The following is a 72,089-nucleotide window of genomic DNA, read 5'->3' as shown; positions in this document are numbered from 1 at the left end:
AGTAGAAGGAGTTGTCATTCAGAAATTCTTTTAATTTCTTTTTAAATACTTGTAGGTTATCTGTCAGACTTTTGATACTATTTGGTAAGTGACCAAAGACTTTAGTGGCAGTATAATTCACCCCTTTCTGTGCCAAACTTAGATTTAATCTTGAATAGTGAAGATCATCCTTTCTCCTAATATTGTAGTTATGCACACTGCTATTACTTTTGAATTGGGTTTGGTTGTTAATAACAAATTTCATAAGAGAGTATATATACTGAGAAGCTACTGTGAATATCCCCTAGGTCCTTAAATAAATGTCTGCAGGATGGTCTTGGGTGGACTCCAGCTATTATTCTGATTACACGCTTTTGTGCAATAAATACTTTATTCCTCAGTGATGAATTACCCCAAAATATGATGCCATATGCAAGCAATGAGTGAAAATAGGCATAGTAAGCTAATTTACTAAGATGTTTGTCACCAAAATTTGCAATGACCCTTATTGCATAAGTAGCTGAACTCAAACGTTTCAGCAGATCATCAATGTGTTTCTTCCAATTTAATCTCTCATCAATAGACACACCTAAAAATTTTGAATATTCTACCTTAGCTATATGCTTCTGATTAAGGTCTATATTTATTAATGGCGCAATACCATTTGCTGTATGGAACTGTATGTACTGTGTCTTTTCAAAATTCAGTGAGAGTCTGTTTACAAGGAACCACTTAGTAATTTTCTGGAAGACATTATTGACAATTTCATCAGTTAATTCTTGCTTGTCAGGTGTGATTACTATACTTGCCTCTTCATGAATATAGAATGGCAAGTCATTAATATACACTCCTGGAAATTGAAATAAGAACACCGTGAATTCATTGTCCCAGGAAAGGGAAACTTTATTGACACATTCCTGGGGTCAGATACATCACATGATCACACTGACAGAACCACAGGCACATAGACACAGGCAACAGAGCATGCACAATGTCGGCACTAGTACAGTGTATATCCACCTTTCGCAGCAATGCAGGCTGCTATTCTCCCATGGATGTAGTCCTGTGGAACGGCTTGCCGTGCCATTTCCACCTGGCGCCTCAGTTGGACCAGCGTTCGTGCTGGACGTGCAGACCGCGTGAGACGACGCTTCATCCAGTCCCAAACATGCTCAATGGGGGACAGATCCGGAGATCTTGCTGGCCAGGGTAGTTGACTTACACCTTCTAGAGCACGTTGGGTGGCGCGGGATACATGCGGACGTGCATTGTCCTGTTGGAACAGCAAGTTCCCTTGCCGGTCTAGGAATGGTAGAACGATGGGTTCGATGACGGTTTGGATGTACCGTGCACTATTCAGTGTCCCCTCGACGATCACTAGTGGTGTACGGCCAGTGTAGGAGATCGCTCCCCACACCATGATGCCGGGTGTTGGCCCTGTGTGCCTCGGTCGTATGCAGTCCTGATTGTGGCGCTCACCTGCACGGCGCCAAGCACGCATACGACCATCATTGGCACCAAGGCAGAAGCGACTCTCATCGCTGAAGATGACACGTCTCCATTCGTCCCTCCATTCACGCCTGTCGCGACACCACTGGAGGCGGGCTGCACGATGTTGGGGCGTGAGCGGAAGACGGCGTAACGGTGTGCGGGACCGTAGCCCAGCTTCATGGAGACGGTTGCGAATGGTCCTCGCCGATACCCCAGGAGCAACAGTGTCCCTAATTTGCTGGGAAGTGGCGGTGCGGTCCCCTACGGCACTGCGTAGGATCCTACGGTCTTGGCGTGCATCCGTGCGTCGCTGCCGTCCGGTCCCAGGTCGACGGGCACGTGCACCTTCCGCCGACCACTGGCGACAACATCGATGTACTGTGGAGACCTCACGCCCCACGTGTTGAGCAATTCGGCGGTACGTCCACCCGGCCTCCCGCATGCCCACTATACGCCCTCGCTCAAAGCCCGTCAACTGCACATACGGTTCACGTCCACACTGTCGCGGCATGCTACCAGTGTTAAAGACTGCGATGGAGCTCCGTATGCCACGGCAAACTGGCTGACACTGACGGCGGCGGTGCACAAATGCTGTGCAGCTAGCGCCATTTGACGGCCAACACCGCAGTTCCTGGTGTGTCCACTGTGCCGTGCGTGTGATCATTGCTTGTACAGCCCTCTCACAGTGTCCGGAGCAAGTATGGTGGGTCTGACACACCGGTGTCAATGTGTTCTTTTTTCCATTTCCAGGAGTGTATATTAAGAACAACAAAGGACCCAAAACTGACCCTTGTGGAATCCCATTCTTGATAGTTCCCCAGTTTGAGGAATGTGCTGATCTTTGCATATTATGAGAACTGCTTATTTCAAATTTCTGCACTCTTCCAGTTAAGGAATTGTTCCTGATAGACTAAAGTATGCTATCGTGAAGCCTCTCTTTAAGAAAGGGGAGAAAACTGATGTTAAAAATTTCAGACCAATATCTCTCCTGACTGTGTTTTCAAAGGTACTAGAAAAGCTGATGTATTCTAGAATTTTAGAACACCTATATAAATTCAATATTCTCAGCAAACATCAGTTTGGTTTCCGGAAAGGTCTGTCAACTGAACAAGCAATATATGCTTTTATAGATAAGGTTTTGGAATCTCTAAATGAGAAAATGGTGACAACAGGGTTATTTTGTGATTTATGTAAAGCCTTTGACACTGTGAACCACCAAATACTGTTACTGAAGGCAGACCATCTAGGAATAAGTGGTGTAGCAAATAACTGGCTTCAGTCATACCTGACTGAGAGGAAACAGTAGTAGTCTTAGATAAGTCAGACAATTTGTGTGGTGGAATGATTTCATCGGAATGGAGAGACATAAATTGTGGAGTTCCACAGGGCTCTATTCTTGGTCCTTTACTGTTCCTGTTATTTATAAATGATTTACCTTATTCTTCAATGATTCAGTGCAATTTTTGCATCTTTGCAGATGATACTAACATAATGGTTAATGGTCTTAAATGTGAAAATGTTCATGAGTCTGTTAATACTATTCTTATAGATTTAATGAAGTGGTTTACTGCAAATGGTCTTTCACTTAACCTGAGTAAGACTAATTATACTCAGTTCACCCCAACTGCCAAAACTGAGGAAGAAATGACTGTTAAATATGCCACACAGGTCATAGAAAGAGTGGAAGTAACAAAGTTTCTAGGCGTGAAGATTGACTGTAGAGTAAACTGGTCCCATCACATTTTAGATCTTTACAAGAGACTCAGCTCTTCAGTTTTTGCAATGCGAATCATCTCTGTCAGTGCAAACTTAAGCATTAAAAAAGCTGAATACTATGGTTACTTCCATTCTTTGATGGCATATGGAATTATTTTCTGGGGAAATCAAGCTCTTGCAAAGAAAATATTCATTGCTCAGAAGCGTGTTGTAAGAGTGATGTCTGGTGTAGATCCTAGATGCAGCTGCAGAAGCCTATTCCGGAATCTGGGAATTCTTACAACTACTTCTCAATATATATACTCACTTATGTGTTTCATAAGTAAAAACACTGATTTATACAAATGTAACAGTGAATACCATCAGTATAACACAAGGAGGAAACATGATTTCCACACTGAAGGTAAAAATTTGAAGATTGTGCAGAAGGATGTACAGTCCTCTGGTATAAAGATATTTAATGCTCTTCCTCCAGAAATCAAATGTGAAATTGCCAACAAATCTACATTTAAAGAGCTTCTGAGGCAATTTCTTTTAGCCATGTCATTTTACAGTTTGGAAGAGTTTATGAAACACAGTGAGAAACGGCCTTAAAATAAGATGTATTATCATATAAATTGAACATTAAGCTGAACATTCTTGTCACATATGTAACTCTTTTAGTGTTAACTGCTTATATTTAACAGTCTGGGTTGTATGACCTTTTCAGGTTTAATTTACTTTGTTTTATACCTGTAATCTGTAGGTCTAAGGATTCTCATTCCATTATATTGTGTTATGGATCATTGTAGTGGTTAAGTAACTTTATATTCTTTACCTGTAAACATAGTGTACAAGTACTTGTCATTGACAATGTAAAAATTGACACACACTACATCCATGTGAAATTGTCACAGTTGGATCCATGGTGTAAGAAATAAATAAATAAATAAATAAATAAATAAATAAATAAAACTACGAATTAAACCATTTGTGCACTGACCCACTCATGCCACAATACTTGAGCTTGTCTAGCAGAATTTCATGATTTACACAATCAAAAGCCTTTGAGAGATCACAAAAAATCCTAATGGGTGGTGTTCGGTTATTCAGATCATTCAACATTTGATTGGTGAAAGCATATATGGCATTTTCTGTTGTAAAACATTTCTGGAAACCAAACTGACATTTTTTAGTACCTCATTTTTACAGATATGTGAAGCTACTCTTGAATACATTACTTTCTCAAAAATTTTGGATAAAGCTGTTAGAAGGGAGATTGGATGGTAATTGTTGACATCAGATCTATCCCCTTTTTTATGCAAAGGTATAACAATCTATCAGGGAAAATGCCCTGTAACAGAGAGCTATTACACAGGTGGCTGAGAATCTTACTTATCTGTTGAGAACAAGCTTTTAGTATTTTTATGGAAATGCCATCAATTCCATGTGAGTTTTTGCTTTTAAGCAAGTTTATTATTTTCCTAATTTCAGAGGGAGAAGTGGGTGAGATTTCAGTTGTATCAAATTGCATAGGTATGGCCTCTTCCATTAACAGCCTAGCATCTTCTAATGAACACCTGGATCCTACTATATCCACAACATTTAGAAAATGATTATTAAAAATATTTTCAACTTCTGACTTCTTGTTCATAAATTTTTCATTCAATTTCATGGTATTACTGTCTTACTGTGCTCTTGGTTGACCTGTTTCTCTAGCTCCCTGCTCCAATCCACCCCACAGCTTTATCTATTTTCTGTTTACACCTTCCTTTGATCGTGTGTGGTCACTCTCCATTTAATCATGCACAATCAACTCCACCTTTTTTCGTGCTCCCCTCCCCTCACTTGTGCATCTCACAAGCAATCATTGTAAAAATAAACTGATGTGCCCCTTTTTAACCAGGGTGAATGATTTGTGTTTCACTGATAGATATGAAAAACAGTACTGCAATTTTAATGCTATTCGTGGTGTATTCAAATACTTGTCATTTTCCTATATTTTATGTTTGAGTACATGATCACTTCTAAGGCCTGGTGAACACCATTGCTGCTCTTCATTGCATTTTTCCTGTTTGTAAATTTTAAGATATTTTATTGTACTGTGACTTTGTTACTGCGGTGGCATTATAAGTCAATAAAGGTAAATTTTCCAAGTGCCCTATGCACCTTCACAATCCTCCTACCCTTTCTGGTGCATATTCAACCATGCTTCTTCCTATCCCGACTTACTCATTGACTGTAAATAATAATATATGGAACACATTATCTGCTCATGTATATACAGCTGCAATAATTTAATAATGTGCTTATGCACTATGAAGAAATTTTACTTTCACCTTATTATGTGTTTTTGCAACACCTAGCAGGCTTACAGCAGGTTTCTCTTCCATGTTTTAAGTAAGTTTGCCAATGCTAGAGATTTTTGGCTGTCATTTATATAAGCTGAGATTATTTTGTACTCCTCCCACTGTGTCCCTCTTGTCCTCCTATCCTTCCTATCCCATCATCACTTGCTCATACCACATGTATTAATGATGAACTTTTGTTTGAATGTCATTTTTTGCACCTTTGTGATTCTTAGTTTTCATACAGGAAAAAAGCCTTTTACCATGGTTTACAGTTATTTTATGGTTTTATAGTTGATTTTGTTTACAACTGTCCATCAAAATTTGACACAAGATACCAGCAGCCCTACAATCATGCTACCTAGTGGTACATTGTGATAACGACTTTTGTAATGGCATAGCGCTGTCAGTTGAGCACCAGTGTTACAATAGATAACACTTGCAATGATATTCTGAAGTAAGGTCTTTCTGTGGTATGTAACCCTATTTTTTGATAAACTCATATGTTTGCTCTTAATATGTCATACAAATTTGTGCTTGTATGACAGCTATGATGTTTTTGACTAATATTCCAAAGATGTGATTGCCTAAAATGCATTAATAAGAAAGTTTCAATAACAATTGGACTTTTCTTATTAGGGGCTTGAAATGGTAATAAGAACATGCTCAGTTACTCACATAATCGTTGCAGGCCTCTTGTGTGACTTTAGTTTGAAAATTTAACAAAACAGGGCCTAGAAACGGCAGTAACTTATCAGTATAATTAAATATATTGCATCTCAAAAGAGCTGCTGTGTTTCAGTTACAATATTTAGCTGACATTTATCTGTTATTGCTTGTTTAATATTTATTCAAGTATCTACACCACTGCTGGTGATTCACTCATTAAAATTTTACATTCCACCCCATTTCTTTATGCATTTATTTAAAATAAAGAAATAATTAAAAATACTCCCAACTCAGAAATAATACTACCTCATTGTTGGAAAACCCATCTATATTTGTTCTGTTTCATGTTCCTGCCAATGTTTTTACCTTATTTTTTAACTGAATCATTTTACAACTTTTCTGCCATCTTTAGTTTATTTAAAAATACATAGCAGATGATTCATACAAGCAATTGAAATCTAAGAAGAATTTAGTCACTGCACTCCCAGAAATGTTGTGGAATGAGTTAATACTATGGTTAAGATAACTTTTACAGAGAACTGTCAAAACAGTCATTCAGATTCTCACTTTGCAGTTTATCACTGTATTTGGTGAGATGCAACGACCTTTATAAGATTCTGGCATACCGAACATTTTCATTGAAAATGTATCTACAACATTATGCCAGTGTTTATTTAGGCAAATATATTATTGACTTAACCTGAAAGTTCAGGGGTTTCTAGAATACATGAGATTTGAAAATATATTCCGATTATTTGACAAAATTTATTTCCTGTATTTGTTTTTCAAGTGCTTTTTATTTCAATTATACTTATTCTTTATTTTTACATGGTTCTTTTATTTCACTGCCCCAATTCACTTTCTAGTATTATATTGTTCTGACAAATGCCTGCCAAATCATCAGGCCTAACCTATTTAACATGTAACTAGTATGGTGGGGTCTTGTGGACTGCAGAGGTTTTTTATTTTGTATGTTGAATGTTTGTAACACTGTGGCCCTGCAGTTCCAGTACCTTTTAGTCTATCTGCTCTAAATTGTCAAACAGATTGTTCATGTTTCCAGCAGGGAAGTTTGCCACTACACCAATTTTTGTTTTAGTTAGGATGAGACTGACACCATCCTACTGCGTAAGAGATTTCTGTCCTAGACTGAAGTGGTGTTACATTCTTATAAAGAAATGAAAGTAATTGAAAAGTTAGTGAATGAGGATAGAAAAGTACACATTGACTTGTTATTTCTGTTGTATGTGTGTGTCCACGTAGCATGAAACTGGTCACAGATTGTGACATGCACATCACCAACATTATACATTTGAAACTAGCCAATAATGCAATAAAGGCATCTTGCATAACAAAACAGACAACCTACAGTCATTTTTCAATATGGTTTTGTCATTTAAAAATGTGACAGTGGATAACTTGTTCTCTTCAGTAATAATAATAATTAATAATGATAATGTCATTCAACATCATACAATACAAGGATCATTTTGCTGAATTCGTCAGTGCGTAACAAACTGTGAGACAGTAAGGCACAGGTCTACAAGCAGCACCCGCTAAATAAAGAAAGCCTGTTGTGACATCACAACATGGCGACAGCAATAGTTCGTGGAAGCTCGTAAACATTTGCACTGCACATTATTGTATCTTAATTTAGCTCGTTCGTGAGTGGAGTTACCGTGTGTTAAATTGAATTCCTTTGTGTACACTAGACTGGACAATTTGTGTGTGTTCTGTGAAATCTCACTACTGACATAATGCTGTTTCGTTGTTGTGTGCTGAACTGTAGAGGCAACTATGATGGAGGCCGTAAAGTTTCTGTTACATACCTGCCAAGTTTTTCGGTTTTCCCAGAAGATTTCCAGGTTTTGGGTTGTTGATGTTGTTGTTGTTGTTGTTGTTGTGGTCTTCAGTCCTGAGACTGGTTTGATGCAGCTCTCCATGCTACTCTATCCTGTGCAAGCTTCTTCATCTCCCAGTATCTACTGCAACCTACATCCTTCTGAATCTACTTAGTGTATTCATCTATTGGTCTCCCTCCATGATTTTTATCCTCCACACTGCCCTCCAATGCTAAATTGGTTATCCCTTGATGCCTCAGAACATGTCTTACCAACCGATCCCTTCTCCTAGTCAAGTTGTGCCACAAACTTCTCTTCTCCCCAATCCTATTCAATACCTCCTCACTAGTTATGTGATCTGCCCATCTAATCATCAGTATTTTTCTGTAGCACCACATTTCGAAAGCTTCTATTGTCTTGTTGTCCAAACTATTTATCGTCCATGTTTCACTTCCATGCTTGGCTACACTCCATACAAATACTTTCAGAAACGACTTCCTGACACTTAAATCTATACTCGATGTTAACAAATTTCTTTTCTTCAGAAACGATTTCCTTGCCAATGCGAGTCTACATTTTATATCCTCTCTACTTCGACCATCATCAGTTATTTTGCTCCCCAAATACCAAAACTCCTTTACTATTTTAAGTGTCTCATTTCCTAATCTGATTCCCTCAGAATCACCCGACTTAATTCGACTACATTCCATTATCTTTGTTTTGCTTTTTTTGATGTTCATCTTATATCCTCCTTTCAAGACACTTTCCATTCCGTTCAACAACTTTTCCAAGTCCTTTGCTGTCTCTGACAGAATTACAATGTCATTGACGAACCTCAAAGATTTTATTTCTTCTCCATGGATTTTTAATACCTACTCCGAATTTTTCTTTTGTTTCCTTTACTGCTTGCTCAATATACAGATTGAATAACATTGGGGAGAGGCTACAGCCCTGTCTCACTCCCTTCCCAACCACTGCTTCCCTTTCATGTCCCTCGACTCTTATAACTGCCTTCTGGTTTCTGTACAAATTGTAACTAGCCTTTCACTCCCTGTATTTTACCCCTGCGACCTTCAGAATTTGAAAGAGAGTATTCCAGTCAACATTGTCAAAAGCTTCCTCTAAGTCTACAAACGCTAAAAACGTAGGTTTACCTTTTCTTAATCTAGCTTCTAAGACAAGTCGTAGGGTCAGTACTGCCTCACGTGTTCCGATATTTCTACGGAATCCAAACTGATCTTCCCTGAGGTCGGCTTCTACTAGTTTTTCCATTCCTCTGTAAAGAATTCGTGTTAGTATTTTGCAGCCGTGACTTATTAAACTGATAGTTCGGTAATTTTCACATCTGTCGACACCTGCTTTCTTTGGGATTGGAATTATTATATTCTTCTCGATGTCTGAGGGTATTTCACCTGTCTCATACATATTGCTCACCAGATGGTAGAGTTTTGTCAGGACTGGCAGTCCCAAGGGTGTTAGTAGTTCTATTGGAATGTTTTCTACTCCCAGGGCCTTGTTTCGACTCAGGTCTTTCAGTGCTTTGTCAAACTCTTCACGAAGTATCATATCTCCCTTTTCATCTTCATCTACATCCTCTTCCATTTCCATAATATTGTCCTCAAGTACATCACCCTTGTATAGAACCTCTATATACTCCTTCCACCTTTCTGCTTTCCCTTCTTTGCTTAGCACTGGGTTCCATCTGAGCTCTTGATTTTCATACAAGTGGTTCTCTTTTCTCCAAAGGTCTCTTTAATTTACCTGTAGGCAGTGTCTATCTTACTCCTCGTGAGATAAGCCTCTATATCCTTACGTTTGTCCTCTAGCCGTACCTGCTTAGCCATTTTGCACTTCCTGTCGATCTCATTTTTGAGACGTTTGTATTCCTTTTTGCCTGCTTCATTTTTTATATTTTCTCCTTTCATCAATTAAATTCAATATTTCTTCTGTTACCCCAGGATTTCTACTAACCCTCGTCTTTTTACCTACGTGATCTTCTGCTGCCTTCACTACTTCATCCCTCAAAGTTACCCATTCTTCTTCTACTGTATTTCTGTCCCCCATTCCTGTCAATTGTTCCCTTATGCTCTCCCTGAAACTCTGTACAACCTCTGGTTCAGTCAGTTTATCCAATTCCCATCTCCTTAAATTCCCACCTTTTTGCAGTTTCTTCAGTTTTAATCTACAGTTCATAACCAATAGATTGTGGTCATAGTCCACATCTGCCCCTGGAAATGTCTTATAATTTAAAACCTGGTTCCTAAATCTCTGTCTTACCGTTATATAATCTATCTGAAACCTGTCAGTATCTCCAGCCTTCTTCCATGTATACAACCTTCTTTCATGATTCTTAAACCAAGTGTTAACTATGATTAAGTTGTGCTCTGTGCAAAAGTCTACCAGGCGGCTTCCTCTTTCATTTCTTATTCCCAGTCCATATTCACCTACTACGTTTCCTTGTCTCCCTTTTCTTACTGCCGAATTCCAGTCATCATGACTATTAAATTTTCGTCTCCCTTCACTATCTGAATAATTTCTTTTATTTCATCATACAATTCTTCAATTTCTTCGTCATCTGCAGAGCTAGTAGGCATATAAACTTGTACTACTGTAGTAGGCGTCGGCTTCGTGTCTATCTTGGTCACAATAATGCGTTCACTATGCTGTTTGTAGTAGCTTACCCGCATTCCTATTTTCCTATTCATTATTAAACCTACTCCCGCATTACCCCTATTTGATTTTGTGTTTATAACCCTGTAGTCAACTGACCAGAAGTCTTGTTCCCCCTGCCACCGAACTTCACTAATTCCCACTATATCTAACTTTAACCTATCCAGAAAAGGCATTTTGGTGATTGATTTCTTACCACGCGGCCAAACAATCAATGCACATGGTTACTGCAAGACCATTAAGAAATTGCGCTGCACAATACAGAACAGGCGCTGAGGATTACTGTCAAAAGTTGTTTTTTTCCATGATAATACCTGACCTCAAACGGGGAATGACCAAACGACCCTTACAGGAATTTCACTGGGACATGTTTGACCATCCTCAGTACAGCCTGGACCTCGCTCCTAGCGACTTTCATCTCTTCTTATACCTAAAATCTGTCCTCGGTGGTCAACACTTCAACGCTGATGACGAGCTGAAAGAATATGTTAGCTATGTAGAAAAGTAGTTTAACAGTTGTAGATTTTTGTACAATAAATATTTTTTCTATATCTGTACACGTTTGTTTTATATAACCAAGCGGAACTTACTTTCCCTGGCTGAAAAGAAGGGACAAAGGAAGGGGAATATATTGACCGTTAATGAAAGAACTGAGGCCCGAAGATCCGCTAGAATTCCGCTAGAATTTAACGCCTCTTTGATCCATTTCATTTCTAGAATACGAAGTAATCAGTAGAAATAATTCTTTCAGTTCTAAACTTCCGCCAGGTCACGCATGCGCACTAGGCTGTGATAACTTGCGCATGGTCAGAAGCAGGTGCCACAGTGCTTTCTGCTTGCTATTTGTTTATTGTTGGGTGACTAGAGGCAAATTACAGTTTTTCGTGTTGGAGATTTTCCTCATTTTTTTCAGTAAGTAGGTTTTATAAATGCAGTAAAAAACAGCAATATTTTTTTTCCAGAAGACTTACCTTTATACTTGCTGTTTGGGAAAGCATATTGTTCTATTTATTGCTTCATATTCTATAAATGGAAGGGAACAAAGAGGCTTTAAGCATCCTAATTCAGGCATACAGAGAAGAAAAGTGCATGTTCGATACGCACGACCCGCTATATCATAATAAGGTATATCGGCATCGTTGATTTCTGAGTGATATGCATATAATGTTACATGATTATTCTCGATTCTTATCTCAATGCCTTAGGATACGGAAGTTCATGTGTGATTCGATTCCATCTCTTGCTTTATTTCAGCGAGCCAGTAAAGAGAAACAGGCAGTGATAGGCAATAAAGTTTGCACAGTGTTGCCCATCGTGACAGAGAGACTGCAAAACTCGTTTCATGTCCCTGCAGTCGCACTTTTGTGGAGAGCTAAAAAAAATTAGAGCCAGTGAGCATAGTGGTGCTGGGGCAAACGAAGTTTATGAACCTACTGTGTGGTGGTTCCATCCTTTGAAGTTTTTAAAGGACTATGTGACACTGAGAAAAACAGTGACAAAGATCCTATGCTGTATAGTAAGTACGAACATTTTGTTGTACTTCCTTCGTAGGTTCAAATGGTTCAAATGGCTCTGAGCACTATGTGACTTAACATCTATGGTCATCAGTCCCTTGAACTTAGAACTACTTAAACCTAACTAACCTAAGGACATCACACAACACCCAGTCATCAGGAGGCAGACAAAGTCCCTGACCCCGCCGGGAATCGAACCCAGGCGTGGGATCCTTTGTAGGAATTCTGTATTGTGTAAGACAGCTTATTGTGATTTAAGATTGTAGATGGATATTCCAACTCAAGTAGTATATATGCTTATGTTAGTGAATGGTATTTTGGCAAACAAGTCACACTTTCGTACTACCATGTTGGTTCATAGATTTCAGTGTCATTAGGGGTTCACCAATGAACAATCTGCTGTTGACTGACATGGGCCTTATATATTTCAGATACCACAGTCACTCATCAAATCAGTGTAGCATGACCATTGTTAATGACTCTTGTGTAAGTATTTACATAAATTTAAATAAAAGTTGTAAACAGTAATTGCAGCAGGTGAATAACACATCAACTATTTCAGGATACTGAGGTGACCAGAGTAACTCCCACTCTTCTTCTGTTGATGGTGCCTGTAACATTTTATACTTAATTACTGTCTGAATGGAACTATATATATATATATATATATATATATATATATATATATATATATATATATATATATACATATACATATATATATATATATATATATATATATATATATATATATACTCCTGGAAATTGAAATAAGAACACCATGAATTCATTGTCCCAGGAAGGGGAAACTTTATTGACACATTCCTGGGGTCAGATACATCACATGATCACACTGACAGAACCACAGGCACATAGACACAGGCAACAGAGCATGCACAATGTCAGCACTAGTACAGTGTATATCCACCTTTCGCAGCAATGCAGGCTGCTATTCTCCCATGGATGTAGTCCTGTGGAACGGCTTGCCGTGCCATTTCCACCTGGCGCCTCAGTTGGACCAGCGTTCGTGCTGGACGTGCAGACCGCGTGAGACGACGCTTCATCCAGTCCCAAACATGCTCAATGGGGGACAGATCCGGAGATCTTGCTGGCCAGGGTAGTTGACTTACACCTTCTAGAGCACGTTGGGTGGCACGGGATACATGCGGACGTGCATTGTCCTGTTGGAACAGCAAGTTCCCTTGCCGGTCTAGGAATGGTAGAACGATGGGTTCGATGACGGTTTGGATGTACCGTGCACTATTCAGTGTCCCCTCGACGATCACCAGTGGTGTACGGCCAGTGTAGGAGATTGATCCCCACACCATGATGCCGGGTGTTGGCCCTGTGTGCCTCGGTCGTATGCAGTCCTGATTGTGGCGCTCACCTGCACGGCGCCAAACACGCATACGACCATCATTGGCACCAAGGCAGAAGCGACTCTCATCGCTGAAGATGACACGTCTCCATTCGTCCCTCCATTCACGCCTGTCGCGACACCACTGGAGGCGGGCTGCACGATGTTGGGGCGTGAGCGGAAGACGGCGTAACGGTGTGCGGGACCGTAGCCCAGCTTCATGGAGACGGTTGCGAATGGTCCTCGCCGATACCCCAGGAGCAACAGTGTCCCTAATTTGCTGGGAAGTGGCGGTGCGGTCCCCTACGGCACTGCGTAGGATCCTACGGTCTTGGCGTGCATCCGTGCGTCGCTGCCGTCCGGTCCCAGGTCGACGGGCACGTGCACCTTCCGCCGACCACTGGCGACAACATCGATGTACTGTGGAGACCTCACGCCCCACGTGTTGAGCAATTCGGCGGTACGTCCACCCGGCCTCCCGCATGCCCACTATACGCCCTCGCTCAAAGTCCGTCAACTGCACATACGGTTCACGTCCACGCTGTCGCGGCATGCTACCAGTGTTAAAGACTGCGATGGAGCTCCGTATGCCACGGCAAACTGGCTGACACTGACGGCGGCGGTGCACAAATGCTGCGCAGCTAGCGCCATTCGACGGCCAACACCGCGGTTCCTGGTGTGTCCGCCGTGCTGTGCGTGTGATCATTGCTTGTACAGCCCTCTCGCAGTGTCCGGAGCAAGTATGGTGGGTCTGACACACCGGTGTCAATGTGTTCTTTTTTCCATTTCCAGGAGTGTATATATATATATATTCCAAACTCGAAAAAATAACTAGTGCACCTTTAAGTACTGATCCTTTAAAGTGTTGCAAATTGCAGTGCATACATCCACAACAAATTTTGAAATGGTGGGCTGTGCTATTCCGTGGCTGAAAGCCAGACTCTTAAAAGATTCCCCAGTCGCCAGGAACAGTAATATTACAACTATCCTGCAACATAACAGGGCATGTAATGGTATTTTATCAGAGATCTTGGCTGGTATAATCACAAAATGTATAAACATATAATTCTTACCTTCGAGAAGGTGAGTTAGCCTCCCTCGTGACTGTGTCACACTTTTTGATTCCATCTTCTATCATAGGGAGCAGCTTCTCGAAACAGGCCATGTCCATCCAAACGAAGTTCCGAAATTCTTTCGGATCTTCGGGCCTCAGTTCTTTCATTAAGAGTGAATATATTCCCCTGCCTTGGTCCTTTCTTTCCAGCTAGGGTCGAACCCAACAACATCTGACTTTTTGTTTTTGTCTCCATTCTGACCTAATCTGAAGATCTATTGTCACTGCCAGGGCAATAGCTCCAAAAACAAGTGGATCCACCATATGCAGTATGCTGTATAAATGTAAATTTCGATAGATATACCTTTGTAACCAAGTGTCGTAATATAAAACTGTTGAATCTGTAATTCAGAACAGTACTAACGTACATAAGAGAAAAACAATTACTTAATAAATAATGGTAAAAAGCAATTTCTTATTAAATAGGAACCTTGAGCTCACAGAAATAATTTGAACATATGACGCTCCAGTATATCACACAGTCGCACTTGAGTTGCATGCAGTAGAACAAATGACTTTACAAGACATCGGACAGTTTTTTGTTTTCCCGCACATATCGTCTGCTGCTCCCACGTATCGTCTGATGCTGCGCATGCACGCTATGTATATTAGTAACTTTCTCCACAGAAAACATTGACATTGTTTTGCTGTTAATCTTGTTGTTGTCAGTTGTAACACAGAAAATCCTATAGCCAATAAGTCAAGGACATTTATTATGTCTCATAACACTTCGTGTAACAACCACGCAGAAATAGTTTACACTGGTAGGATGTGAAAAACATCTCTGTAATCAGTCCTTACACTCTGCAACATAAACACTAATACTGAAATTGCAGCATGTTCTGAACTATACGACATGCCCAATATGCTGCCTCCTTTGTAATCCGTGTAAGAGTTTAGATGAATTTCATCAGCATTCAGAATAACATCTACATCACTGACGTTCAAATATTGAAGTTTCTGTTTTGCATAAGATAGGAAGTTATTTCCCCCAAATTTTCATGCGATGGGTTTTCATTAAGTCTGCTGCATATTCTAGGTAGAGTACTTCGATGTGACATTTTCAGCAATGAACTGCTATGTACAAACTTATAGGCATGAGAAGAAATGTAAAACAAACAACAAAATATCATCAATGTGGAATTACACTTATGATTAAATTTTTTGAAGTTTATAAGACTAACTTTTTCAGATGTAAATTCCTACATTTCCTTTTCACATTCATTCCACTTTATTTTTTAGTACTCCTAAACTCTCAGTAGCTACTCCTACTATATTCTCTATGCAACTTTCTGAGCACCCATAATTTATGTCTGAAAATTCTTGTAACAGACTCACAGTTTCTTGTACATTATTTACTGCTCGAGGAAAAGACCTATTTCCTAATACCTCCAGTTGCAAATTTTTCTTGAATAATGAAATATTTAAATCCATTTCTACAACAACAGTGGTGCTGGGTATCTTGTGATCTTCAAAAAATACACAAACTCACTCTTCCTTTCAGTTACACTCCACTCACAGGGTAATTCCTCTTCCTGGGCACATAACAGTAACTCTTCTAAAGTACTGAAGCTGAAAGCTTTATCGTAGTCTTTTTAAGTAGACAAACTATACTGTAGAGCTGCTGCTACGTGTTCATTTTGTAGTCTTTCTCCTCTGTCCATGTCTGCTGCCTTCTTTTGACAATTAGTGAGAACAGTTTGGGAATATCAATGGTACTATTCATGGCTTCAAATGTGGGTTTTGGAGGGGGCACATAATAACTGCCCTGTGCCTTCATCCCAAATTTGTGTTTCCCACAGAACATCATCTTTCCGATTGTGGACGTGGCATACCTGTAAATACAAATGAATAAATAATGGGGATTGCACAACCAGATATTTATGTTTCATAACAGATTTATCAGAACTGTTTTATGGTCTATATAAATTTAGTATCCTGCTGTAAAAACACAACAACCCTCTCACCGCAAAGAAAGAGAGAGACACTCATGAATATGGAACATGGGAGAATGTGGAACACATGCCAGTCCATCATGGCAATAAATTCAAGAAACAACTAAAAACAGTTGGAAAAGGAAAGAAGTTAACTTGTTCCATAGTATATTAAAGGTTTCCAGAATGAGACTTTCACTCTGCAGCAGAGTGTGCGCTGATATGAAACTTCCTGGCAGATTAAAACTGTGTGCCCGACCGAGAGTCGAACTCGGGACCTTTGCCTTTCGCGGGCAAGTGCTCTACCATCTGAGCTACCAAAGCACGACTCACGCTCGGTCCTCACAGCTTTACTTCTGCTAGTATCTCGTCTCCTACCTTCCAAACTTTACAGAAGCCATGTCTCCGCAGTATCCTTTCTTTCAGGAGTGCTAGTTCTGCAAGGTACGCAGGAAAGCTTATGTAAAGTTTGGAAGGTAGGAGACGAGATACTGGCAGAAGTAAAGCTGTGAGACCGGGTGTGAGACCTTCTTCGGTAGCTCAGATGGTAGAGCACTTGCCGACGAAAGGCAAAGGTCCCGGGTTCCAGTCTTGGTCAGGCACAAAGTTTTAATCTGCCAGGAAGTTTTATATTAAAGGTATTTGGTATTGTTAAGTGCTCAAATGTTATAAATTAATAATGATGATAATACAAATGTTTATTGATAAAGACTAAAAGTTGTGTATTTATGTACCTATCAAAACCTTTCTGTAACCTGTGTAACTACGAACTATTTTAAGGGATAGTGCTTTTATTGAGTATCTGTGAGCCCTTTTGTAACTACTAATTCACAGTCAAGTCATACACACAAACTGACATTCTTAAGAAAGCTAAAACACTACCACTTATGTGCTGCATATTAGCACAAACATATGCACACAACTACTTTCAAACAATATAATTTCGCACTTAATGATGGATGGGTAGGGCACTTACGTCTATCTGAAATTCAGACCCAGAAATTAACACAATTTGCAAAAAGAATTGATGCACTATACTTGCTGCTTTTTTAATGTTTTTTACATATATGTGTTCACAGATTTTTTGTATTTGTATCTGCTGAGACGATAAACCCTTGATCACAAAAATAGTTCCTGTCTTTCCATTTGCTATAACCTACACATGCACTTCTCCCTTTTGTGGAGCATTGTATATAAATTTCTAAAGAAAAATATTTATTCATTGTAAGATCAGAAAGATTTTTCACTCAGTGTTATGCCCAAAATTACTAACAGCATACTTTCCAACATTCAAAAACAGAAACCTAGAAGATACCAAATCGCAAAAATTTAACACATGCATGCGTCTCAAGTTGTTCAAACAAAGCGAGAAAAGACTACAAAGAAAGAGATTACAGATAAAGTTCACACACACAATGTAGGCTAAATTTTAAGATCACTATTTTCAAACTCTGAATTAGGTACTTACACAAGTTACTTGCTGATGGGTGTTAATTTTTTGTCACTTAACATTGGGAACAGTTTACACACTACAAAGAAAGAGCTTTTCTGCTCTTAATCTTGCAAGCCACAATTTGAACGACACTGTCAAAACTACTAAACTGAACGTTCATATACACTTATTTACAAATTTTTCTCAAGTTCACAGAACACTCGCTATATTCCATCACAGGCTGCAGAGGAGAGATGAAGATGAGTAGCTTTCTTCAGAAATTTTCTGAAGGAAAATTATTCATGTGACATGGACTGCTGATTCGTGTTTTCAAAAGAGAAATGGATCCAAGAGTTTTATTTGACATGGAGGACCTAAACTGATTGCGATTCTTGTTCACCAAACTGAACACATGCTCACACTCAGCATTGCTGTGTGGTAGAGTCAAAACAGAAAGCATTAGCCTGGATAACTTATCATAATTTGGAACGCCATCAGCTATACGAATGCTCATCAAGCGATCCCATTTGGTATCATCTGTCAAGTTCTTACTCTCAAGAGTAGCAGAGCCATCAACCTGCAAAATGAATCAATTTTCCTACTGCTATCCTTCATTTTCGTATTGGAGACATGTTTACTAGATTTAACATGATTTATTAATGTTGGGAACATTCATATATTACTCTTTGATGTGTTATATGTATGATAGTTTATGTTTTCTCCATGATCTCCGTTATGTGCATCGTTGAATAAATGGTCACTAAAATTGTGTTTTCCTGGCAATATAGTGTATTGCGTATTTGATTAAAAGGTCAACTTTATAATCTCACAGAGGACTAATTAGAGTCAATATTTAATAAGTTATGGGCCCAGGAGAGATTAGTAAACTTTCCATACAAAAGAAACAATCTGATAAATCAAGGCTACATAATTTTCGCGCGTGTTCAACGTGATGATATCTTATTTTTTTTGCAGAGAAACTTTCAAGATTTATTTGTTTAACTATCTGAACGTATTCAAGATGGCTTTGGGTGGACAATCACTGTTTAATTTTGAAAAGTTGACAGGTATGACACACTACAACGACTGGAAAATCGCGATGGAAATGTACCTGAAACATGAGGGACTATGGGAGAATTGCTGGCACTGACAAAGATGAGAAGAATGTACAGAAAGCCTTATCGAAATTATGTTTATCTGTAAATTCATCTGTGTATCCTAAACTTCGTGCAGCAACGACTGCTAAAGAAGCATGGCAAAATTTACAATCTGCATTTGAAGATAAGAGTTTATCTAGTTATATTGGGCTGTTGCAATGCTTAATAAATGTACGATTGGCTTCTGAGAAAAATATGGAGGCGTATTTGTCGAAAATTATGTCTCTTGCTCAACAAATTCGAAGCACTGGCAAGAAAATGGACGATGATATCGTAGCTGCAATAATGCTAAGTGGACTTCCAGCAGATTTCCAACCCTTGATTATGGAAATTGAGAATTCGGGTGTCAAGATAACTAGTGATTTAGTTAGTCAGCGATTAATTCAAGAATCGACGAAACGTCAGTTTGCATCCACAAATGAGACCACAGATTCGGCGCTGGCAGCTAGTAAGCAGGACAGTAAACACCAGAAGACGAATATCCAACGTGGTGTGCGAAATATCAAGTCTTTTAAGTGTTATAAATGTCAGAAATCTGGTCACAAGGCGAATGAGTGTTGAACAAAGAAGAAACGAAATAAATTTTTAAATTCTGCGAATGCAGTGAGAACTGAAAACGAAACTGTGTTGATGGCTCTAACTGCATCTTCACATCATAGTGATGGCGGGTACGTGGATTCCGGGTGTTCACGACACATGACGAATCAAAGAGACTCGTTCAACACTTTCCAATCGACCACAGCTGCTAAAGTGACAGTAGCAGATAATAGCAATCTTCAGGCTATTGGAGAAGGCGACGTTCATCTTCTAGTTACTTGTGACGACAAGAATAAACAGATAACTGCTAATGATGTTGCGTATGTTCTAAGCCTTGCTTACAACCTACTGTCGATTACTCAGATGACAAGACGTGCGTTGTGTGTATTGTTTGGCAATGTGCAGTGCGGTGTATTCAATAAAAGTGATGTAATTGTTTCTGGAACACCAGTAGCAACTGCAACTCAAGTAAATGGTATGTATCGATTAGATGAAGTGCATCATTACGAGAATGTTGTAGAAATTGACAGTAATGAATTATGGCATCGAAGATTGGGACATTTGAATCGTGTAAGCATGCATTTATTAAAAGAAAAAGTGGCTGATGGACTAAACTGGACGAACGTCAATTTAGATCCATGTATTCCCTGCATAAAAGGTAAATAGTCTCGACAACCTTTTCCTAAAACATCAAGTAGAAGAGCAAAAGATCTATTTGACATTGTGCATTCTGATGTTTGTGGGCGAATGAGCATGGCTTCGTGGGGAGGATCACGATCTCTTCTCACTTTTACGGATGATCTGTCAAGAAAATCTTTTGGTTATATGCTAAAATCAACAACAGAAGTCTGTGACACATTCATAGAATTCAAAGCACGAGTAGAAAATGAAACTGGTCTAAAAATCAAAATACTTCGAACAGACAATGGAAAAAGAGTTCGTCACTCGGCGCATGAAGTTATTTTTAAAGACGAATGGAATTCAACACGAAACAACAAACCCTTACACGCCAGAACGCTTAAATCGGACAATCATTGAAAAAGCAAGATCAATGTTAACAGATGCAGGTCTAAGTAGACAATTTTGGGCTGAAGCTGTAAACACAGTAATTTATTTGAAGAATCAGTCTCCAACAAAAGCTGTTAAGAATGTCACTCCTGAGGAATTATGGAGTGGTCGTCGGATAAATCTGAGTCATTTACGAAACTTTGGATGTCGAGCATTTGTACATATACCAAAAGAAAAAAGGACGAAATTAGAAGACAAATCTAAGGAACTTATCTTTGTTGGATATTGCGAAGATTCTAAAGCATATTGTCTGATTGATCCAAATTCACCAAAGGCAGTTGTGAAAGCCCGTGATGTGCAATTCATCGAAAACTCGCACTTGTGGAAACAGTATTCCAAACAGTAACCCAATTTACGATAATCGTATAGACAGTCCTCAACTAGCGCCAGCACCTAACATCATTGAAGAGGCAACTGAACTGACACAACGTGCTGAAGTTGACAGAAATGCAGTTTATCTTGAATTACCACAAAGTGACACTGAGAAAACAGTAAATAGCAACATACATAGTCACACGGAAGTTGCGCAACCAGAAATGCAACCAGAAATTAGAAAATCATCACATGAAAAAAATCAAATACTAAATATTTTAATGATGATTTCGCTTGTCTTGCTTGTATTTCTGAACCAAATTCATTTGAAGAAGCAATGAATTGTGATGACTGAAAAATGTAAGGAAGCCTTAGTTAATGAATATAAACCTTTACTTGAAAATGAACCATGGATTTTGACTGATTTTCCACCAGGTAGGAAGGTAATTAATTTGAAATGGGTGTTCAAGGTGTGACGTATAATTTGATATACAGGATGAGTCACCTAACGTTACCGCTGGATATATTTCGTAAACCACATCAAATACAGACGAACCGATTCCACAGACCGAACGTGAGGAGACGGGCTAGTGTAATTGTTTAATACAAACCATACAAAAATGCACGGAAGTATGTTTTTTAACATAAACCTACGTTTTTTTTAAATGGAACCACGTTAGTTTTGTTAGCACATCTGAACATATAAACAAATACGTAATCAGTGCCGTTTGTTGCATTGTAAAATGTTAATTACATCCGGAGATATTGTAACCTAAAGTTGACGCTTGAAACCTCCGACGTTCAGTTGCGTGTTGTAACAAACACGGGCCACGGTCGCCGAGCAGCATCTGCAGGGACATGTTTAGGATGACGACCGTGTTTACGAGTGTGGCTGTAGTGCACTGTTGTGGTTTGGTCTAGCTGTCGCAGTGTCCGCATGTAGCGCTTGCTGCTATTGTTATTCTGCATTCGTCTCCGCACGCAGACCAACTGTAGTACACCGTGTTACCAGACGTCTGTGATAGTGTAGTGTTGTAGGAACTGTGACCATGGTGAATTCGAACTCTGAAAAGGCAGAGATGATACTCATCTATGGCGAGTGTCGACGAAATGCAGCTGAAGCCTGCAGAGTGTATGCAGAACGGTACCCAGACCGAGAGCATCCAACGTGCTGCACATTGCAAAACATCTACCGCCAACTGTGTGCATCAGGTATGGTCGTAGCACGCAAACGGGTCCGTAACAGGCCCGTCACAGGAGAAGCGGGTGCAGTTGGTGCGTTAGCTGCTGTTGCCATGAACCCACACATGAGTACACGGGACATTACGAGAGCCGGTGGACTGAGTCAAAGTAGTGTCATGCGCATACTGCATCGTCACCGCTTTCACCTGTTTCATGTGTCGCTACGTCAGCAGTTACATGGTGATGACTTTAACCATCGAGTGCAATTCTATCAATGGGCATTAACAGAGAATGCGTTGCAGTTCTACCTGTTTACCGATGAAGCGGGTTTCACAAACCACGGGGCAGTGAATCTACGAAACATACATTACTGGTCCGTGGACAATCCTCGCTGGCTCAGACAGGTAGAGCGACAGCGAGCGTGGACTGTAAATGTATGGTGCGGAATCATTGGCGACCACCTCATTGGTCCTCACTTCATTGGAGGGGCCCAAACAGCTGCAACATACATCGCGTTTCTACAGAATGATCTGCCAACGTTGCTCGAAAATGTCCCACTGGAAACGCGTCGACGTATGTGGTGTCAGCATGATGGTGCACCTGCACATTACGCTATTAACACTAGGCTGACCCTTGACAGGATGTTCCACGGGCGTTTCATAGGACGAGGAGGACGCATAAGTTGGCCAGCCCGTTCTCCTGACCTTACACCTATCAACTTCTTTCTGTGGGGTACGTTAAAGGAGAATGTGTACCGTGATATGCCTACAACCCCAGAGAATATGAAACAACGTATTGTGGCAGCCTGCGGCGACATTACACCAGATGTACTGCGGCGTGTACGACATTCATTACGCCAGAGATTGCAATTGTGTGCAGCAAATGATGGCCACCACATTGAACATCTATTGGCCCGACATGTCGGGACACACTCTATTCCACTCCGTAATTGAAAACGGAAACTACGTGTGTACGTGTACCTCACCCCTCATGGTAATGTACATGTGCGTCAGTGAAAAAGACCAATAAAAAGGTGTTAGCATGTGGACGTAATGTGCTGTTCCAGTCTCTTCTGTACCTAAGGTCCATCACCGTTCCCTTTGGATCCCTACGTAATTCGGTGCTCTCTGATACACACAATCGAACAGCGGAGGAGTGGTACTCAAGCGTCAAATTTAGGTTACAATATCCCCGCATGTAATTAACATTTTACAATGCAACAAACGGCACTGACTACGTATTTGTTTATATTTTCAGATGTGCTAACAAAACTAACGGGGTTCCATTTAAAAAAAAAAACGTAGGTTTGTGTTAAAAAACATACTTCCGTGCATTTTTTATGGTTTGTATTAACCAATTACACTAGCCCCTCTCCTCACGTTCGGTCTGTGGAATCGATTCGTCAGTATTTGATGTGGTGTACGAAATATATCCAGCGGTAATGTTAGGTGGCTCACCCTGTATATATAAATTTTCGGTGCCTACAGTGTCACGTCTTTAGTGTCACACAAATTTTTATTTTTAAAATGGAGCACTTAAGGCTATTATCATGGGTTCGCCCCTCAAATTTCTCCCTCGTATCACAAAATTGTCGTCTGATGTAGTACATACTGAAAAAATAAATTCCTTTTAAAGCACAGTTTCGTATATAATTTATATTCAAAACCTTACACCTGTGTCAGAACAAATCCTACATCGAGAATACTTTACACAAGTTTAAGGGAAGAAATGCTTCTGATAAGAAGATCAAAATATGAACAGGCTGAAATGAACAAACAGTACATGAGACTATGTTAATCAATTCAACTGTAAAAAGCTAAGGAGCATATTATTAGCATAATGAGAAATATGCAAAAGTGAAATGGCAAAATGAGCTCTTCTCAGTTGGGAGTAAATCAAAACAATCAGAATGGCCGAAAGAGAGCACAATAACATGAGCCATAAACGAATAAGAGATAAGCAACTAAGCAAATAAGAGAATAGGCAAAAATGAGATGCCAACAAAATGAGAGCTGGCCGAACTCCGTCGACACTTATATACGGTTGCACTCGTGGCGGCACCTTGCGGCCCTTACGCAACATGCGCGCCTGCGATCGCAATGCACTCTTAGCGCTCGCGGCGGCGTCTACTGGCCCGTACGCAAGTTGCGCGACTGCTGTCGCAGGTCGACCCTTAATCTATGAATTACAAAGGTGAAAGAAACGTCAAATGGTGAAATTGAACGTTATAAGGCTCGTTTTGTAGGGGAAGGTTATTCCCAAATACCAGGAATAGACTTTGATGAAACGTTCTCGCCTGTTGTTCGTCATTCTTCACTTCGCATCCTGTTTGATGAAACGTTCTCGCCTGTTGTTCGTCATTCTTCACTTCGCATCCTGTTAGCTTTATCAGCTGAATTTGATCTTGACGTTGAACATATGGATGTTCAAACTGCATTCCTATATGGTGATCTCGATGAAGTAGTTTACATTCGTCAACCTGAAGGCTGCGTGAAGAAGGGGGAGGAGATGAAGGTTTGCACGCTGAAGAAGGCAATTTACGGTTTAAAACAGGCGTCACGCGTTTGGAGTATGAAATTAAATGTGACATTACATAAAATGAACCTAAGGAAGTCAGAATATGATTCTTGCATTTACTTCAGAATTGAGAAACAAAATATACTCATCATAGCTGTTTATGTAGACGACTTGATCATTTTCTCTAATGGAAATAATAGGTGGAAGAAAGAATTGAAGAAAGGATTAATGAATCAGTTTAAGATGAGAGATCTTGGTGAGCTTAGTTGGTGTCTTGGCACGAGAATAAAACGAAACAGGGAACAAGGGACGATTAGTATTGATGAAAGCAAATATGCAGCAAACATACTCAAGAAATTTGGTATGGAACATTGTAATCCGTTTGCATATCCATATGAACCTGGTTCAAAGCTGCAAAATGTGAAAATAAATTGACAATTGAGGAAAACCTTGTGTTACATCGCATTCCTTATCAGCAAGCCATAGGATCACTACTGTATTTAGTTCAAAGCACAAGCAAGACCGGACATTGCATATGCTGTGGGGATTCTAAGCAGATTCAATTCTAATTATCGGAAAATCCACTGGGAAGCGGTCAAACGAATTATGCGATTCATTAAAGGCACAGTCAATGTAGGACTAACTTTCCGAAAAAATGGAACAACTGAAATTGAAGGTTTCTATGGCGCTGATTATGCAATGCATCAATCCTCCATCAGCGGCTATCTTCAAGTTAGCTGGGACAGCAGTTTCCTGGACTTCAAAACGATAACAAACTGTCGCTCTGTCAACTACAGAAGCTGAGTATATGGCTCTATCAGCAGCAGCGCAAGAAGCGGTATACCTTCAAGGATTGCCTCGTGAATTGTGTGTTATGCATAGTAAAAAACCAGTAAGTGTATGCTGTGATAACAGAGGTGCCATTGCACTGAGGCACAATGGTGTGCATCATGCTCAAACAAAACACATTGATGTGAGGCACCACTATATTCGTGATTTAATTAAAATAAGTAAATTCAGTGTGAAACCTATAAATACTGATAAGCAGCAAGCTGATTTTTTGACAAAGGCACTGCCTAAAGGTAAACATCAGTGGTGGTGTCAAACTGTGGGACTTTCAGAGTTCACAAATTGACATCTTGAGAACTTGTGAGGGTGTTGGGAACATTCATATTTTACTCTTTGATGTGTTATATGTATGATAGTTCATGTTTTCTCCTTGACCTTCGTTATGTACATCGTTGAATAAATGGTCACTAAAATTGTGTGTTCCTGTCAATATAGTGTATTGCGTATTTGATTAAAAGGTCAACTTTATAATCTCACAGAGGAATAATTAGAGTTAGTACCTAATAATTAATTCAGTTCTTCCTCTGTAAAGAATGTCTATATCACACGAACACATGGAAAAGAACGTAAATGTTTCATCTTTCCGTGATCATATAATACACGGAAATTCAGCAGAATATGCATCCCTGAAAGACGGATGATATTGTTCTTAGTTGAACTCATAACGGAAACACTAAATCGCACAAAAATTCACCGCACAATTACATGAATACCAGAACATATAGCAAACACCACATAAAAGAGAGCATAAACAAACCTTTCCCAGTAACATGCAGTCGAAGCACAAAGAGAATGCATTAGTGGTGGGCAGGAAACCACGTATCTGTTAGAAATCACAGTGATTGAGAAGTCACAAACATCACAATGACAACTTTAAGCGGGTACTACTCGACGATGTGCCACAAATGGTACCAGTCAAGCACGACAGCCATCTAACGGTAGGTGAAACTACGAAAATTAGCAGACACATTACCTGCGCGCCAGGATAGAGAGCAGTTTTAAGCCTGTATTACATGATACACCTAAACCGTACACCTCTGCACCAGTGCCTCTAATGTGCATACCTGTAACTACATACTGATTCATTTCCGACCTAGTACACTAGTGAATTACTGAAAGATCATGAACGATATTTTCTCTCCTGCAGCAATCAACATGCTACTGCATGTGCAATATCACTTGCTATTGTCAGAAAAACTGGCATTAGGTTATTTGATGGATTTTGCTCCAATGGACATTCATCTCCCACAATAATGAAAAATGTTGTTTGGGTTGGTGTAAAGATATTTTTGAATAACTATCACAAAAAAAGTTAATGGGAACAAAATTTCAAAGAATACCTAGTGAAAACAGCAACTCTTTCTAATTAATTTTTCTGCTCAAGATAAGTAGAACTTAAATGTGAAACTGTTCTTTTGTATTTGCCTTATGGTGTTTCTTTCATGAGTAAAAAATAAAATTCCTATCTAACATATTTACTCTTTTTAGCTTTATTTTATTGGCATATTATGTAATTGATTGATAAATAAACAATTTCCAATTGTAAAGTTTCCTGTCTTTCACTTTGCATTGGTTTATAAAGTACAAGAGGATGAGTAAAAAATAAAATTCCTATCTAACATATTTGCACTTTTTTAGTTTTATTTTACTAGCATATTACATATTTGATTCTGTATTTAACAACAGAGGCACGTGTAAAAGGTCTTGTCAGATAGATCTCTGAAAACTGGCTTAATAATGTCCATAGCAGCTTATAACCAGTAGTGCCATTTATGAACTGCCTTGAAATCTATACAATATTTGCACAAGCTGCACTATTGTTTTGATGGTACATTTGACTCAACAAATCTGCAAGGAAAATTCTGTTACAGTATGCTTAGCTATTTGCGAAAGAAATATCTTTAGCTTATCTATTATCATACATTTCAACAGAGACTGCACTCTTTCAGGTATTAAATTACACTGCCAGCAATCAAAACTGGCATTTGATTTTTAAAACTCAATGCATTTAAAGGCTTGTAAGCCTCTCTTCAGGTGTTGCACATGTTGAATTTTTGGTCAGTCAGTTGAAATGAGGTGCTGAATGCAGGTAAGTATTCTTTTTTTCCTATAGTAATTTCATTAAGCCTTTGTTCCTGCCTAGTTGATGTATTTCTCAGCATTGCCATGAGATGGCACATAATTTGCTCTTGAACATATGAGCAGCTTACTTTTATAAACTGTTGATGGTATTATAGTAGTAAATATCAGTTAGCTTGGTTTGTGGAGGAAGACAGAGGTGTTTTTTTGTTTGTCTATTATCTAATAAATCTTTTCTGAATTTACATTGCTGTTTCTTTTCTTTTTTTATGAAATGGGCATAAAGTGTGTTTAACTATGGTGTCATTGTAAATACTAGGTTATTCAATAGCTCAATCTGTTACCACAACCTTTATTTGACTTTCATATTAGTTGACTTCGCCAGCTCTCTGTTGACTTATATCTCTGCATAACCTAGACCTTGGCTTACACTACAGAACTATCATTTGGGTTGGGGAGGGAGGATGTTAAGTATCATACATCTCTCTCTACCCAAACATATCAGTGCTGCTGCCCAGTAGAAAACATCCAAGTGTAAATTTTTCTCACAGCAAATTAACTTCTGCTTTAATTTCCTCAACCATAGATAAGTTATGCTTTCATAGCATGAGATAAAATTCTTACAACATGGTATGAACGTCAGCCAACAGATGACACATGGCAATCAACATTATACTGCTTAAATGCAACTTTTAGTTGTTACTTGTGATCCAACTTGACTGAAATCACAGCGAGGTGTTATAAAGTGGTGATTGTGAAAACTGTGATGTCTCACACCTTTCTTGCCCAACTGTAATGGGAAAGGTGTTTCAATGATTAAGAAGTCAATTAATGAATACTGTTTGCGCCAAATGTTACATGTAACCTAACTATACAGCTACAATGAGGACAATATAAGTTTACTTCTCTTACTTTTGTCAATGCTAGCATCAAGAAATTGAAACCATTCTCTCTATGTAACTATTAGAGCCAAGAAAGTGGAATTTTTACTGATAATCAGTGATTTGATGGTATCTACAACATAATTTGAAAATATTTACTGAAATACAGTCAGCCTCTGGAAAAAAGCATATTGGGTGAAATTTATAAAGTAGGCCTGTCATAACGTCCTGGCAACAATAAACATACTCATCTTGAACAAGTGGCACATTTGAATGGAGACGACTTTTTGTAGAGGAAGCTATACAACCTGTGAAGAACAATGACTTCAGTGTCTGTAATTATTCCTCTTTTTGGTGCCTTAAGATTGTTGCAATTTGTAATGTATCATATTATCTTTTTCTTTTCTCCTTCATTCTTTTCTTTTTATACACATAAGCCACATATAACCAATGGTAAAGTAACAAGTTATTTTGTGCCAGTGATAATGTTGTTATACAAAATAAAAAAGCAAGGATATGCTATTTAATTGATTAATTTCTTTATCTTCACCTGTTTGTTCCTATAAGTGGTAGTGATTGGATGTATGACTAGCTCCACCGTGCCAGTATTGTTCAAAACTGTGTATTCCAACCATATTTTAAAAAGTGTTGTAAAAGTTATTAGGAAGACCATGTTTATTTATATATACTGGCCAGAGAAAAATTGTGTAACGAAAATTTAACTCTGGATTGTTGATACCAGTAGGAACCAAAATTACTAATCTGTAGGTCGACAACACACAATTTTTGAACTACGGAAGTGTGGTGCCCCACACTCCAATTGGGTGTGGGATTGCCCTGTTGCCAGATGCTCTGGACAATGCATGACTGCAAATGCTTTGCCTGTGAGAGATGATACTGTATCCTAGGCATGCTCGGTGGCAGCATGCCAACCTTCCACTCTCGGGGCGAATCCGCCAGGATCCTGACACATCCACTGTAGTTTCATGATAAGATGTACCGGGAACAAACCCATCAACAGCTGTTAGTTCGCATACAGAAAGTCTTTTACAAATTGTGCTGGCTCTGAAAAAAACCTTTTTTGTAGCTAGGAAATTGTTTACTTAAAGTAGGTGCTCGAACTGGCGACCCTGATGCGACACAAGCTTGGTAGTGTTGAATGGTGTGTTGCTGAACTCTTTCAAAGATTTCTGGTATTGCACTGATGTCATTGGTGGGATGTTGAATGCGATTCATTCTCTTCTTCGTTTCTAGGTGGTTTGCATCCGGGCGAGTGAACTAGAACCTTGGAGAATCCCCACAGGAAAAAGTCCAGTGGCGTGATGTCTGGTTACCATGCGGGCCATGTCCTACGAGCACCTCTGTCATTGAAGAGTTCATTTAAATATCCGTGCACAGCACAACTGTTATGTGCAGGCACTCCATCATGCTGCAACCACATGTGTAGCTGTATGTCCAGGGGAACATCTTCCAGTAGGCCAGGTAGAGTTTCTTGCAAAAGGTGAAGGTAATTTGTCCCGGTAAGTAGTGGAGGTAGACGGACTGGCCCAGTCAGATGGTCACACACAATGCCTGCCCAAATGTGGAACGAAAATTGTTCCTCATGTCCATGGACATACACGACGAGAGGATTTCCCCTTACGCAGTAATGAACCTTTCGAGTGTTATAAAGGTCATCCCAATGGAAGATGCACTCATTGGTAAACAACACATTGGCAGAGAAGTCAGAATCTCTTGCAGCACATTGCAGAAACCACCGGAAAAACCTTAGCCTGTGTTCATAGTCCGACAGTGTGGAAATTAAATGGATGCTGGCCATCGTCCCTCAAAACCTTCAAGACTAACTGATGAGTGACCCCCATGTCATATCCAACCACTCAAGTACTTTTCATCCCATTGTGTTCGAGGTCTTCCAGCATCACCATGTTAACCTGTTTTGCCAAGTCGCCGGTGAATTGCTGTAAACGTTTGTGGGTGTGGATGGTGCCTTGCTGAGTACCAATCCTCATACAACCGTCAAGCGTCATTTGCATTACCGTTAGCTAATCTAGAAACAAAAACCATATCTCATTGTTCTTCAAACGACTACTGTGCCGCCATGCTTACTGTATGACTAAATCGCTGGTGACGAGTGTGTGCTCCAAAGCAAAGCTTACATGTGAATGCCTCTGCATTCGTCACCTAGTGACACCCACAATTTGATACAACTCATGCAACTAATAACACAACAGTTTACAAAACAAGAGGAATTTCAGCAACTGAAGGGTATAGGACAATAGTTTACACACCAAAATCAGGCTTTTAACGATTTCAAGAAAAGTATTAGTCAACAGTTCAGTGAGGTGAGCAAAACTATACGCACTGAATTGTTGGACGAACTGTCTGGGAAGTTCACAGAGCTCGGTATACAACTAAAACAAGAAATAATTACCTACATGTCCCACAATATAAATACGCTAAAGGAAAAAATATCATCAGTAGACGATAAACAGGAAAAACTTTCAAATGAGTTACAAACAAAACCTTAGTGACGCATATTCTCAAATTCAGGAGACGCAATCCCAAGGGAACGTGTCGGTACAAAAGGTGACGAATGCAGTCAGCAAGCTGCAAGACGTATGCAAAAACTTACCTACAGGAATTCACAAGTTAAGTCTAAGAGTAGATCAGTTAAGTTTAGAGTCAAAATTTGCCAAAAAACAGAGAGATAAGTTAAGTGTAGATGTAAAGGAAGTAATTGAAAAAGCTGAAGCCAGGATGCTGGATAAGGGCAGCACCGGTGCTGAAGGGGTAGTGTCAGAGTGCAAAATTTATGTAGATACTGTAGGAGGTCTCAAGAAAAAAGAAAGTGAACATCTAGCTAAAACAGATTCAGTTTTAAAGGAATAAAGGGCAAGGTTACGATGCAGCATTGCTAAAACTACTGACATTTCAAAACAACATTTGACAGAAAACAAACCCATGACGTTAGAGAAGTTAGATACTTTCACTGGTTACCCACAATATGGGGCTAGAACATTGAAGGAAAATAGCGAAGGTGGCAGAATGGAGCAATACTTGCCGGCAGCTGTAACTGTCGAGTAAGTGCCAGTTGCCATGTGCTACGCTATAAGCGAACATAAACTTGCCTGTCACTGACAGTGCAGTGTGTTATCAACATTATGTGCAGATGAGGGATTATTTAGGCATCGACAATTTACGGTATTTACCTCTGAAGGGAAAAGAACACACACTGTGGTCTTTATCAGAGCATTTCAAAATGTTTTACCTTCTACCTGGACTGAAGCCCAGAAAATTAGATTTGTTGTTGGATACACAAAGGGTGACGTTCTGTTATGAGTTACGGACATGGAGGAATGTTGCCACTACTATAAACAGTTTGAGAGAGCCTTTCTGAATAAATATTGGTCTGAGGCTGTACAAGAGAGGCTTAGATGTGAAGTACTCAACCGAACTCCATTCAATAGCAAACATGGAAGCTTAAGGGACTATTTTGAAAAAAATATGTGAATAAAACCAGATACTGGACGAACCCGGTATCTCAAGTAAACGTACTGAAAATTTTCAAGAGCAATCTTCCTGCCCAAATTATGGAAGAGCTCATTACCATTCCCTAACACAACACCAAATACTTTCTATTTGTACTGGACTCAATAGATTTGATATACGGAGAGAGGCCAATACAACCCATGCCTGTTAACACACAGATAGTGCCACAGAGATTTACAAACCAACAAGTAAACAATGGATTCGTAGTACAACACGGATGGCAACCATTCACCACACATTATGGTAATGTTAACAGTAATCACAATGGCAATGGAGAAAGCCGTAAATACAAAGGAGGATATAAAAGAAATGGGCAAAAATTTAATAAAAACAACTACAATGGGCAAGTAGCATATGGCCAGCCTGTGCAATATGGACAAACACAAGTTACTGGCAATTATCAGCCGATCACTTGGCAAACACAAAACAATACCAGACAACCAAATAATCCACAGACAGCAGGATTCGGCCAGCAAAATAATGCACATATGCAGAATAACGTGCAAAGGCAAAGATAATTTCAGTCAAGAGCCTCACAGGATACTAATTGGTGTAATTAAACACCAACAGTCCATATAGTGGAAGTTATGCCTAACCTAGAGACTGATGTCATCACAAAGCCGGAAAACTTGAATCAGTCGTGGTAGGCCCCAATTATGTGACCTCGGAGGAGAGTGAGGGCACAAGCTTTATAGACACTTGCCTTATCAGACACAATCAAGGTAGGTATATCCTCTTAATTTGTATGTATGTACACTCCTGGAAATTGAAATAAGAACACCGTGAATTCATTGTCCCAGGAAGGGGAAACTTTATTGACACATTCCTGGGGTCAGATACATCACATGATCACACTGACAGAACCACAGGCACATAGACACAGGCAACAGAGCATGCACAATGTCGGCACTAGTACGGTGTATATCCACCTTTCGCAGCAATGCAGGCTGCTATTCTCCCATGGAGACGATCGTAGAGATGCTGGATGTAGTCCTGTGGAACGACTTGCCATGCCATTTCCACCTGGCGCCTCAGTTGGACCAGCGTTCGTGCTGGACGTGCAGACCGCGTGAGACGACGCTTCATCCAGTCCCAAACATGCTCAATGGGGGACAGATCCGGAGATCTTGCTGGCCAGGGTAGTTGACTTACACCTTCTAGAGCACGTTGGGTGGCACGGGATACATGCGGACGTGCATTGTCCTGTTGGAACAGCAAGTTCCCTTGCCGGTCTAGGAATGGTAGAACGATGGGTTCGATGACGGTTTGGATGTACCGTGCACTATTCAGTGTCCCCTCGACGATCACCAGTGGTGTACGGCCAGTGTAGGAGATCGCTCCCCACACCATGATGCCGGGTGTTGGCCCTGTGTGCCTCGGTCGTATGCAGTCCTGATTGTGGCGCTCACCTGCACGGCGCCAAACACGCATACGACCATCATTGGCACCAAGGCAGAAGCGACTCTCATCGCTGAAGACGACACGTCTCCATTCGTCCCTCCATTCACGCCTGTCGCGACACCACTGGAGGCGGGCTGCACGATGTTGGGGCGTGAGCGGAAGACGGCCTAACGGTGTGCGGGACCGTAGCCCAGCTTCATGGAGACGGTTGCGAATGGTCCTCGCCGATACCCCAGGAGCAACAGTGTCCCTAATTTGCTGGGAAGTGGCGGTGCGGTCCCCTACGGCACTGCGTAGGATCCTATGGTCTTGGCGTGCATCCGTGCGTCGCTGCGGTCCGTTCCCAGGTCGACGGGCACGTGCACCTTCCGCCGACCACTGGCGACAACATCGATGTACTGTGGAGACCTCACGCCCCACGTGTTGAGCAATTCGGCGGTACGTCCACCCGGCCTCCCGCATGCCCACTATACGCCCTCGCTCAAAGTCCGTCAACTGCACATACGGTTCACGTCCACGCTGTCGCGGCATGCTACCAGTGTTAAAGACTGCGATGGAGCTCCGTATGCCACGGCAAACTGGCTGACACTGACGGCGGCGGTGCACAAATGTTGCGCAGCTAGCGCCATTCGACGGCCAACACTGCGGTTCCTGGTGTGTCCGCTGTGCCGTGCGTGTGATCATTGCTTGTACAGCCCTCTCGCAGTGTCCGGAGCAAGTATGGTGGGTCTGACACACCGGTGTCAATGTGTTCTTTTTTCCATTTCCAGGAGTGTATGTATCTTAATATTAGATTTAGGATGCTGGAAAATCACATTCCAGAATTTGTTGGTAGTTGATAAGGAAAACTTTGTGTGTGTTTTTTCTTATATGTCAAATGTGTAAACGATAAGATGAGTGGATGTAAAAGGAAAAATTTTATTTTTTATGTGGCTAGAGACGATGATACGCTAAGTACAACGGTTCACCTTGTGTGTGGCCCAGTTGTAAGCAAATAAATAAACTTGTGAAACGCATGGTAGCGCACAATACAATACACAACTCACCACAATGTAAGTGGTATCAGAGCAATGCAGCGCATATGCATTGGGGAGCAAGCTAGTCAAAAAACCACAAGTGCATATGCACAAGACAGACACAGTTGGGAATGTTGGAGCACCCAAAACAAACAAATCCTATGAGCTGCAGCCTGTAGTAATATTTGTAAAGCCTATTGCATAAACAGGGACATAGAAAATTAACTACAACTACGACTGTCTACACAATACACACATACAAAGATTAGCTAGGTGATGACATACACAGGAAAGAGACGCTAAACTAAGAGATATTTACTGAAGGTACATTACTATATACATTATATCTATGTATGTACAATAATTACAAATTAAGGTATTGAAAGTAAATGCACTAATTATATATGAGGGACCAGAAAAGTCTTGCAGCAGGTAAACAAATGAGTACAGTATAAATGGCAAACTGAATAAGAGGGTGCATCACACCTATAATACACTTTATCTTTCAGATTTATAAGGTAAGTAGAGTCGCACACATGACATTTAATACGTTCTGTGGGTGTGGTAGCATGACTGCACACTGAAGTGAATGAATACATGTTTGGATATATAAAAGAGGTATTAGTAGCCATTGAGCCACTATTTACTTATCTGTGAAGATTTAGTTTTGAGTTAGTATTAAGTTTTTCTTCCACGGAATGATAGCAGTGTTGTACCATATTAGCTTATAACTGCCTCTGCACCCGTATCTATACATACCAGTAAGCTTTAATTTATCAGCACTTGCAGTTGAGGTTGTCAGAAGAATTAATAGCTATTTGTACATTATGATTTAGTTTTGAGTTAGTATTAAGTTTTTCTTCCATGGAATGATGCATCAACACATCCTAAAGTGAAGAAGGATAAATGCTTGTAGAGTGTTAGGTACCATATAAAAATAAGAAAGACCACACTGCAAGACAAATATAGTTATAAGTTTATAATATTTAGGAATGTGATAGCATGAAAGTATGAGAAGAAGAAAACAGTTGCAGTACGTCACATATCACGATGTTGAATTAAGATTGAGCACTACCAAATAATCAATGGATCGAAACCTAAACACTGTGAGCTCGACTACCCATGACAGCATGAAACACCTGGTTTACATTAAAATTTTTGTACATGTTTTTTTTTACTTATGAAAATTCTTTTTTACACTCATTGTATGCAACATGTCGTATTGATACAACTCTGTATACCTCAGCATGTGAAGTGGTTATCCTTTATACAATGAAAGTAAGAAGTAAATATTGAGCTGCACTTTTTAAACGCTGAATAAGTATTTGATACGATTGGTATCGTCAGATCTGAGTTGTGTTTATAAACAACAAACTATTTTGTTCATGGGCTCACAGTTAATTCTAATAATGAAACGTAACTGAGCACATAAATGCCTTTCTGTGGAATTTCTGTTGTGTGTAGATCCTTCCTGGAGAATGCTAGAGAGACGAGGCCATGTGTGTTACATGTGCAAACAGTTGACATGCGGTATGGTGGCTGATGGGAGTGACCGTAAAGGTATTTCCCATTTATTTATTTTATCCATCTTTCAGCCATTAACATGCATTCGATGTCATCAGAAGAATTACAGCTATTTGTACACTATGTTTTACATAACAAAATATTACATGGTAAAAATATAGCTGTGTTGTACCCTATTAGCTTATAACTGCCTCTGCACCCATATCTATACATACCAGTAAGCCTTAATTTATCAGTACTTGCAGTTGAGGTTGTCAGAAGAATTAATAACTATTTGTACATTATGATTCATATAAAAAAATATTACATGGTAAAAATTATATCAGTGTTTTACCCTGTTAGCTTAGCTGCCTCTACAACCATATCTATACCTAACAGTAAGCCTTAATTTATCAATAAATTAGGTCCTCTTTACAACTACTCTGAAATTCTTCTATACTGTAGAAAGTATTTTTCTTCATCCAGACTTTGTTTTTAGTTTTGAAAATATCCAGTGAAACCAATTGAGCCTGTATGGGTAAAGTGTAGAATGATTTTATACCTATGTATTCATAGCTAGATTGTGTTTCCTTAAGCCTGGTTATGGGTATATCAATCATATTTGTTTGTCGAGTATCGTGTTGATGAACAGTTTCCTTATAGTGTAGGGGTTTAAGTTTTCTCTTTCATTTAATAGGCAACAATATATATATAAAACTTACTGGCAGATTAAAACTGTGTGCCGGAGCAAGACTCGTGCTTGGGTAGCTCAGTTGGTAGAGCACTTTCCCGGGAAAGGCAAAGGTCCCGACTTCGAGTCTCGGTCTGGCACACAGTTTTAATCTGCCAGGAAGTTTCATATCAGTGCACACTCCACTGCAGAGTGAAAATCTCATTATATATATATATATATATATATATATATATATATATATATATATATATATATATATATGCCTTTCCGTGGAATTGCTGTAGTGTGTAGATCCTTCCTGGAGAATGCTAGAGAGACGAGGCCATGTGTGTTACACGTACAAACAGAGTTGACATACGGTGCGGTATGTATATATATATATATATATATATATATATATATATATATATATATATATATATATATATATATATATATATATATATATATAAAGAGATGGGACTGTAAGAATTTTTAAGTCTTTAAAATGAGATCTACGTGAGGTCCTATTGTCAGTGATTCCATAAAGATGTCTAATTGCTTTTTTATGCCAAGTGAAAATTTTTTGGCTCCTGGGGAGTTATGCCATATTGTAGATGGCAATGAAAGAAGGTGTAGTATGAATGAAGTAATAAATCTTGTGTAACACATGTTGTAGTTTGGCTAGTAGGAAGATAACTCTTGATAACTTTCGACATACATAATCTGTATGTGTGTCACGCGTTAATTTCGAGTCAATGTGTATTCCTAGTAGTTTAACAGATGATAACTCAGTGTTACTGTTTGATAAAGATAATTTTGACTGTCTTTTCGTGGTTCATAGATGACTCATTAGCGTCCAGATAATAGATATTTTGAGACATTCTTCTCTTTCCTGCTTCAATTTGTTTATATCCATTCCAGAATCAGCATAGAGGATACATTTACAGGGTAATTTACACGGAACGTCATTTACAAATAACATAAATAGTGGAGGGCTAAGCACTGATCCCTGAGGAACACCTCATTTTATACTTAGAGTCTGTGACTTTTGGCTATTATGCTTTACAGTTTGTTTCCTATTGCTGAGGTATGATTAATTAGTTAGAGTTGCAAGTGTTTTATTCCATAGCAACACAGTTTATTTAATAATAATTTGAGGTTAACTGAGTCAAAAGCCTTACTCACATCAATTTGAGTGGCTTCAGCAGATAACTCTCACTTGAATGAGCTTAGTACAAAAGAGATAAGGTTTTCAACTGCTTTCAATGTTGATAAGTTTGACCTAAAACCATACTGAGAATCAAATAATTTATTATTGTCTCATAGGTGTATGCATATTTGCTGCAGTATGCAATATTCTATTATTTTTGAGAGAATGGGCACAAGTGAAATTGGTCTACAATTATTGACACAGTACTTGTCACCCTTTTTGCAAAATGGTATGACAACTGTCTTCCAGTTTATCAGTATGAAAAGAGGATATGATATGATATCTACAATTTTTTTAATTACAAAGTTTGACAGGCCATTAACATCTTCAGATCTGGAGTATCCTAATTTGGAGGTTGCTTTAATTACATCAATTACTTGTACTTCTCTCCATTTACAAGCTGACACTATGTTTGTAATGTTTTGTTGAAAATTTCTTCCTGATGTGGGGTGAGAAATAGTTGTATGTGTTGAATTGGAATTCTGGTTGCCCTGTGTTGAGAGGCTAAGATTTGCAGAGTTGACAAAAAAGTGATTGAAATCGTCAGCAGTGATGTTAGGAGCATTTGTGTTGTCTTTATTGCTTTCCATGCAGCCTTACATTTATTGTGGGATTTTTTAATGAAATCACCATTTGCCTTACACTTGAACATTTTAATTTCAGATCTGTATTTTCTTTTCAGATTTTTGTCAGTTTCTTTATCTACTGCTCCCTTTTTGACCTTATCATGACAAGTAATTACCAATAGTCCTAGTTTTTGTAATTGAGGTGAGAACCACTTCTGTAAAGTTGAGTGGCTCGGTTTCCTGACTTTTTGTTTTTTGACCATTGGACAGCATGTATGAAAGATTTCAGAAATGATTTTGAGAAATCTGCTAAAGGCTCATCAACATTTCTGGAGGAATGTATAACAGTATTCTGATGTATAGATTTAAGTTCTTCTCTACACTTGCTAATACTTCTATTTGTAAATAGTCTCACACACTGAGTTTTTTCCCGGTCTTCTTTTAGTTTTTCGGTAATTAGTTTCACCCATATACCTCTATGGTCCAACAGGTAATCGATATTAAATAAGCCTAGCTCAAAATCATGTTTGTATATACTTGTTATTAGATTTTCAAGACATGAGAGATGTCTTGTAGGACTTTCATTAGCACAAAAGAGATTATAGGATCTTAACATATTTACTAATTTAACATTTCTGGCTGCTATTTTCCTATTGTCTATGTTAAGATCCCCAAAAATTAATATTTTGTATTTCGTATACTTTTGTATAATGAATTTACAGTTGTTCCCATCAGCCAATGCTCTGAGTGCCAACTTTTTTTGCATGAGTAATAGTTATCTGAGTGGCACATAGTATCTATTGTAGCGACTATTGTTTACTTCTTTAATTCTTTGGAACTGATAAATATACTTCGACAAGAAGCCACTGTAAATTGAAATGAAATGTTTGTCAGTTTACGCTATAAAGAAAAACAGACTCTATTATTGTATGAATGTTATGTAAAGAATGTAAAACCAGACAAGAGTAAAAAATGTAATCATATAATAGGAAATGAACAAGATAACAAAATTGTAATTTGACACAATGTACTAAAACAAAACGACAAGCAGACTACAATGTATATAAGCGACGATAATGGCATGTCAACAAATGAATAGGATAATTGTATTTTGTAATTGTATTTGTATTGTTTTGTTATGAGTATAGTATGTGGAAAAGACACGATAGAAACTTTATGTAATGCAGCTGTATGAAAGATGCTCAAAAACAAAGTGCAAAAACATACAAAACCTGGTTGTAAAGTGTTAAGTGTGTGTGTGGGACACATGGGTGTGCACATGATAAACTAAAGATGACAGTCAACTAAAAAAGACAGTAATTCGTGGAACATAAATTTTCTGGGCTCGAGAACGTCGTAAAAGTGGCAAGAAACTTACTTTGTCGATGGATGTCGGCTGTATGGCTGGTGTACCCACTGAATAAGTGAGAACGATGAGGTGAAATAAATTCCTTGGGCCACTGATATAGAAACAAGTTGTCACTGCATCGAAGATTTCACAAAGAATCATGTCACTGAACACGAGCTTCACGAATCTGTGCAATGAAAGCTACTGTAAACGCACGACATGGTCCTCGTGTTGAACATGTGAGTGCGAACTGGGACAAAAACGGTCATCAAGCTGTACACACACACTTCACAAGTTAAACAGTGGGCAGATACTCACTGACAACAATGTCCTTACAGCAAGGACTGTGTTATGAGAGAAAACTTACATATGCATGTGTTAAAAGAAGCTGACAAGCCAATACAAATTGATAACCATACAGGATAACTCCAATGGTCGTAAGTAAAGGCTATGGTTCATACCAGATAACACCATGGTTATCAACCCTCGAAAAGGGAAATAAGCTCAGACACTGTGCACCTCTGTATGACGTCAGTGCACAGTGGGGGGCAATTGTAATGGATCATATTATTTTTTCTTCATTCTTTTCTTTTTATACATGTAAGCCACATATAATCAATGGTAAAGTAACAAGTTATTTTGTGCCAGCAATAAAGTTGTGATACAAAACAAAAAATGGAAGAGATATGCTCTCCAATTTATTAATTTCTGTATCTTCCTATAAGTGGTAGACACTGGACATATGATTAGCTCCGTGGTGCCAGTATTGTTCAAAAATCTGTATTCCAACCATATATCAAAAAGCGTTATAAAAGTTATTAGAAAGATCAAGTTTATATCTATATATATTTACACCAATAACACTCATCTGTTCATCATTTCGCCCATCCAGAGAATCCTGCATCAAGAGGATGGAAGCAGACAAGAAGAATTCGTGTGAGCAGCGGAGCGGCGACTGTGCATTAGTATTTTCATAATCAGCTCTATGTGTAATGGAACCACTGAGAAGAAATACGTAACTTTAAATAATGAATATTGGTCTTAAATGTATTGACATTGAAAGTCTGTTGATATTAGTGCCAGTTGAAGTTAACTAAGGATATGTGTACCATACAGTTTCTTTCCGTTATTCTTTCCAATTAATTGTTTTAAATTATTCAAGCAGCAATCATTAATCAGTTTCGATTATTTCATGCCTGCACCCATATATGCAACTATTCAAATTTAATAGAACTTTCTCACCAGACATGTTTTGTGTGGATTTAAAAAGAATCGCCTGTGTTCACTGGTGGTTCCTCTTCTGTAAATGCTGGCCAGAGTGGCCGCGCGGTTCTAGGCGCTACAGTCTGGAACCGGGAGACCGCTACGGTCGCAGGTTCGAATCCTGCCTCGGGCATGGATGTGTGTGATGTCCTTAGGTTAGTTAGGTTTAAGTAGTTCTAAGTTCTAGGGGACTGATGACCTCAGCAGTTGAGCCAAAATGACGTAGACGAGTGCGTCTCAAACCGGCACCCCTGAAAAACAAGGCTGCCCAGCAGATTAAGTAACATCACACTCAGCAGCCCAAGGAAACTTCTGTATAGACGCGCCTGATGCTAACGCTCGCCTGTCAGTCATACAAAAAAAAAAAGCTAATTAACTCGTGTTCATCCTGTAGTCTCAATTAGACGGTACTGTCACATATGTCTCCTACAGTATAATGCATTTTCGAACCAAATACCAAATGTTTCTTGTAAACAGCAGCAGAAAAATTCATAATGAAATGCTAATTACATATACCCGCAACTTGTGTTACTGAACTGAAATAAGAAAGGAACAAGGTGAAAATTTCCTGAAAAATGCCCTTGTGATAAGTTTAATCAATTGAAGAACTTTGTGACTTTCTTGCAGTTGTCAGAAGATGATTTAGCTTTAAACCTTTTATTCCTTCAGTCTTAGGCCTCTATTAAAGAGCGAAACTTTCTTCTAATAATATTCAGAGGCATCATAGGTGCTGAGGAATCAACTGAACTTACCATTTTCAGAGCACTGTACAGCAAATACATTTCTGAAACACAGTAGTAGTTGGCAAAAGCCTCTCACTTTCCTTTTCCCCTAAAGTAACAAGTGTACATTTTGTTACTGACTAAGTTTACTCAAATGAGATGAGAACTCTTTTTGAGAACTTCTATGAGTATCTCCCTTAATGAAGAATGCAAAACAACAAAGGTCAGACATCAGAATGTGTCCAAAAAATTGAGCCTGTTGTTAGTACCCATTTTGAAACACTCTACAACATGTTACTTTCTATTAAACAAAGACATCCCTGAACACAAGACTCTTTTTTACCATATTGTATTCAGGGGCTGTTTTTTCCTTAAACCAATTGAACAAATGCTTATCAAGGTAATTTAGTAAGTAATAAAAAAAACCAAGGACTGTCAGATGTAAGAATGTGGCCAAATCACTGAGGCTTTCTTTACTTACGCTTTTCAAACTCTCTGCAAGTTACCTTCTTTGTAACACAAGCCTCTCTATTGCTATCTGAAACTAAAAAGTGCTTTTTCTCTTTTAAAAACCTGACAATTTGAAGTTCATTCTGATATTGAGGATAAGCGCTTTTTAAAAGAGTTCTAAAAGTAGGCCTATTATCACTTATAGTGAGAAATGTTAACCAACCAAAGACCTCTCAAGTCCAAGTGTTACAAAACTATAAAGCCTTTCTTTGTCTACTTCACATAACTGAGGTAGTGAAACACATATGATGTCAGAATATGACAAGACATTTATATCTTTACCACATTAAGAACTGCACACATGATTCTTCAAAGTTTCATTGCGTTTTTGTGCCAAGACAATTTAATCCTGACTGGCTTGTTAATAAATAAAGGAAGTTTTTTCCAAGGATGTGCCAGGAACAAGGAAAGTAACCAATGCAGATTAAACATAAGAAGTCATTAATTTTAAATTGTGACAGAATGTCTCAAGTTTTCTTTTTTTAATGCTTTTCTGTGTAACCCCTTCAATCTCATTATTTTTCATTTTACAGTAATTGCTGAATACTATATTTACAGCACACCACATGATTTTCATACCAATGTCTTGTGTTGATGGCAGCAATATTCATGTAATAATGTGTTAGCTATGGCTGTTCTGTAAATAAGTTCAGCTGCTACTGCTCTCTGATTTTTGTAATTTCATGAAGGAACTTTTCATGAGTAACTTTTGGAAAGTGACATAGATGTATGAAACTATTACCACACGAACTGCATGTGGGAATTTTAACTTCATCTGTCTAAGTGCCTAATTAACCTAAACTGTACACCAGATAATAATAATAATAATAATAATTTTATTGTCTTTAAGCCATTACAGCAATAGACAAAGTCATACATATAATACAATAGAGTACAGTACATGCTATAGAAGGACAGAATTGTTAAGAACTTTACAGTTTAATATCACAGGTCATGAAATCCTTTAAACTGTAGAATGGGTTTACAACTAACCAGTCATAAAGTGTTTGTTTGTATTGTTGCTCTGGTAAATTTTGTATACCTTGTGGAAGTTTGTTAAATAATTTGTGGCCCATAAGTTCATAACTGTTAACTGATTTTGACAGTCTGTGGTAGGGCGTATAGATAGAGCTGTTTGTCCTAGTGCTGTAACAATGTATATTTGCCCTGCGTTTTACTTTAGGTAAGTTCTTTTTTGTGTAGATTAAAACATAATAAATATATAGGTTTATTACTGTCATGATTTTTTGTTGAGTAAACAAAGGTTTACAATGAGCCTTGTATGGTGAGCCTGTAATTATCCTAATAGCTTTCTTTTGCAGCAATAGTATATCATGCACACAAGTGGAGTTTCCCCATAAAATAATGCCATAGGATACGATGCTTTGGAAAAATGAGTAGTAAGATACTCTAACATAATTTTTAGGTACACAGTGCATTAATCGCCTTAACAAATAGATTACCCTAGACAATTTACCGCTAATATACTTAATATGTGGATTCCAAGAAAGTTTATCATCCAAACATACCCCCAAAAATTTAACACAACTAGGATCATCTGATGGAAACTTGTCTTTTAAACTAAATACCATCTGCTGGGTTTTGCTTTCATTAAGCAAGAACCCATTTGCTTTAAACCAGAGTGAAGCTTGCTCAATTGTCTCTGTAACACATGTTTTAAGGCTATTAAGATCATTACTGCTGTTCAGAAATGTTGTATCATCAGCATAGAGTACTGTTCTGGATTTGATAAATGATGGCAGGTCATTTATCATTATTAGGAAAAGGAAAGGGCCCAGCACGGATCCCTGCGGAACACCTACCTCAACTTGTTCAATACTGGACATTTCTTTCCCAACACAGACGGCTTGCTTACGGTTTTGTAAATATGATCTTAATAGCTTAAGGCTGTTACCTTTAACACCGTAAAAGTCCATTTTTTCGAGTAGTAGTGAATGTTCTACACAGTCAAAGGCTTTTCTTAGGTCACAAAAAGTCACTTGGGCAAAGCATTTATCTTCAAATACTTGAAGGATGTATTTAACAACATTGTCTATGGCATCAATGGTTGACAGGCTTTTCCTAAAGCCATATTGTGATCCACTTATTAATCCTATGTTATCAAAGTAAACAGATAATTGTTGGTAAATTATGCATTCTAGAACTTTTGAGAAAACTGGGACTATGGATATTGGCCTGTAACTTGAGACAGAATTTTTATCTCCTTTTTTATGTAGTGGAACTACCCTAGACAGTTTAAGCTCATGAGGGAAAAAACCCTCCAGTATACACTTGTTTATACAATATGTTAGGGGGTACACTATACAGTCTATTACTTTCTTAAGCATGTTACAAGACAGGTCATATATGTCTACACTGTCTGATGATTTTAACTGCTTCACTATTCTTAACACAAAACCAGGTGAGACCTCAGAAAAATTGAAGGTACTTGTGTTTGTTGATGACCTAGCAATATTTTTTGACAGTAACTGTGATGAGCTGATTTCAGGTTTAATTATAGCACTTCCTACTTCCTCAACTGATTTAATAAAAAAGTCATTAAATTCCTGGGGAGAGATACTAATTTTGTCACTTCTTTTATCTTTGGCGACACTATTTATTAGAGTCCATGCTGCTTTGCACTTATTGGTGGATTTCTCAATACTTCTGAGATTGTGTGCTTGTTTGGCTTCCACAATTGATTTTTTGTACTCATTCCTAGATCTAACATAGGCTAGTTTAGCATGGTCGCTTTTCAGATTTTTATAAATATTGTACAGCAACATAACTTGATTTTTCATAGTAGACAGCTGTTTTGTATACCATGTATTTTGTCTATTTGGAACTTTTGCTTTTAGGACTCTGTCAGTTACTTTGCATTTCTTTATTGGTATGCAGTCATTAAAGTGTCCCAAAAATGCTTTGAGAAACCTATCAAATAGTACCTTTGCTGGCAGATAATTGTTTAGAGTATAATGTGTCTCATCATAACACAGGCCAAACCAATCTCTGTTAGAAAGGGACGTACGAAACCTGTCAATTTTCTCATCTGTGACTGGTCTAGTGACCACAACTTCTGGGACAAGCTTATTTACATAACTCTTATCAAGAGGGAACCTACTTGTATAATTTAAAGATACTGAATCATGATCAGAATATGGAAATACTGTCACAAAACATGATTCTTCTGTTGTTTTAAAATTTACAAAAATATTGTCAAGACATGCATGTTCTCTTGTAGGTTTGTTATTGACTGAATGTAAGTTGCACTGTCTTAGTAGGTTTTGGAGTTCAGTGACAGTACGTTTTTGTGTTGTGACATCGAATTCAGCATTCACATCTCCACCTATCACAATATCATAATGTATCCATCTAGTATCTGTAAGTACATGTAACAGAGGGTCCAGTTTTTCTAAAAATACATTGGTTATACCCTTAGGTGACCTGTACAGGGAAATTACAACTAACTTAAAACTGTCTATTACTATACCAGCAGCTTCAAAGTTCTGTTCATCACACAGAAAATCTAGATCTAATCTATTGAATGTACCACTAAGTGACTTGTTAATATAGATTGCCACACCACCTCTTAAATGCAATTTTCTGCAGTAGCTACTGGCTAGAATATAATTATCAAATTTAATAAATGTAAGTTCACGCTCTCTAGCCCAGTGTTCACTTAAACAAAAGATATCAAACTTATTTTCCAATCCAAAGTCATTGACAATAAATTCTTTATCCCTTACTCCTTCAATGTTAAGATAACAGATTATAAAATCAAACCTGTCTTTCTTTACAGATGCACTATTTTGCTGAGAGGCTATTAAATCTCTGGCACTATTTATCTTATGGGCTTCTTTCCCTTGCTGCCTTCTACTAAAAAATCATTTAGACGTAATGGAGGTACAGTTTTCCGTTTGCCCGCTACACTTGATACTGCTTCTACTCTTGGAGGTCTCTTCGCGTCTTCTTGTTCATGGCATGATCTAAGTGGATGGGTTCCCACTGTAAGTAGTTCAAATGTTGCTGCAGAATGGACAGCTGGATCACCTGTTGGTACACTTGTTGCTGAATATGCTGCCACTTTTGCTGTTTCTGTTATCTTAGTTCCTGAATGAGGTGTTCTACCTGTTGTAACTGTAGTTACAGCTTCCTCTCTCCCAGCACATTCTTTTGTAATCAGTGATACCTGATGTTGTGTTACTGCTGCAACTGGAGTACATGTCATATACTTGTCAAATATCTGGAAATCTGTGCACTCTTAATCAATTAATTTTACTTAGTAATGAGTGGCAACATAAACCATCTATGTGTGTTAATACTGGCAGGTCTGTTTTGAATCATTACTACTGATACAGATACATACAGATACAAAATGAATCACAGTCGTCACACACATATTCTCAGGATTCTCATCACCATCATCATCAACATCATAATCATCAACTTTCATCTGTACAATTTTGAGTTTTCTATGTGGGGTGCACAATTAGTTCTGAGATGTCCAAATCTTGCTTCTAGTGAATCGCTTTGAAATTTGCCTGGCAGGATATACCACATTCATTTCTCCACAGCAGTACTCAGTTACCTGCATTAAGCCATATAAGGCCCTGACTCCACCAAATTACTTTCAACATACTTGTTGAACACTTGGGTAACAAGTTTAACATTTTGTCTCTCCAAAGACCTTTAACTGAGAGACCATAGCCATATTTTAGAAGCTTCTGACTATTTCATACATTTCCCTAACTGCAACAAAGGATGCATATCTGACAGCATCAGAGTGTCAAAATCTGGATAGCAAAATGTCTGCCTGTCATTCTTAGATTTATCCAGTTGTTTTGTATGCTCTTAAAAATATTCACAGTATAGTGCAGAAAAAACAATGGTTGTTTACCATTTGTAGGTGATGGGTAAACAAAACTGACCTGCAGTGGCTTTGTAAAATATGTTACAGATTTTCTGTTTTTATCTGCAAGTAGTGAAACAAATTTAGAACCTTTTCCACACCTATCACTACTGTCCTTAGCATATTAAATAAGCTTTAAGCATTTAGTTTATTGACAGGAAATACACTCCTGGAAATGGAAAAAAGAACACATTGACACCGGTGTGTCAGACCCACCATACTTGCTCCGGACACTGCGAGAGGGCTGTACAAGCAATGATCACACGCACAGCACGGCGGACACACCAGGAACCGCGGTGTTGGCCGTCGAATGGCGCAGAATTAGTGCACCGCCGCCGTCAGTGTCAGCCAGTTTGCCGTGGCATACGGAGCTCCATCGCAGTCTTTAACACTGGTAGCATGCCGCGACAGCGTGGACGTGAACCGTATGGGCAGTTGACGGACTTTGAGTGAGGGCGTATAGTGGGCATGCGGGAGGCCGGGTGGACGTACCGCCGAATTGCTCAACACGTGGGGCGTGAGGTCTCCACAGTACATCGATGTTGTCGCCAGTGGTCGGCGGAAGGTGCACGTGCTCGTCGACCTGGGACCAGACCGCAGCGACGCACAGATGCACGCCAAGACTGTAGGATCCTACGCAGTGCCGTAGGGGACCGCACCGCCACTTCCCAGCAAATTAGGGACACTGTTGCTCCTGGGGTATCGGCGAGGACCATTCGCAACCGTCTCCATGAAGCTGGGCTACAGTCCCGCACACCGTTAGGCCGTCTTCCGCTCACGCCCCAACATCGTGCAGCCCGCCTCCAGTGGTGTCGCGACAGGCGTGAATGGAGGGACGAATGGAGACGTGTCGTCTTCAGCGATGAGAGTCGCTTCTGCCTTGGTGCCAATGATGGTCGTATGCGTGTTTGGCGCCGTGCAGGTGAGCGCCACAATCAGGACTGCATACGACCGAGGCACACAGGGCCAACACCCGGCATCATGGTGTGGGGATCAATCTCCTACACTGGCCGTACACCACTGGTGATCGTCGAGGGGACACTGAATAGTGCACGGTACATCCAAACCGTCATCGAACCCATCGTTCTACCATTCCTAGACCGGCAAGGGAACTTGCTGTTCCAACAGGACAATGCACGTCCGCATGTATCCCGTGCCACCCAACGTGCTCTAGAAGGTGTAAGTCAACTACCCTGGCCAGCAAGATCTCCGGATCTGTCCCCCATTGAGCATGTTTGGGACTGGATGAAGCGTCGTCTCACGCGGTCTGCACGTCCAGCACGAACGCTGGTCCAACTGAGGCGCCAGGTGGAAATGGCATGGCAAGCCGTTCCACAGGACTACATCCAGCATCTCTACGATCGTCTCCATGGGAGAATAGCAGCCTGCATTGCTGCGAAAGGTGGATATACACTGTACTAGTGCTGACATTGTGCATGCTCTGTTGCCTGTGTCTATGTGCCTGTGGTTCTGTCAGTGTGATCATGTGATGTATCTGACCCCAGGAATGTGTCAATAAAGTTTCCCCTTCCTGGGACAATGAATTCACGGTGTTCTTATTTCAATTTCCAGGAGTGTATATGTACAACTTTCTTGAATGGACAAATAATCCTTTGAATCATAAACACATGTACATTGGCTGCTATGTCAACTGTATCTAGAGTCATACCTGCAATATTTCCTCCTTTATACTCCAGATTTGATTTTGTGTGAATTTCATCTAACATTAAAGTAACAAAAACATCAGACTTCAACCATCAAATGATTTTAAAAAATTAGGATTTTAAGGATGAATGTTGATATTTCAACTAAGCTTTTGCAAAGAGTTTGGATGGGGTATTATAACAATACCATATGATCTCAAAAATTTACAAGCATGTGGCAATATGGTATACAATGTAGAGCGAAGAATGAAACACTCAGGCTCAAAAGTATGATTAGCCTTGGGTTGGAGATACTAACAGAGTATGTCACTCTCTCTATGACTTGATAAAAGGAACTGATATAGATATTAAAACTGTCTGCCACATGGTGTAAAATGTAGTTTAGATCATTATTGCCTTGCAAGATACATAAATTGTCCATCATCATGTAAAATTTATATTCAACATATTAACTTCTATAAATTTAATCTAAGTGAAACTATTATAGCACTTAAGATCATCTTTAGGGCACATTTTAAACTCTTCTATTGTATAACATGCTTTTTCTCCAAGCCGTGTCTGTGTGGCATTTTTAAACATACTTGGTGACACATTGTGTGCCTGCACTGGCAACACATTAAATAGTTTTACCCCATGTATCTGTAACTATCTTGAATTTTCTTAAGTCTAGCAACAGTGATGTCAGTCTGCAGTTTTAGGTGTGTGTTATGGTGATGGACAGATTGTGACTGTGTTGGTTTTCTTTTGTATGTAACTTAGTATTTTTTTTAAATGTGTTCAGCAAGACATTATGTCTGAATCCACAGATACAGTTGATTGCCTTTTTTAGCCAAATGAGAATTTGTTTTGCTCCAAAATGGAAAATATTGAAATAAACGATATCGGAATTGAAAAACAACTGCTATCACTTAGTAGCGGAAAAGCATCCGGACCAGACGAGATACCCTTAAGATTCTACAGTGATTATGCTAAAGAACTTGCCCCCTTTCTATCAGCAATTTATCGTAGATCGCTGGAAGAACGTAAAGTACCTAGCGACTGGAAGAAAGCGCAGGTCGTTCCCATTTTCAAGAAGGGTCATAAATCAGATGCGAATAATTATAGGCCTATTTCGCTTACGTCAATCTGTTGTAGAATAATGGAACATGTTTTGTGTTCTCGTATTATGACGTTCTTAGATAATACAAATCTCCTTCATCATAACCAACATGGATTCCGCAAACAGAGATCATGTGAAACTCAGCTCGCCCTATTTGCCCAAGAAATTCACAGTGCCGTAGACACCGGCGAGCAGATTGATGCCGTATTCCTGGACTTCAGGAAGGCATTTGATACGGTTCCGCACTTACGTTTAGTGAAAAAAATACGAGCTTACGGAATATCGGACCAGGTTTGTGATTGGATTCAGGATTTCCTAGAAGAAAGAACACAACATGTCATTCTTAACGGTTCAAAATCTGCAGATGTAGAGGTAATTTCGGGAGTACCGCAAGGAAGCGTGATAGGACCTTTATTGTTTACAATATACATAAATGACTTAGTTGACAACATCGGTAGCTCCGTGAGGCTATTTGCAGATGACACGGTTGTCTACAAGAAAGTAGCAACATCAGAAGACTCGTACGTACTCCAGGAAGACCGGCAGAGGATTAATGCATGGTGCGACAGCTGGCAGCTTTCCCTAAACGTAGATAAATGTAATATAATGCGCATACATAGGGGCAGAAATCCATTCCAGTACGATTATGCCATAGGTGGTAAATCATTGGAAGCGGTAACGACCGTAAAATACTTAGGAGTTACTATCCGGAGCGATCTGAAGTGGGATGATCACATAAAACAAATAGTGGGAAAAGCAGGCGCCAGGTTGAGATTCATAGGAAGAATTCTAAGAAAATGTGACTCATCGACGAAAGAAGTAGCTTACAAAACGCTTGTTCGTCCGATTCTTGAGTATTGCTCATCAGTATGGGACCCTTACCAGGTTGGATTAATAGAAGAGATAGACATGATCCAGCGAAAAGCAGCGCGATTCGTCATGGGGACATTTAGTCAGCGCGAGAGCGTTACGGAGATCCTGAACAAGCTCCAGTGGCGGACACTTCAAGAAAGGCGTTACGCAATACGGAGAGGTTTATTATCGAAATTACGAGAGAGCACATTCCGGGAAGAGATGGGCAACATATTACTACCGCCCACATATATCTCGCGTAATGATCACAACGAAAAGATCCGAGAAATTAGAGCAAATACGGAGACTTACAAGCAGTCGTTCTTCCCACGCACAATTCGTGAATGGAACAGGGAAGGGGGGATCAGATAGTGGTACAATAAGTACCCTCCGCCACACACCGTAAGGTGGCTCGCGGAGTATAGATGTAGATGTAGATGTAGAAGTGAATTCCCGCATTAAAAATGACATGTCAAGTAGGTGTGGAAAAAGGCCTTTTGTCCATTGAGTAATGACTTGCCATTAACACAAGAACTTAGTTTACCTAACAAATATGTCACACATGCTAAGTTAGTGTAGATATAATCAGTATGACTATTCCATGTTAATGCTGAGTCAAGATGAATCCAAAGCAGCTTAGCTGAAGTACAATCATTGTTGTCATCCTTAATACGTAAACTAAAGAGGATATTTGCAGTTTTAACCTGTTTAATATGCAATTTGTTGATTTGCAACTACTTACTGGCTGCTCTGAGATGAGTGCTGCTTTCGTGCTTTGATACTCCTAAGTTTTTCCCAGCTGTAACGAAAGTGATATCATCTGGATACAGTGTGGATCTACACAACATGGAGCTAGGTAAGTTATTTACATATATTATGAAAAGTAAAGTCCCAAACACTACAAATTTGTGTCACATCCTGCTTGATATCCAGGACATTTAAACTCATATTTTTTACCTGCTCAATTCGTTTTCTGTGACTCAGGTATGATGTGTTCAGAGACAGCTCTGAGCCTCTAAAACCATAGCACTAGAAATTGCCTAACATACTATGGATGACAGGTTCAAATGCCTTGCTGAGATCCATAAGAATAGCATGATAGTATAAATGAAACAATATTATAACAACAAATTATAAACAAATAGGTGTGTTTTCACATCTGAAAGATGATGTCTTAAAATTTCACACCAGCAACATAAGAATAGTGCTAGTGGCGTCACTATGAGAATGCAAACCAAGTTTGCTCTAAATATATGCTGCAACGATCGTGAGCGTCAGTTACCTTTGAAATTGGACGTCGTTAGTTGATGTTAGTCAAGAATGCCTTCATGGCAACAAAGGCGCCGTTATCAACACCTCATTGAGTTTGAACGATGTCGTGTAATATGGCTACGAGAAACTGGACGTTCTTTCTGCGACACTGCAGAAAGACTTGGCAGGAAGGTAGCCATTGCACATGATTGGTGACAGTGGTGGTCACGAGAATGTATGGTTGCAAGAAGACTAGGCTTCGAACGGCCATGTGGCACTACAGAGAAGGAAGACCATCGTGTTCGTCGTATGGTGCTGGCGCACCATACTGCATCTGCAGCAGCAATTTGTGCAGCAGTTGGCAGCACAGTGACACAACGAACTGCAACAACTCCAATACTTCAAGGACAGCTCCAAGCCAGATACCCTATAGCGTGCATTCCACTGACCCTAAACTACCACCAATCGGCAACTGCAGTGTTAACAACCGAAGGCTCATTGGAGGGCAGGGTCGAGGTCTGTTGTGTTTTGTGGTGAAAACTGGTTCTGCCTCGGTGCCAGTCATGGTTGTGTGTTTGTTGAAAGGGGCCATGTTAGGCACATTGGACCTACACCTGGAGTTATGGTCCGGGATGCTATTTTGTGTGACAGCAGGAGCCCTCTCGTGGTTATCCCACACAGCCTAACTGCAAAATTGTATGTCAATGTGGTGATTAGAGCTCTTGTGCTGCCGTTCATGAACAGCACTCTATGGGGTGTTTACCAGCAGGATAACGCTCTCCCACATACCGCTGATGTAATCCAACATGCTCTATAGAGTGCCGATATGTTTTCTTGGCCTGTTCAATCAGAATATCTGTCTCAAATCGAACACATATGGGACATCATTGGCTGACACCCCAGCGTCATCCACAACCAGCATTAACTGTCCCTGTATTTACCGACCAAATGGTACAGAGATGGAATTCCATCCTACAAACTGACAAGTGACAGCCAACACCTGTACAACACGATGAATGCACATCTGCGTGCTTGCGTTCAACATTCTGGCGGTTATACAGGTAATTAATATACTAGCATTTCACGTTTGCAATGGCTAATCTCGCCCACTTATGAAGGTCAGAACAAAACTTCTCACAAATTATTTTCCGGTAGCTGTATGACAGAGAGGCGTGGGATTTGTACATTTCAGCAAGGCAAGGCTAGGTGGTATATCAGAAGAGAAGGACCATGCTCGGGTATTCGTATGTCCTGAGTCTAGACATCAGACACGGAGCGAGTACATGACCGAGCAGATTCATGTTGTGTGATCACGAGCGGCCTACTCCCCCCTTCAGTGGGCAAGTCATAACTGGTCCTCTTAGTAGACCAAAGTCCAGCCCCCGCATGCCTCTCACCCCTTCAGAAAAAAATCCCTTTTCCCGCAAAGTTGACGAACGACACCGCCTTAACGCCGTCTTGAGCCAATCATAGGGCTCTAGAGGCGCTAAATCTCCTCTCCCACACGATAGCACAAACTCCTGTCGAACCAGGGCAAGAGTTGAGAAACCTGCGTCTATGGAAAAAGAAGAAATCGCCAATTACTGACTTTTTTTAAGTTTTCGCAGAGGTGGAAGATGTTTTTCTCTGAAGTTGCGTCGTTTCCTGTGCCAACAAGTAAACAGATACAATCTTAAAGATATTTATGTAAATTGCCTGTGCCTTGGAGCTTGTTAGTGCTAGCTATGAGGTGTAATAAAGATTCTATTTCTCAGACACCGGAGTTTCTCATACAACCGAGGCAGCCTATGGAAGTGGGTCACAGCACTATTTGCACTATCAGCAAACACGATAACTTGTGAACTTATATTACGCATGGGTCTGCACACAATTTCCGGCTTACGACTCAACTGCATAGATGTGTGTCTTAAAACTGTCGCCCCCAGCCCAGCCTTTGGCTGCCGCCAATGCAGGTATAGTGGTATTGTTCTGCCGGAGACCTGTTTCAAGAAGATGCTGCTCTGTCTGTCCTGTACAGCTGTGGGCCTGTCCAGCAAGATTTCCTGAGGAATAGGCTCGCCGCCAATTGCTTCCAACTCCAAACATGGCGTTTCTATTAGCTAAGAACCATAAAAATACCTCATGCTTTTAGCGCCCTATGGGTCTGCTCAGGCCATTAACTTTCTAGAGTCTCACTCAAGGTGCGTCAGGTTGTAACAAAATCTTTAATAATTTTCCATATATGAAAAATATGTGAGAGAATAACTTCTCCTCTCTCACTGCTCTCTACCTGCCATTGATTTCTGCATGGGTAGTGTCTCACTTCAATTTTGTTTAGTATGACATGAACTACAGGAAACCATTGAAAATAGTAGGAGAATCTCATCCTGATAACTGATACATACGTGAAAAAAGTTGACTTTGCCAATCAGGAGTGGCCATGGCTAAAACAGATCCTAGCTTGGCCTCATTCATTCCAGGGGCATTCACTCACATGAAGCTGCAAGCTAGCAAGAGTACATACAATCTTTGCTGTGATTAGTATGAATTATGTTAGACCTAGGAGTCATTGCTACGTCACAGATTTCCAATAAACATTTGATGGGCGGTTAAAAGCCTTGCAGCAAAGAAATATACACAGTCACGCCATAACCTGAGGTAAGAGATATCAAATGTTCCTAATCACTTACAATGTTCTGGAGTATGAACTGTTCTCTGCTCACTGATTTACCTCTGCTCTATCACTAATTTTGTCTCATTCATCAAACACATACATTCTCAATGAACAAGGAAATCGCATGTGAAATCTGTTTGTCTTATTACCTAAGTTGTGTAAATTTGTGTATTATTTTCTATGACATGAAAACAAATACAGGCACATAATCAGGGCATTAATAAGTGTGCAGAACAAACATATATGTCACAATCAAGACAGTTCAGTTCATACATACAAAACCACAAATAGATATTACATTATGATATTACCGAAAGGTATCCTATCTCTCCCTCCACAAGGGTCCCTGGGGAGACAAATTTTGCAAATGAAATTGTCACACGAATTGAAAACATGGCACTTATGCACTCGCAGAAACTCTGACTGGCAGGACTGAAGAACATCAATTTGCGCCAGAGTGGAATAGCCTCTCATTCAGCGCATGACTTGGCAGAAGTGGCGGCAGACATCTCTGGCGTTTCCTCTCTTCTCGTAGCATCTGGTGTCTGGGCAGCACCCAGCATCTTGGGCAGCTTACGTACTGCAGGTGGACCCTTGGTGTCATGCTGTTCAGGCAGCAGTTAGCCATCATGACTGGCATGACAGCATTGCATTTGAAGTGCAACCCACCTCCTGGCGTAGAAATCCATTCAGCATTAGCGGGATGTGGGGCAACCCTGTTGTCCCTGTTCACCTCTAAATTGGAAAGCATGTGCTGGCATGAGACATCGGATTAGCTCACCTGCTGTCAACAGGACATGTCCCTCTCGGCAGCCTGCTGAGTCAGTTAGGCTCGGCATGCACGCCGACTGTGGTGACACAGGACTTGCTTGTCCCTCCAATAGCAGTCTGATGGGTCGTTGGCCACTAGGGCCCTGCTGAGTCATTTAGGCTCGGCATGCACTCTGACTGTGGTGACACACGACTTGCTAGTCCCTCCAATAGCGTTCTGATGGGTCGTTGGCCACTAGGGCGTTGCTTTGGGCGCGCTGTGGTGTCCTGCTGTCTGTGCTGGCTTGTGAGGTTCCTGTGTCTGCACCGGTAGACGACGGGCTGTGTGAAGTAGGTGCGTCAGCTGGCCGCAGCCCGGTTCCCTCACAGCGGGGAATCCCTCACACCTGGGCCACTACAGCTGAGTCACTAGAGGTGGCAAAAAATAACGTAACTGATAGAAATAACCGGTTACTGAAAACTAACGGTTACTGCGATAACCGTTCCTCTGATGCAGGCAGTTATTTCAATAACTGTCTAATGTCAACAGTGCCTCGCGCCATCTGTTGACCGAAGATCGTACTACGCTTTCTCGTCAACTCATCGGAGAACTGGCTAGGAACTAAGGAGAGGATAGACCATTTGGAAGGCGTTCTATAGGTCATGGGAATAACTGTGAGATTGCGCGCCATCTGTTGATAAGAACTGTGTACTATATCGTGCGCCTTCGTTACTTTTAGCACTAACAATTAAATTAGATTAATGTCCGAGCGGTGGCTGATAGGAGCTGCAGTACAGGCATTAACAAGTACAGTCGTTCCCTTAAGCCACCGCCTCATATGTCAATTTAGCTTGGACGGGTTGTATAAAGAGAGGTACCATAAGGAATTCGAGCAACTATGGAAATAACTGTCAGAGATAGGTATTTTCCTCTGGCAGTTATCGTTACTGGCTCACAGTTCTCGCTCTCTGGCAGTTATTGGACTACCATTACATGTAACCTGGAAGTTGGTAATGGAATAACTGTGTGTCTGTGTTCCTGATACAGTGACTCCAGTCTTAGACCCCAGTGATATTACAGAGACGATAGTTACTGGAGCAGACAAATATTTACGTACTTCTTCGGAAATAGCCACTGGCCGTCGCGAATGACAAATAACATGTCAGAACGTATAACATAATACAGTGGAATATAATAATTATTATCCTCATCATTTGTCAGGAGATTGTCAAAATATGTGAATATATCACAGTAACTGCTAATATTTACATAATTGATACATTGTCAGACTAAAACACAGATATGCACTTTCAATAAATTTATCATACACAGATACCCGATCTTGACTGTTGCAACCAAGTGATGTCAAAACTGAAAAATAGCAGAATTTTTACCTAAGTTGGTCTATCAGTCTCTGTTACGATATTCATCTACAGAGTAGAAGGAGCGGTCAATGGAAGCGTCTGATTCCACCCATCTGCTTCGACGTAAAGGTGTTGTGGTGTGTGAATGTCATTATGGCACAGTGTTTATGAGTTGGTTTTTGTGTGTGTCGATCTAGGTTGCAGTGCCGGAATTTGCTGGTGGTAATTATTATTTTTTTTTCTAGCTGTGATGTTTTGTGTATTTATGAAGTATTGAATGTGATTTAATTTATGTGGGGATGATTGATTTGTGGACTTTTGGGATTGTAGTTTTATTTTTCGCAGTTGTAGGTGTTGGTTTTTTGGAATCAGTAGCTGTGGTGGACCTATATAGGTCACCGGAAATCACTGATTCCCATTTTCATAGTTGTATGTGCTGATGTTTTAGTATCGTCATCTGAGGTTGACCTATGTAGGTCAAGGGAAATGTCCGATTCCAATTTTCGTACTTCTAGTTGTGGGTATTGGTGTTTTGGTATGGTCACCTATGGTTGACCTATATTGTTCAAGGGAAGTGTCCGATTCCTGCAGATTTTTGTTGGTGTAGCAGAATGCTGTATTTTTTTCTTTTTGTTCTTCATTTTGTGTTTTGGGATCATGGTGTGTTTTTTTTACTAGCTTGTCCTCACTCTAAAAAAACCCCCAAACATTGGTTTGATTGTATTTTTGGTGTGAAATGTTATTGTATTATTTATATGTATCTTCGTGTTTGTTGCCATGTGTATGTAGTAACGTCATAGACACACTTAAAATAGCTATTTCCGGCATATTGATGACGGGTGGAATCACACTTCTGTATCAAATACTCTTTCAAACACATTGTAAACCGTGCTTTATCTGAAACCAAGTTTGTAATGGTTGCTGACTTGCTGGCAGTTTATTGAAAATGCATATTCCTGAATATTGGACCCCTTTTGGACCAAGGTAAGTGATTTTAGGTCTTTATGTAGATTGCTGTTCCCATTTCTAGTGCTGATATTATGTATTAAGCTATTGGTTGGAAATACTTGTAACAAATTTCATTAAGGAATAAATATACTAGGAAGCAGTAGTTAGAATACAAAGTTCCTTGAACAGGTTCCTACATGATGTTCTTGAATTGATATCACAAACGATTTTTATTACACGCTTTTACATGCGACAAACTTTTGCTACGTTTGATAAGTTACCACAGAATATGCTCCCTTATGAAATAATAGAATGAAAAAATGTGGTATGCCCTTCCCACCTGAATTTATTATCGAGTTGTACTCCCAGAAATGTAACACTGTCAACCTTTTCTATCTGCATTTCTTCATATGTTATAAACATGCTGTAGCTGGAGAAATCGAGCAGTTTCCAAATCTGACATAAAACTTGGATTAGCGTACTCACACTTTCCCCAATAGGACTAGCTTTTACACCACAAGAGTAAACGAATCTGTCACATTACGTATATTTTTTGTTGTATTACAAGGCTGTACACTTTATTCTATTATGTGAGCAGCACAAGAAATTAAGCTTCGAATTTAACCTACAGTACTCAGTTTACATATTACTTCATACTTAAAAACGCACGTTGTTAACATTTTACTTAAACAGTGCTTCGGCGAAGTTCCGCGTACTTTCTGTCGCAGCTGCGAAGATAATATTTCTAATAGCGACCGATAACCTACAAACATATAATCTGAAACACTAATAACCGTTCTAACATCAACTAAAATGTACCCGGAGTTAATAAGCTGAGGTTATGACATGATTCATACAACATTCCTGCTATTTCACACTACTCGCAGTTATACTGATAACTAAACTGATGGATTCCAACTATGTCGTTATTTAACTGTCGGAGTTATCGGTATTCGCTAGCGAAAAATAACTTGGCAGTTATTAATAACCGTTAATGATAACGGTTATCAAAGAATAACTGAAACTGTGATAACGGTTACTCCAGAATAACCGTTTGGCCCACCACTATGAGTCACTGAGGCTGCCTGCTCCACTCGTCTTTCAGTGGCTGCCACGGGCTGTGCTGTCCAGCCTGCCATGTTGGTTCTGGAGTCTGTACAATTCTCAAGTGTGGTCAAGTGCCATATTCTCTCACAAATGTCATTACATTGATATAATCAATCTGCATAAAAGAAAATAATTATGAATACAAATTTTTTACTTAATGTATTTATTTATTTAATTAATTATCTATTTTTTATTTTATTGCTAAGGACTCAAATTCATAAATGAATTTAATGACTGCAGGGCCCTGTTAACACTGTATGGACGTAAATTATTTGGTGTAAGGTGTCTCTGTGTGTGTGCACGTGTTTTTGGTTAGTTTGTAAGTAGGCTGTTTATGTTTTCTTATTGGCAACGTTACGTAGCGCTCTGTATGAAAATCACTGGCTGTGCTGTGTGCAGTCTGTGGCTAGTTTGCATTGTTGTCTGCCATTGTAGTGTTGGGCAGCTGGATGTGAACAGAGCGTAGCGTTGCGCAGTTGGAGGTGAGCCGCCAGCAGTGGTGGATGTGGGGAGAGAGATGGCGGAGTTTTGTAATTTGTCATGAACTGCTATATATATTATGATTATTAAGGTAAATACATTGTTTGTTCTCTATTAATATCTTTCATTTGCTAACTATCCCTATCAGTAGTTAGTGCCTTCCGTAGTTTGAATCTTTTATTTAGCTGGCAGTAGTGGCACTCGCTGTATTGCAGTAGTTCGAGTAACCAAGATTTTTGTGAGGTAAGTCATTTGTGAAAGGTACAGGTTAATGTTAATCAGGGCCATTCCTTTGTACGGATTTCTGAAAGTCAGATTGTGTTGCGCTAAAAATATTGTGTGTCAGTAAGAGGACAGTCATGTACAATTTTTTATAAGGGGACGTTTCATATGTCGACCCTTAGCCTAGGATACCTCACTGGAATCTTCTGATTTTTTCTTGTAGTTTGTGTAATTAGTGTAGATTTTGTTTATTGCTATTGCGTAATTGTAGAGAGAATCTCCTTTGTAGTTGCAGTCTTTCATTGTTGTACAGTAAAACAGTTGTGGCATGCATGTAGATTTGCACCAAGTATTTCGCAGCTGCGCTTGCAATTAACTAGATATTATTTTCAGTGCTATGTTAATGTGTTCCCCTATTTTCGCTCTTCAAATTGTGTTTTTCTGTGTTCTCGTGTGAAATATTGTGACAATAATGGCGTGTGAAAAACGTAACACTAGGCTCCAAAGTAAACTGAGAAATGACAGTGAAGACGAAAGCAGTGTGTTAACGCCACCATGTAATGAATTAACTAATGTTCAACATAGTAATTTGGTAATTGTGCATAGGGAAATGGAGCGGGCGGCAAACAATGGCGTAGGCAGTGAAACAATTAGTGAACAGGGAAGCATTATCGATCGATCGCTCGGCAACAGCTCGCCTCAGGAATCCGAAATGACAAGACACAATTTTACAAATACTGTAGATTCAGGTTTTGCGTCCTTGCCGTTTTCTCAAATAAGTCAAGACACATTTTCTGCTTGTCAAAATGTGAATGTTGCTGGTGCAAATGCACTGCCGAAAAGCGTAGAGGAACAGATTCCAGACACTAATGCATTGTTATTACAACTAATGCAACAAATGGAACAAAATCAGAGACAAACACAGCAAAAGTTAGACACAATGGAACAAAATCTTCAAAAGTTAGACACAATGGAACAAAATCTTCAAAAGTTAGACACCACACTTGAACAAACACGTGAAGATTTAACCACTGAGTTACATAACATCGAATCGAAATGTCAAAAGGTCTGTAATGACGTAAAAACACAAATTTGTGAGCATTTCCAACCTATTTTTTCGCGTCATGAAAATGCATTACAGAATCACGAAGCAGCCATAAAAGAACTGCAAACTATTGTTCATGAAAATCATGAGACCTTGCAAGCTAAAATTGACACAGTTGCATCTACCGATTCGGTTACGCAACTTGCAAAAACTCAGGAAAACTTAAAGGACACAGTAGATACCCTGAAAATTGGTTCAGAAAGACACATGGAGGAAATAAGTACACTATCAGAGAAAGTAGTTGAACTTTCGGATCAGGTCACTAACTTATCTACAAAGGTAGATGATGATCTGAATGACACAAGACCTGTAGCCTTCACTGACACAGAAGAGTATGAACAAATAAGAAAATTCAAACAAAATCAAAATCAAATCAATACACAGTACAAAAGAGAAATCCGGGAAGTACAAGATCAGTTGACGCAGGTAATACAAGAATTACGTATTTCAGAGGACACTCGCGCTCCAACATGGGAAGAGGAACTTAGAACTACGGAAAAGCCACAAAATAATAACACAGGGCATTTCGGTAATTATGAAAGAAATTGGCAAGGTACACCGAATTTTGAGATGGAACCGCCGACACGACGTAACAATGACCGATATGCTACTCGCCGACACGATGATTTTGACTATAAGCTGTTCATTACTACACATAAATTCAAAATGTTTAAGAATTCTGCCAACGACATTCATCCACAAGCGTGGCTCCATCAATTCTCTCATTGTTTCCCTCCTAACTGGTCATTGGAGCACAGGTTAGAATTTATGTGTGGCTACTTAGAGAATGAACCAGCTGTAAGAATGCGATCGGTCATTCACGATTGCCACAGTGAAGGAGAATTTTACCATGCCTTCCTCTCAGCATATTGGTCTCAAGCCACACAAGACCGAGTAAAACATGGCATCATAATGATGAAACATTTCGAACAATCTGAATTTTCCAGTCTTGTGAAATATTTTGAAGACATGTTGCACAAGAATCAGTACCTGTCAAACCCATACAGCCCCTCAGAACTCATCCGCATTTGCTTAATCAAACTGCCTGAACATTTACGACATATTATTTTAGCAGGACGTTGCAAAGACGACACTGAAGCTTTTCAGGGACTGTTACAAAAACTAGAAATTGACACTGACAATCGCGTAACGCGAAAACAGGAACACAACAACTACAGGTCACATCCGTCGCAATTCCGCGATGAAAGAAATAATAACTGGACACGACAAGGCTATTCTCACAACACAAATCGTGACCAAAACAGACACCACCCATATGACAACCGTTGGCAGAGTAGTAATAATTACAGGGAAAGATCACCTCTCCGCGGTAATGACTATCACAGAGACAATCAGAGAAACAGACAATATGGGAACCAAAACAATTATTATCAAGGGAGACAGAATAACTTTAGACGCAACGGTCCAGTGCGCAGTTACGACTCAGGGAGAAATTCTCCACCACGTGACCGACAAGAAAGAAACTATGGAATCTACCGACATGACGACAGATGATATGATCGTAACGACAGACCTGAACTGCATCAGAACTGGCGGGATTCTCGTCACGGTGAATTTGTAGAAGTTAGGTCTCCAAATCCCAATAACGACGTGCGCCAACAAGGAGACAATAGGCAATGACTCACACCGCTGGCAGCGGTGTGAGTCATACTTATGAAACTGACGACACAGCTGCCGTAGCTAGTAATTACGTAAAAATGGAAGACATTAGGGACATCTTACTCCAGGAACACGATGTAAAACATAACAACATTGCATATCCTGTGATTCACATTACTGTAAATGACGTAAAATTTACGGCAGTACTTGACTCTGGCAGTCCCATTTCAGTAATTAGTGAAACAGCTTTTAGCAAGTGCAACAAATCGAATGATTGCCCCACACTTCCGTTACGTAAGATTAAATTACAAGGTGCAATCTTTGGAAAAAGTGTAGATGTACACCAACAAACCAACTTAGAATTCTTTTGTCAAAGCCACAGCTTCTCTATGAACTTTCTTATTGTTCCATTATTGTCGACGGAAATTATACTGGGAGTAGACTTCTTGAATAAATACAAAGCAGTCTTAAGCTTTCACGATGCTGAAATAAGTTTAGAGAAAGAAGGTAAGTCAATAGCTTTGAAATTTGAAGACTGGCTCTCAAACCATGATGAGGAAATTAATCGGCTTTACCTTCTGTTAGACAACAGTTCGGAATTTTCTACGGAACTAGACACTAACAATCACTCTGCAAGTACTCACAGGGATGATATCGATGGCATATTTGAAATTAATGAGTTAATTCAGAATAAAATTCAAACAATTGAGAATTGTAATGACACTGATAGGCAGGACCTTTTTGAGATTTTACAAGCACATTCCACAGTTTTTACTCACAAAACAGGAACAATCAAGGGATTTCAATACCAATTTCGTGTTTGTGAGCATACTAAATTTTGTGTTAGACCATACATAGTTCCAGCACGTTGTAGGGACCGTGTTAGAACAGAAATACAATCTATGCTTGACGAGGGCATTATTGAGCCTGCAGTAAGCTCATACAACAATCCGTTACATGTCGTTGAGAAGAAAAATGGATCGATCAGGCTTGTCTTAGATTCGAGACAAATCAATACTATCATTATTCCTGAAACAGACAGGCCGCAGACGATGGAAGAACTTCTTCAAAATTTTAATGGTGTAAAAGTGTTGTCTTCCATTGATCTCAGATCCAGCTTTTATCAGATCGAATTTCATCCAGAATGTAGAAAATACACAGCTTTCCTTTGTTTCGGCGTTTGTTGTCAGTTTCGGAAACTTCGTTTTGGTTTGAACATTTCTTCGGCAGCATTCATTCGTGGGTTAAATTCCATATTATCTGAGTTCTTAAAACGTCACATCACCTTATATGTGGACGATATTCTAATAGCAGAAGCTTCATGGGAACAACATAACCGCATCCTCAACAGTTTGCTACGTATTTTTGCAGAATCTGGAATTACAGTTAACTTGGAAAAGTCTGAATTCGGTAGGTCAAAGGTGAAGTTTTTGGGACATATTATTTCTTCTGAAAGCATTCAGCCGAATCCTGAAAAGTTAGAAGCAATCAGAGCCATTCCAGTTCCATCCACAAAAAGACAAGTCCGCAGTTTTCTAGGTCTCGTAAATTTTTACCGTCGTTTTCTGAATATGCAAATTCTAGTTACACCAAAACTTTGTTCTCTCACTGGAAAAAATACTATTTGGAACTGGGACGAACAAGCACAGTTGGAATTCAATTCGTTGAAAGAAGCGTTACTTCACGCGCCAATACTAGCTCATCCAGATCTGTCACAAGATTTCTGCCTTAGCACGGATTCTTCCAAAGTCGGTCTTGGTGCCCATTCATTTCAAGAAGCCATAGAAGATGACACTACTGTTCAGAAAACCATTGCTTTTGCTAGCCGAGTGCTAACAAAATCTGAAAAAAATTATTCCGTTACTGAATTAGAAGCTTTAGCTATCGTTTGGGCATTTAACAAATTCCGTTTCTTTCTTTCTGGTAAGCACGTAAAAGTATACAGTGATCATCGTGCATTACAATTTCTTATGTCTTCAAAATTAAATCATGACAGGTTAAAACGTTGGGCATTGTTTCTGCAAGAATTCCGCTTCACAATAGTCTACATTCCCGGCAAGGAGAACATTGTTGCGGACGCACTGTCACGCGCACCGGCTGGGCTTGAGAAAAGTAACACAGAAGGCAACCTCGAGAAAAATTTCAGTAATCTTTACACTCAGAAAGTCGCCTTTGAAAACTTCATCACCACATCTTTAAAGGACATTGCTCATGAACAAGATAAAGATCCGATTTGGAAAGACATCAAAAGTAAATGGCATGAAAAGACACACACTCAGATTCGGCATTATTACCTGGTCAGAAACAACATACTCTTCAAACGCTGCACTGTTGATGACAAGCTATGGGTACTTTGCATTCCAGACGATTTTGTTAATAAGCTCATTTGGTATATTTATTTCAGCTACGCACATTTTGGTCCACGAAAATGTTATCATATTCTTCGAACGACTTGTTATTTTAACAATATGGAAAAGAGAATTCGAAGAGTCTTGTCTATTTGTAAACTTTGTCAAAAGGCGAAACCATCTACTATCTCACATCGTGCTCCGTTGTTTCCTATTATTCCTTCTAAATTAAAAGAATTTGCTGCTGTTGATCTCTTGGGACCCCTTGTCAGAACATCGAATGGATTTTCGTACATTCTAGTCGCTGTTGAACTTACTTCAAAATTTGTTTCTTTCACACCGTTACGTAATGCCACTGGACGGTCTGTATCTAACGCCTTTGTTAAAAATTTCTTACGTGAAGTTGGACACGTCAGTAAAGTCATTTCAGATAACGGACCGCAATTCAGATCTGCCGTTTGGTCACGCATGCTTCGGAACCATAAAATCAAACCTGTTTTTATTTCATTGTACTCACCACATTGTAACCCGTCTGAACGGATTATGAAAGAAATCAATAAGCTTTGCAGACTTTATTGTCACAGAAAGCATCAGCATTGGGAGAGATATTTACACTTATTTCAAAATGTGCTGAATGAAATGCCTCATGATTCCACTGCTTTACCACCTACCCTTGTACTGAAGAATGAAGAACCACCGAACAGAATCAGAGAGCTTGTACCTTTCCCGAATACACGTAAACTTCGACACAAAGACATAATTGATTTGGCTGTTAAAAATATAAAATCTGCAGCAGACAAAAGGAGAAAACTACACGGTAAAGCAAATGCAAAGGAATTATATATTGGTCAGAAAGTTCTCATTAAAGCTCATTCATTGTCACATAAGAAGAAACACTTGAGTCACAAATTCTTTCTAGTTTACAATGGACCTTACAGAATCCGACGTATACCACATGATAATTGCGTTGAAGTTGAAACTCTGCGTACTAGGAAGAGTAAAGGTTTACACCACATTTCACATGTAAAACCGTTTATTGAAAGATAATCTGCTTTTTAACTTTGTCTTTGCCATAAAACGTTTCACTTCACGTTACTAGTATGCTTTAGAAACTGTTACCATGCAGCAATGTTTAAAGTTAAATAACCAGTCAAGAACCAAGAGAACTTATTCAAACAGAAATTACGAATGCATTATTATTGCTAACAGACGTCACAGTGTTATTGTGTGTGTACATTCTTGCTTGTTAGTTGCATGATTACGTAACGACTATAAGGCTCACATACTTAGAACATTTACCAGTACTGCTAATGAGATTTTAATGCAACATTTTGGTGTACTTGAAAATACATTCTGAATTAAAGTACTTTCTGGGAGATACCAGATGACACTGGTTAGTTAATGTGACAGCTACACGATTATATCACGACGTTACTAATGTGTGACACAATTTACATTGTTGCTTTTGCAGAGTATCTGTTTTATATCTTCACGGTTTTTCTGAATTCTTCTGGAAAGTAAAACATGTTTTAGTCGTAACTTTTGTGGTACAGCTACAATGAGACAGCCTTTTCCGTAGCACAACAATACGTTACAGCACAGTACTTTCTTCATCACGGCAATAAGCGTAATAAGTAAGATATCTATACGCAAAGCATTTCACTTTTGTTTATCATGAGGTCAGTACATTGACTTCTGCAGAACTTAGCTTTTGGAGGACGATAACTACGACACTTCCACAGAGATTATCTAACAGCAAGACGCACATTTAGCGCTACAGGACACGTATTTGAGTGATTAATTTTGTACTTAAAACATTTATTTTTAAAGATTTTTGAATTACAAAGAAAGTTTTCCGTGATACATTTCATTCCATTGCTGTAATCTGTAACACCTGAGGGTATAATTACAATAATCCTCAGGGGGGTACATGCCTACTTTGTGTACCATGTGTTTGGCAAGCACAAGGAGCCCTAGCTAATATGGTATTTGCTTATACAACTTTACACATCGGTACCATATTTCTCTAACACATAATTACACAGCTATCTGATCATTTAACAGAGAAACAAACTTTTTTTTTACTACATCAGTGACATGTTTACGCAATTAAACAGTTGGATAACTTCACACTTACGAAATTGTATTTTGTCTGTACTTTGTGAACCGTTCATATTTTTTCGGACCCATTGTGATATTATGAGAGCTTTGAATGATATATTTGGTATGGGATCACGATTTTTAAAGTACGTTTGAGGCAGATGACACTTTTGACATGAGCAGAGAATTTTTTTAATTATTGGAGGAAGCTACGACGATTTTGAGAGTTGACTGAGGTGTTATGATGATGTTATTACGACGACGATGTGTATTATGCTGTTGAGGTATGTTTATGATCAATAAGCTGATGCTATATGAGGAATTTGATTATGGTATGTATTTATTATGATGAAATATTGAAGTGTCGTCGCAAGATTGACGTGTCGACGAATATGTATATATGTAATAAGGTAAGGAATAATGAGTAGTGGTTAAGGACTCTGGTTTGTGAATAAGGTTGTTGGAAACTAAGAATCGTACTTTAAGAGTTATGAAATGTATGTAAATGCGTGAATGTATCACAATGCCGACGAAAATTTTTTTGGACACTGTTATATTCATAGGATTTTGTTTCTACACATTTGCAACGCAAATTCTCGACCCGTGAAATTTTGTATATGAGACTGTCACTGTAGTGGAAACTGCTGTCATAAATATTTCCGTAAGAAAGTTAAGTGACCACCTGCAAGTAACGCGTCGTGGGCACCCAGCTGGGCGACAGTCGCCTGGAAAAAAGCCATTAGCGTGTGCCCCTTCCAGAGGTACAGGTGGAGAAACAAAAATTGAGGCCATTATCCCCGCTATTGACGTTCCTTTGTAGAAAGCATCGCAAAAACGACATGGTCGAACTTGAAAACATATGATTACACTGTGGAGCTCTTAATTTATGATATTTACTGAAATGCCTAATGAAATGACGAGAAATATTTTTATGTCTATACACCTGATTATGAGTACTGTCTCTCTAGTTGAGAGATTTTTTACTAACTTATGAAATGCCTCATGACTACTGAATGATGTTCTTATGCTTTACTTTGTACATAGTTGCTTATTTCATTTGATATCTGGTTTCCAGCTGTCTTGCAGCAATGGTTTCATAAAATAAAATTAAATGCATTTGCTAATGTGAACACTTTCTGTCAACAGATCTATTAAATATTTATTTTATGACCCACATTCTTCGAAAAAGGAGCTCTTGGAATGGAAAGAACAATAAGAAGGGACTAATAACAGGAACTGCATACATAATTTTCTTTTCAACTACTTGGTAATTTTTTTTCGTAGAGGAAGTTTTTGTGATGCATCACTCTAGTGTTAAGATGTGACGTAAGTTTTAAACATGGCCATTTTTACTGTAATATTTTTTCTGCTTGAGCTTTGTCATGTATAGATATAAGTTTTATATTTTTTATATTTGCTGCTGCTGTTTGCCAGGCATAATGTTACAGAATTTGACTTTGTATTACGCTGTTAAGCCAGTTTTACTACGGATTTAGTTTTCTTGTTTGCTGCACAGTGCCTTATATTAGTTGTAATAGTGCAATTGCTTTGCCTATTTAAATTTTTTTGTCATTGATGTTTGTGTTAATTGTTTTGTGCTGCTGCATTGCCTCGTCCCTTAGTTTAGCATCTGAGCTCAGTAGATTTAAGTTAGCTTAAGAGGGGGTAGACTATATAAGTGAATGAGTTGCGATGAATTGGAAGAAATGCATTGAGAAGTTATACGAAAAAAAGTACAGAAAACAGGTTTAGGTAGGATTTTCTTGGAAATAAATGATGAGGTAAGAAATGTGTGAACATATAAATACAGAAAGCATGCTTAGATAGAATTTTTTTTTGTGGAAACAAAGGATGAAATAAGAGGAAAGATATATGGAATGAAGTTTTGGGGTGGACTGCAGTACCAAATGTTACACTGAAAACGAACCCTGTCCTTTCCTTTTGTGTTATCCCACTATGTGTTTGTGTACCCTTGTGTATTTGTTTTCTTCCTGTCTCTGTGTAGTTTCATAGAATTTTTTCTTCTTCTAATACTAAGCTACATTCACTATGATGAGGAATACTGTTATCCTCAAATATAATTGGCATTAATAATATGTTATTTACCTTGTAAATATGCTTAGACATTATTTATTCTGTTTTGTTTTAATGCTCATGTGTGAAGTTGATGTTTCAAAAGTTATTCTGATCCTTTATGTATTTATTTATGTCATAATTCCTGTAACATTGATGTATATGTCTATTTCTATTCTTTTGTAAAGCCTGTACTACAAATGTTATCTGTATTGTTATGTTCTTTAATGATGTTTTCTGTATTTCTGTAATTGTATTTTCATGTTATAATATTGTAATTGACACCAGTTCATCAAATTCAGTAACTTGTAAGCATTAATTTCACTGCACACGTTTCTGTTGGTCATAGTATATGGACAATATGTGAGAAGTAGGGACTGATAGTGTTTGCACGTGTGTTAATAATTCAGCAAGGGACTGGATAACAGCATTGCTGGTTCTAAGGACAATTCCAAAAAACTTTGTGAGTGCACAAGTGGTGATTATGGACTTGCTATATTCTCTGCAAGACTCTTCGATGGTGAATGTGCACCTGCACAGTCGCAACAGATGGCTGCTGGCCGTCCCTACAAGGACTACAGTGGGTCTGCATCTCTGATGACCCACCAATACCACAATCTCTACCAGGACTACAGTGGGCCTGTCCACCATTTCTACAAGGACTGCAGTGGGTCTGCACCTCTGGTGGCCCACCCATACCATACTCTCTACCAGGACTACAGTTGGTCTGCTCTGTGATGACCTACCTACCAATATTCTTCAAAACGTCGAATGACTCTGCTGTGGGTTTGCTCTGTTGTGGCCCATTACCTGTCAGCATGTCAAGAGTCAGCACTGTCTTTCCGTTGGAAGGACACCACTACTTCTTCAAGACTGCATTGAAATCCACAACTTCCGTGTGCATTCTCTTATACTGCTCAGACTTTGAAAAAAAAACACTGAAATTTTACTGTGATGAACAATCTGGACTTTCTTTATGGACTGTGAGAAAATTTTAGCTTTTGACCAACATTGTATAAATAAGTGTGTGCATTTGATACCTTTGTTATTGTAATTATGAAAAATTTTATCAAATCATTATTGGCCACTGTCCAAAATAATTTGTAAAATTTTTTGTGGGGAGCATGGGGGCTATGTAAGTAGGCTGTTTATGTTTTCTTATTGGCAACGTTACGTAGCGCTCTGTATGAAAATCACTGGCTGTGCTGTGTGCAGTCTGTGGCTGGTTTGCATTGTTGTTGGCTATTGTAGTCTTGTGCAGTTGGCTGTTAACAGCGCGTAGCGTTGCGCAGTTGGAGGTGAGCCGCCAGCAGTGGTGGATGTGGGGAGAGAGATGGCGGAGATCTGAAATTTGTAAGACTGGATGGCATGAACTGCTATATATATTATGATTATTAAGGTAAATACATTGTTTGTTCTCTATTAATATCTTTCATTTGCTAACTATCCCTATCAGTAGTTAGTGCCTTCCGTAGTTTGAATCTTTTATTTAACTGGCAGTAGTGGCACTCGCTGTATTGCAGTAGTTCGAGTAACCAAGATTTTTGTGAGGTAAGTGATTTGTGAAAGGTACAGGTTAATGTTAATCAGGGCCATTCCTTTGTACGGATTTCTGAAAGTCAGATTGCGTTGCGCTAAAAATATTGTGTGTCACTTTAGTGAATGTTTGAGTACGTTCAGTTTTGCTCAGCTGTTTGAAAAGCAAATAGTGTAAGAGGTTTATCAGCACAGTAATTCAGAAATTGTTCTAAGGGGACGTTTCAAGTTCTACACCTGTCAAGCACTAATTTTTCGCTGGCACTACCTCTATACCTCCATCAAACAACCAGACTTCTCCCAATACTAAATACTAACTTTTGTACTACCCTATGCCTTTGCTAATACTACTGAAGCGAATTTTCATGCATTTTTTTACTCGTATACCCCTCTTATTTTTCGATGTCCAGCCGTGTTGTCTGCTGATGCTGAAGTGTCCAGAAGTGTGTCTACTCACTCAGGTTTTGGACCTGCCCGGCAAGATTTACTGAGGGATGGGCCCGCCGCCAATTGCTTCCAATTCCAAACATGCCATTTCTACGAGCTAAGAACCATAAAAGTACGTCATGCTTTTAGCGCCCTATCAGGCACCATCAATGTCTGCTCAGGCCATTAACTTTCTAGAGTCTCACTTGTAATATCTCTTTATATTCGATGAATTATTCTGATACAATTCTACCCTTGAATGACGTTTACTAATTTTCTATCTTCATACTCGCAAAATCCATGCGAAAAGTAATTCGTACAATAGCTATGCCACGAGTGCATAAGTATTCTTTGTAGTACTCTCTCTGGTGGTTGTTAGAAAAAAAAGAAAGGGGGCTTCCGAGATTGTCTTCGTGCCGATTAGCATGAGCTTGGTTTGGAAGAACTGTAATTTGATTATTGAGATTTATCACAGAAGATAACTGATACGAACTGTACGATTAAAAAGGAAATATATATATATTGCTCCTTCAAAAAAAAGATTAGCAGACTGCCGCAAAGCACGAGCCTGCAGAGAACAAGAATCATCGCCTGATTTCATTCTAACAAGTAAAATTTCAGAATCATTTTTGAGTTACTGAGCTATGACTGTTTTTCCTATCATGAATGATTGATTGCTCGAACGAATTGAGAGCTACAGAATTACGTAGATAAGGAGAAAAAAATTACACACTCAAGGTGTGTCAGGTTGTAACAAAATCTTTAATAATTTTCCGTATACGAATTCAACATTTATAATGTGTAATCCCTTTCACCTTAAGGTAACAAAAATACAACTCAGTAGTTGTTTCTTGGTTTCTTTGTGTCTTGCTGCCCTCTGTCAGTTGAAACCTGCAACTTTCTTCAGGTCTTTATCCCAACGCTCGGGTGGTCTGCCTTGTGGTCTTTGTCTTCCGCAGGGACTCCATTATAGTACTGCCGTCATTTCTTCGAGCAATATGTCCTGCCAATTTCCATTTTGGAGTCTTTACCCTTTCCACAACGTCATGAATATCCATTATTGCTCTCATGTCTTCTCCTTTTTCAGCTCTTTCTTAATGAGATCTAGGAGCGAACTTTCCTTAGCTCACTGAGTTGTTCGTAGCTTTCTTTTGATAAACTCCTTAAAATCCAAGTATGACAGCCATATGT

Source organism: Schistocerca cancellata, chromosome 2 (assembly GCF_023864275.1).
Source record: "Schistocerca cancellata isolate TAMUIC-IGC-003103 chromosome 2, iqSchCanc2.1, whole genome shotgun sequence".
Lineage (NCBI taxonomy): Eukaryota > Metazoa > Arthropoda > Insecta > Orthoptera > Acrididae > Schistocerca > Schistocerca cancellata.
Note: the sequence above shows the minus strand (reverse complement) of the source record.